General features: G+C 41.0%; 1 protein-coding gene across 7 annotated transcripts; it reads right to left on the bottom strand.

The window, feature by feature from the left end:
- Positions 1-1,577: 1,577 nt before the first annotated feature.
- Positions 1,578-42,559, bottom strand: NAPB (NSF attachment protein beta). Of its 7 annotated transcripts, none has more exons than XM_072799791.1 (11): positions 42,363-42,555; positions 25,682-25,761; positions 22,909-23,025; positions 20,975-21,021; positions 20,748-20,825; positions 13,436-13,491; positions 13,189-13,273; positions 7,399-7,503; positions 6,039-6,107; positions 5,618-5,668; positions 1,578-4,464 (listed from the first exon to the last, which is right to left on the bottom strand). In XM_072799791.1, exons 1-11 carry the CDS (start codon positions 42,458-42,460, stop codon positions 4,354-4,356), a joined length of 897 nt encoding a protein of 298 aa, XP_072655892.1. In that variant the 5' UTR covers positions 42,461-42,555; the 3' UTR covers positions 1,578-4,353. The 7 variants fall into 7 exon arrangements, with proteins under 7 accessions (XP_072655892.1, XP_072655894.1, XP_072655895.1 ...); XM_072799793.1 differs by lacking the exon at positions 42,363-42,555 and adding an exon at positions 41,222-41,685; XM_072799794.1 differs by lacking the exon at positions 42,363-42,555 and adding an exon at positions 28,668-28,690.
- Positions 42,560-54,506: the final 11,947 nt, after the last annotated feature.

Here is a 54,506-nt window from a genome sequence, read left to right as displayed (position 1 = left end):
CACGGGCCTGTCTCCAACTAGACCCATTTTTCTGTCCCTCCCAGGAAGGTGAGGCTACCCCTGAGAGCAGAGAAATGCAAAAACCCCGAAGACCCAGCACAGAGGGAGTTGTGGGTGTGTAGCAATTTCTCATAATCCAAGTCCAGCCTTGCTGAGAGAAAGCAAGGCTCTCCACCCTGAGTATGCAGATCCCAGAGTATGATCAGGGTGCCCGGGGTGTGGGGGCTGTTCCTCCCAGAGCATCATGAAAGGCGACTGAGGGGGTGATTTAGTGCCTTCCAAATGTCTTGTGGGAAATGCTCTTGGCACAAACTCCACTCAGCTACCTTTGGTTTTACCAAAATTTGTTGTACAGAATTTGAAAAAGCCATGTGGTGGTGGTTATGGGTGGGAAAGACAATCATACTAATTGACTTTAATAGAAATGTGGTTTTGCTGTAGGTGATAATCCAAACCAACTAATTTGAGTGTAATTCTAACCTGTTGATTTTTCTTTTTTTTTTTAAGATTTTAAAGAGAACACAAATGGGGTGAGGAGCAGAGGGAGAGGGAGACTCCCCGCTGAATAGGGAGCCCAATGCAGGACTCCATCCTGGGACCTGAGCTGAAGGCAGACGCTTAACCAACTGAGCCACCGAGGCACCCTAGACCTGTTAAAATTTTATACCTTGCCACACCAGGGACATTTTTTTGAGACCAAATGAGTGCTTGTCTATTTAACTTGATAGGTGTTCATGTTACTTGAAATAACCAGTATTATTTTGGTGGGGAGTATGGGGCCTGGGACACTCATGCAAACGGCCATGTATTCACTTGTACCAAGGTGGCTGCATATAACTGAGCCCCAGAAACCACCCACTTACCTCTGCCAGTCTATATAGGGACCTTTACTGTGGCTGGCAAAACCCGGTTTTTAAACCACTATGATGGCTTCCATTAGGAAAGAATTCTGGGAAAAGACATTTGAATGTGAATTAAACTAGAATGATCAACTTCTCAGAATGCCTACCTTGTCTACCACTCATTTTTTAAGATTTGCTTTGAATTATCTTTAAGCTGTTGTGAATATAGTTATGGACTTGACCACTGTTCTCGGAGGGGAGGAGCTGGCCTTCACTAGCCCCGGCCCCAAACTGCATCCTCTTCCTTCCCAGGGGCTCATGTCATCCTGTACAGACATGTGCAAAATGACAGGTACACCCACATTGCAAACAGATCTAGGGGCTTCAGGGTTCTCACCTCCCCCACCCAACAATCTTTTAGGAACCCACCTCACTGCACTTGGCAGGTGACTGGCCTAAGGGATGCTAGTGAGTCCTTGCCAAGGGTGGCCAGAAGGGACTGCCCCTAGAGGCTGGAAGCAGGCCTTCCTCATAAACTTTGCTGGCAGAAGTGCTACAGTGCCCAGAATCCCCACCAAGGGATGGAGGTTGTGACGCAGCCAAATGCACGTCTGGATGGATATTCAGAGAGCCTGGAGAATGTCAACGTCCACTGCCTTAACTAACTGCAACAACTTCAAGGAAAGGAAAATACTTTTGATTTGTGTAAATTTGCGTAGGAAAGACCCATCAAAATAGGATTCATAATTTCCACTTTATTTTCTGTACAGGGTGACATAAAACATACTCTTTCTGCTAAGGGAGAGTGATCATCACGTGGTTAGTTTTCATAACATAATCCTCCACCGAGAGCACAAGGGAGGACACCCCGCAGAGCCCGACACAGCACTTGGCAGGCGGAAGCCTGCCCTTGGCCACAGCTCACACTGCAGGCAGGTGGGACGCAGGCGGCATGCTGTGCTGCCAGGTCCTCTAAAGGAAGCCATGAGGATTTGCATTTGGACATTTTAAATGCACATTATCAGAAGAAACAATAAATGCACACACCTTGGTTACAGGGATGTCACCACACATGGTCACAACTGTGCAAAAATACTGTTCTCAAATCATTAAATAAAAAAGGAACTCACACAAGCTATAAAAATGTTGCCACAAAAAGCAAAACTTTCCTGTAAGAAATTTTAACTCACTTTGACTATGAACTAACCCCAGATCTGCTAAAAGTACAAGAACCGGAACATAAATAGTCATTACATTTTATTCATAAAGAACATTCTGTAACTCCTGAAACCTAAGAGTCCTGGTACTACCCTATGTTGATAGGACCTTTCCTTCTCATTTTTCTCTTCTGGCAGTTCTGTTCTAGCCATTACAATTATTTTTACTCTTTTCATGTAAACTATTAAAAAAAAAGAAAAATCCTTAACTCAGCCACTGATCCCAGTGTTTATGTCAATACAAGCAGGCAACTCTCCAAATGACGTAACAAAATGGTACCAGTCCTGTTTTTACAAACCACTCCTCTTTCTCAGACAGGGCTGATGGGACCACAATGAAAGTCTGAGGAATTGCCTGAAGAGAACTCATTTGGCTCTCATTTTATGTGGTCAGACCAGAAGGTCCTTTTAACAAGTGAAAACAAACATTGCACACTAAGGATGAAACAAGCGTGCTGGCAGGCTAGGATTTAAACACTCTCCAGATGGGACAGACTTACAACCTGAGGACACAGGCTATGAAGGTACTCTCCATACTTCACTTTCATGAAAGTGCACTTGGCGGGTTGTGGAACAGATTAGGCAAAGGAACTCACTTTCTGCTCTAATCATTTCTTCCTAAGAGATTCTGACAGGAAGTGGGGAAGTACCAAACGGACTGCATTCCAAATTGTACCGTGACAGCTAGCTTTCTCCTAACTCCCAGACCTCTGAAGGAATGGCAGGACACTCACCAGATCCCAGCACCCAAGGCCAGAGTGGTATTTTGGCCCACTCTGATATTGCTGACCTTTTCCAGCAGGCTACATTGGCACATGACCCCACAGCACACCAGAGGGACAATCTCCCTACCAGGCCTCAGCTGGCCCTTTCCAGCCACTTTATTACTTTCTCCGTTGTCTCAGCCCAATCTGCTCACTATCCCCACACTCACTATCCTCCACACTCAGCCCTTATCCTGGCTGGCCACACCCTCTACTTCTGACCAACAAAAGCCTACCAATCCCAACGGAGGAACATCCAAAAATGAAAACACACCCTTCAAATGCCAGTTTCCATCTGACCTAACATGGAAAAATTCATTATCTGTCTTTAATGACAGCAGCATAACTTAGACCCAACAAGCTAGGTCTGGCAACAAATGCATGACCATGTCTAGAGCAGTGTCAGCATGTAAGTTCGTAAATTAACAGAGTATGTTATGTAAATCAAAATGACACAACTGAATTCAAACATACAAGCCAAAACAAACCCATTAGCCGAGAGCAAAGTCAAACTTCCTCAGAAGCTAGTTGCCTTTCTTCTCCAACTGGACACACGGTAAACCTCTGTCCTATATTTACCCCTTTTAGTATATGGGTAAAATCAATGACCCATTCTGTCTGCGGCCAGGAGGAGGACTCACACGGCAGTGGCACAGCAGGCACCGTCTCAATGTGGGTAAGTGCATGAACATGAAAGTAAACAAAAGGGACATGCAGTCACATCACTTTTATGTGAATATAAAGAAAGGGTTCCACCCCAACTAAAAGTGGAAACTCTCCAGGAAAAGGAGAAATTCTGTTTCATATGGATTTCATGTGTGTGAAGGAGTACACATCCATCAGACTCATCCTAACATCTGCCCACACACATCAGCAAGCCCTGCCAGGAAGCTCCCTGTTCTCACAACATTAAGCAAGTGATGCTGGCAGACCCCGGCTGTTCTGAACTTTCGCATGCACGTCCGCATACACAACAATATAAAAAGCAAACAAACAGGTCACTAGCACCATCAAAAGAATCACGATAACAACAAAATAAACCAGTTCTGGTAAGTGAAATCATTAAAACTCATTCCTAACAATCACCCTGAACTAAACCCATATACTTAGAGAAAACATCCAGGTGCAAATTTATTTTCCATAAATGGAAAATATGCAAAGCATCTATTACAACAATTAGTAGGATGGGTACTCCAGTCCCAGAAAATGACAAAAATATGTGACCAAGTTAAACACAGGCTCTGCAAATATGAAAATAACAAGAATAAGAGTCTGAAGTAATTATCTCAAAACTCTGTAATGTTTCTGGGGACTCTGACAAGCATGAAATAGCCCATCACACCCACATTGTGCACAGGAGCTTCCCAGCCATCCGTTTTCACAAAGACACAAACACAGGGAGCTTAAACACACAGATGGTTTGGCTCATGTGCAAGAGAATTAAGCCATTAAATGGGCATCCCATAAAGATCATGTGGCCCTAACATGAACTAAAGAGGAGTCAGCTGCATGCCACAAAGACACAAATGTTCACTTTAGGTCCCCATCTCCTTCTCCATCCCCTTGGATGGACTTTTTGATACGAAGCAACATGGTTGTGAGCCACTGATCCAAGCGAGATATTGAATCAAATTCCTTCACCTAGTTGAAAAAAAAAAAAAAAAAGAATTAGTCCATGGAAATAAAACACAAAGAAACAACACCCCAAGCTGTTTAAACATTTCTAGTGCTAATCCCTCCAACTGTCTTCATTTAAATCATTCATTCCAGTTTAAAACTTTCTTCATTAAAATGGTTTGTTTTGGGACACCTGGATGGCTCAGCGGTTGAGTGCCTGCCTTCGGCCTAGGGAGTAATCCTGGAGTCCTGGGCTTGAGTCCCACATCAGGCTCCCTGCATGGAGCCTGCTTCTCTCTCTGTGTCTCCGGCCTCTCTGTCTCATGAATAAATAAATAAAATCTTATAAAATAAAATAAAATATAAAATAAAATAATAAAATAAAATAAATAAAATAAAATAAAATGGTTTGTTTTGTGACTATTTTGATGGAGCTAGTGACAAGTTCCTGTTCTTTTAAACCACTCCAATGCTAACATGCTGAGCTCCTAACCACCTTTATAATTGGACCTTTATACTTAATGTGATAAAGGAAATGAGAGGCTGTATAAGGGAACATGAAACATTACGGTGCAGAGACAGAATGTGTGATAGTGGAATCCCTTTAACTCATTTCAATGCGTTACCAAAGAATGATATTTGAATAGGATGTGAATAGTTTGGTAGCGAAAGTCAAAGGGGGGAAACATTCCTTTCCACTACTGCTTCAAAGCCATGATGAATAATGGAGGATACTGAGTAATCGCCTGATTCTAAACATAAGATGGCAAATAGGGGAAAACAAAACTAACGAATATAAAAAAGTCTTCCACATTTCTTCCACATTTCTTTTATTCCAAGAATATAGCAAACTGTTTTTATATGTTAAGTTGCATTTAACTGATTTTACTTTACACTTATTTACGGATCAAATTATTTTCAAAAGAAAACATTCAAACAGCAAATTGTACAGTATGTAATATTCTCTCTCAAACTTGTTTTTCAGTTAAATTCATCATGGCTATAGAACTAAATAATTGTAAAGGTTTGTGGGATATATAAAATATGGCTTTTGGGAAAATAAAACTTAGGTATACTAGAAAAATGTTCAAATAAATGTTCAGCACTCATACAATGAAAAGATGTTTCTGTAATTTAAATTTTAATGAATGCACTATATCCCGAATGCATAACTTACTGCTTCAGTATAAGCTTCACTGTTCTGTTCTTCGTGAGCTTCTAGAAGTTTCTGGTAGCATAAGTATGGACAAATTAGTTTGTTACGCTAAAAAGTTTCAGCTACAAATAGATACTTTAAATCCAGAAATAGCCTTAGTATCACAATAACTAACACTGCTAAACACCTTCTAGAATAGAGAAAGTACTCAAATATAAGCCACGAGTTACCCCAAGTCAGGGACCTAGTTTTTGTGCTAACATTTCTGAGCTGCTTGGTTTAGAACACAGTGCTTATGTCCTTGACTCTGTTGGCATCTAAGACCTATTACACAAAAGCAGGAGAGTACCAGTGCTCCTCAGAGAGTCAGAGCTTCACTTTAGGCCCAATCCCACCTTACAGCAAAGGATTTTTTCTTCTTCAAAGCTGTGATGTTACTTACTTTCAATAACTTACATTCTCTTGAATCAGTAAATGCTGGAAACATTTCCTCATATTTCTCAAGAGCAAGCTGAAAGAGAAAAGTTAGTTGTTAGTATTTCACTCACTAAATCAGGACATAAAGCCCCCTTTTTTTTTATAATCTCTTTTTTTTTTTAAATTTTTATTTATTTATGATAGTCACAGAGAGAGAGAGAGGCAGAGATACAGGCAGAGGGAGAAGCAGGCTCCATGCACTGGGAGCCCGACGTGGGATTCGATCCCGGGTCTCCAGAATCGCGCCCTGGGCCAAAGGCAGGCGCCAAACCACTGCGCCACCCAGGGATCCCCATAAAGGCCTTTTTATCTGAATATCTTACTACAGTAAGATTTATCTGCAGCCTATTTAAATATAGAAGTATGCTATTAAACTCAACATCAAAATCGACAGGAAACTATTCAATTTGAATTACCAACTTGTTAAGAATAAATTTTCAAACCAATTTTTCTGAATTAGGTTGCTGTAGAGAAGATAATGTGGACCAAATCTAATTTGTAAAAACTCATAGACCAGATGTCTGTTTCCATCCACTACATAGAGAAGCTCTTCCTTAATGCTGTCCGGATCCCACGTAAATCCCAGTGAGAGCTCTGCTCGAGGCTTGGAGGGAAGGACACCTTTCCCTCAGCAACTTTACTTCCACTCTCCCAGCCACAGACGTGATGAAAGCAAGGCTGCCCAAGTCCTTGCCTCCTGTCTTCCTACTTGATTTTGGAGTTTGAAACAAAGGATGTTATTCTACTTTGTCTCCCTCTTTGTTCCCTCTTTTCTTTTCTCTTTTTCCCTTTCCTTTCCCTTTTCCTTTCTTTTCTTTTCTTTTTTTTTTCTTTTCTCTTCTTTTCTTTTCTTTTCTCCTTCCTTCCTCCTTCCTCCCTCCCTCCCTCCCTTCCTTCCTCCCTTCCTTCCTTCCTTCTTTTTCTTTCTTTTCTTAGATTTATCTATTTGAGAGCGAGAGCATGAGCAGGAGGGGCAGAGGGAGAGGATCTCCAGCAGACTCCCCGCTAAGTATGGAGCCTGACACAGGGCTCAATCTCAGGACCCTGAGCTGAAACTAAGAGTCCGATGCTTAACCAACTGTGCCATCCAGGTGCCCCTGCCCCCTAATTTCAGTAAAGCAAAACTACTGAAGGGAATACAGCTACCATTTCGGCAGCTGTTTCAAGATTACAGCTAGGATGCACAGCATAGTGTTACTGTTAGTATTATTATTAATGCACACAGTTTGGTCTTGCTTATAACCAGTATCACCCAACAAAGTATATCATGAATGACAGAGGACTGAGGCCTGTTCTCATGAGTAAAGTGCTGCCACACTCCTTACCTTGGCATTCAGCTCATCTACTATGAAGTGACAGAGGGCTGCTTTAAAAAAGTAGTCCTTTGCACTGTACTTCAACAAAGGATTATCCATGGTGTTTGCCCCAACCTAGGCACAGAAAGCAGAATTAGATTTCAAAGGTTTGCCTTCTTATAGTAGGCAAACTGATCCTTGTCTGTCCTTTAGAAAATATTTGTGTATCTTACATCAGTTTAGCTATCAATCTATCCTTTAAACTCAGTATCATAGACTTACAACATCAAGAAAGGAGATCTTAAGCTGAATGAAAAACAACTACCAACAGATGACAGCTCCGAAGTGACAGAAATGTTAAGATTACAGAACAATGATTTTAAAGGAGCCCTCATAAAAATGCTCCAACAAGCAATTATAAAAATGCTTAAAACTGAAGAAAAAACAAAGCATCAACAAAGAAATTTCCAGCATGAAAACCCAGTAAGATATGAAAAAGAAACAAATGGACATTTCAGATGTTATTTATTTGAGAGAAAGAGAGAACAAGCAAGGGGAGAGGAAGAGGCAGAAGCAGAAGCAGAAGCAGACTCTCTGCTGAGCAGGGAGGCCAACTTGGGATTCAATCCCAGGACCCAGAGATCATTGCCTGAGCCGAGGGCAGATGCTTAACCAACTGAGCCACCCAGCTGCCCCACAAATGGAAACTTCAAAACTAAAAAACACAATAATAAAAAACCCCACAATAATCAGCATAAAAAGTAGATGGGTTCAATAGAACAAAAGGCAGGAGAGAGGAAAGATTCAGTCGTCACTGATGACAGAACTTTAGAAATTACTCAGTCTGAATAACAGAGGCGACAATAGACTGAAAACAACAACAGCAGCAGCAACAACAACAAATGAACAGACAGCATGAAGGACCTATATAACTGTAAAATAAGGTCTAACATTCAAGTTGTCTAAGACCTGGGAGGGGAAGACAGAGAGAAGGGCTGAAAATGTACTTGAAGAAATAATGGCTGAAGACTTCCTAAATTTGTCAAGAAAGATAACCTATAGATTCAAGAAGTTTAGTGAAACCTAAGCAAAGATACCCAGGTCAAGCCACATAAACTTCTGAAAAACTTAAGTTAAGGAAAAAACTTTAAAGTGGCCAGGAAAAAAATGGTACTTTACCTACAGGAGGAAAACAACTTGAATGACAGTAGACTTCTCATCAGAAGCCATTGAGGTCCTAAGTGATGCATTTTTCATAAATGCTAATAGAGAATAATCGTCAACCTAGAGCTATATACCCTAGGAAAATAAGCTTCAGAAATGAAGGATATCAAAACACTCCCAGATAAAGGAACATACAGAATTTGTCACCAGTGAAATCTGCCCTAAAAGAATGGCAAAGGAATGTTCTCTAAATGGAAAGGAAATAATGAAAGAAGTAATCTTGGATCATCAGGAGAAAGAAAGAATACAATAAGCAAAACATGGGTAAACACAATGGGCTTTTTCTCCTTGTGTTTTCTACATTATGTTGGAAGACTGAAATTAAAATTTATCATAGATGTGGTTCTCAAAGTATGTAGAGAAAACAATTATATACTGAATGAGGAGGACAAAGGGGCATAAAGTAGACTTCTATATTTCACTCAAAACAATAAAATAACACATCAGCTTGTGATAAATCATGTACTAGTTACACCCAGAGCAACTAAAAACAGCTAGTCAAAGACACTTACTTGAAAACAGTACAGATAATCAAGCAACCCACTATATAAGGCAGGAAAAAGAAAACAGAAAAATAAAAAAACAAAACAAACAGAAAACAATAAATAAAACAGCAGACTTAAGCCTTAATATATCAATAATTACATTAAATGTGAATGTTCTAAATACACCAATTAAGAGACAGAGATTGGGAGAATGGATTTAAAAAAATCATGACACAGAGCTATATGCTGTCCATAAGAAACTCACTTCAATTACAGTGATATAGGCAGGTTCAAAGAAAAAGGATGGGAAAAGATATGTCATATAAATATTAATCAAAAAGAAGCAAAAGAAGCTGTACTAATATCAGATAAAGTAGACTTCAGAAAAGAGAGAACTAATAGAGATAGTGGGGGATGTTATAAAATGATAAAAGTGCCAACTCACCAAAAAGACATGGCAATCCTAAATATGTATGCAGTAAACAACTGAGCTGCAAAATATGTGAAGCAAAGAATGATAACGAGAGACAAATCCACTCCAGTCTCAACAATGGATATAGATAGAAAATCAGTAAGTAATACAGAACTCAATAATGCAGTCAACCAAGATCTAATTCACACTACAGAACATGTCACCAAGCAACGGCAGACCCACAGAACAAATGCCATGTCAGGCCATATTCTGGGCCATAAAATAACTATAAAAAATTGCTAAGAATTAAAATCGCACAGAGTATGTTCTCCAGCCATGATGGAATCAAACCAGAAATCAACAACAGAAAGATAAACAGGAAAATCTCCAAACACTTGGTAGTTAACCAAAGCACATCTAAATAACTCACAGAAATCAATAAATACAATGAAATAAATAAAATAACAAAATAGTGAGACATAGTCAAAGCCGTGTTTAGAGGGGAACTGATAGCACTAAACATGCATATACAACAGAGGAAAATCCATAAGCTCAGTTTCTGTCTCAATTCTCTAAAAAAAGAAGTGTAAAATAAATCTAAAGAAAGAAGGATGAAATAATATTAGAAATCAATGAAACCAAAAACAGGAAAACAGAAAAAAATCATTGAATTCTACCTAATGTTTAAAGAATGAACACCAATTGTTCATGAATTCTTCCAATGAGAAGGGATTACTTCCCAACTCATTCCATAAACCCAATATTGCCTTGCTATCAAAACCAAAGATCTACAAGAAAATTAAATATCCTTAAAAAGAAAATTAAATATAAATATCCTTATGACTACAGACTGAAAATCCTCCACAAAATACTAGCAAACAAACTGTGACTTATAAAAAGGACTACACATCATGACTATACAATACAGGATTAATTTTCTCCAAAGTGAGGTCTTGTCTTTGTCTGTGGCTCCTGGGGTGGCGGGGGCGGGGCAGGGGCCATGGTGGTCATCTCTAAGCTTGGAATATCCTGCCTGAAAGAGTGTTTTTGTTTACCTGGGTGTCTCTGACAACGTGCTTCAGCTCAACCTATGGAGGGACTAGAGAATAAGATCAGCTATGTCTGTGACTGAGACATAAAAATTCTAGAAACCCAGTACAGGTGAACTTCTTCCCCTGTTGGCAATATTCCATGCATATTTTCATCACACATCATTGTTTGGAGAAATAAGTGCTATCTGTACAACTCCACTGGAAGGACAAAAGGAAGTTCTACTGGATCCTGCCCCAAGCACCCCTTCCTTTTGCTGATTTTAATCTGTATTCTTTGGTATAATAAACTATAATTGTGGTTTAACAGCTTTCACGGAGTCCTGTGAGTGCTTCTAGAGAAATATCAAACCAGAAGGTGCTCTTGAAGATCCCCAAACTTCACAATAATCAAGAAGGATTTATCTCAGGAATGTAAGGTTGGCTCAAATATGAAAATCAATCAATGAAATACCACATATTAATAAAGAACAAAAACCATACGATCATCTCAACAGGTGCAGAGAGAAGTACTTGACAAAACCCAATATGCTTTTAGGATAAAAACACTTAATAAAGGAAGAGAAGGGTATTCCCTCAAACTGATAAAGCGTATCCACAGAAGACCTAAGGCTAACATTCTATTTAATGAGGAAAAACTGAAAGCTTTCTAAGATGTGAACAAGACAAGGATATGTGCTCTTGCTACTTCTATTTACCACTGTTCTAGAAGGTCTGGTCAGGGCAAATAACAAGTAAATGAAATAAAAAAGATCCAAATTGGAGAAGTTTAGCTATCTGCAGATGACACAATTACATGATTTTGTACAAAATCTTAAGGCATCAAAAAAACCCAAAAAAACAAACAAAAACCCCCAAACCCATTCTAGCTAATTTCAGCAAGGTTGTCGTGTATAAAACTAGCAATTAACAAACTGAAGAGGAAAGTGAGAAAACTCCATTTACCACAGCATCAAAAAGAACAAAATACTTAGGAGTATATTTAACCAAAGAAGTGCAAGGCATACACACTAAAACTTTAACATATTACTGAACAAAATTAGAAAGATCTAAATAAATGCAAAGGCACCCTCAGTTCACAGTTTGGAAGACTTAACAATGTTAAGATGTCAACACTTTCCAAACTAGTGTATGGATTCAATAGAATTCCCATCAAATTCCAGCTGGCTTCTTAGCACAGACTGACAAATTCATCCTAAAATCCATATGAAGATGAAGATGAAGATGAAGAGTCCCAGAATAGCCAAACAATCTTGAAAAAAAAAAAAAAGATCAAAGTTGGAAGACTCATAGTGACTGATTTCAAAACAAAGCTACATAATTAAAACAGTGCGATACTGGCATAAAGACAGACATGTAAGACAAATGGGACAGAACAGAGGGTCAAACAGATTATCAATTTCCATTGAGGGGGCCAAGGATAGTGTATTCAACAAAAAGCGCTGGGAAAACTGTATAGCAACAAGCAAAAGAGTGAAGTTGGATCCTTACCTAACACTGTATACAAAAATTAACTCAAAATGAATCAAAGACCTAAACCTAAGAGCTACAACTATAAAACTCATTTAAGATTTCATGTTAAAGGGTATCAATAACAGAATAAAAAAGCAACCCACATAATGGGAGAAAATATGTACAAATTATATATTTGATAAGGGATGAATAAATTATTTAAAATGAGTTAACATATAAACATAAATAAAATATGAATATCTAAATAAGAATTTCCAAATTCTTAGAAACAAGAATTTCTAAAATCCAATAATAAAAAACACTCAACTCAAAAACGGGTAAAGAAATTAAACCAACATTTCTCCAATGAAGATATACAAATGGCTAATGAGTACATGAAAAGGATCTCAACATACTAACCATGAGGGCAATCAGATGTAACAGAAATCAAAACCACAATGAGTATCACTCCATGCTCATTAGTATTATCAAAAAACAAAACCAAAAACAAATCAGAAAACAGAAAGTACTGATGAGGATGTGGAGCAACTGGAGCCCCTGCACAACACTGGTGGGAATGTGAAATGCAGCTGCTGTAGGAGTCTGGCGGTTTCTCAAATAGTTAACAAGAGACTTGCCAAATAAACCAGTAATCCCTATCCTAGATATATAACCAAGACAATGGCAAGCCTCCTCTCCTAAAACCATGAACACAAGTGTTCAGAGCAGCATTATTCATAATAGTTCAAAAGTTAAGAAACCTCAAATGAGGTTTCAACAGGTAAACAAACTGTGGAATATTACTTAGCTATGAAAAGAAATGAAGTATCATTACATGCTAAAACAAAAACGAACCTTGAGAAAACTATGCTACGTGAAAGGAGCCAGTCACAAAAGGCCACCTATCCTAGAAAGCCCAGAATAAACAAAACCATTGAGACAGAAAGTAGACAGTGGTTTCCAGAGACTCGGAGGAGGGGGGGAATAGGATGTCTTTTGGTGGATGTCTTGGAATTAGGTTCTTGGGAAGGTTACACAATTTTGTAAATATACTAAAATCCACTGTTGTATTCTTAAGATATAGATATATAGGTATAGATATGTATCTCCCCTGATAAAAAGTAAAATTAAATAAAAAGTTTAATTAAAAAAAAAAGATTCAGAGTGACTTCTGCTAGAAGTTGGCAAGCAGCCTCACCTGCTCGTAGATCTCGATGGCTTTCTGGTACTGCTCCAGCTGGGCAGCATACGCTGCCACTTTGAGCAGACACTTGTTAGCCGAACTGAAATCAAGAACCAGAGCAGAGTGAATAACAATCCAACAGAAAAATGAAAAGGTATCCCATTACATCTTCATTTGGTATAGCCCAATATGCTCATAAAGATTTGTCTCTTATTGCACATAACAAAACTCATTTAATTTTATTAAAAAAAAAAGCACTTGCCTGTTGGATTCTTCCCCTTTGTAATAATCAGCTGATTGTTCATAATGTGCGATGGCCTGAAATACACACACATGTTTTATTCAAACTACTTCTCTGAAGATCTGTATTTAAGAACTACATTTGCAGAGGTATTATTTTTACAGATAAACCTATTTCCACAGCACACCTTTCACAACTTGGCCTCCTTCCTTTGGGGAAAACCAGAAGCATGCACATCCAGAAGCTTGATGGCAGAATACTGACCATCCATCGGAATCTCTTCCTCTCTTCCCTGGGAGCAAAGGCCCAGCTATACCTCCCCCAGCCCCCACTGTAATTCTAGGCAGCTGTGACCTGCTATTTGCAACCGAACGTAAAGAGGCATGCTCTGGGCCTCTCCAGACTTGGCCCATCCATCTGACTGTGTATCTCATTCCAGGCCTCTTCCCTTCCCAGGAGCCACAATGGTAATGACCAAGTCTGGAGCAACAGCAGCAGCCACAAACTGAAGATGGCACAACTGCTCTCCACCTGGTTCCTAAGAAACTACAAAGGGCAGAATGTACTTCAACCACCAAGCACCCACTGCTGCCAAACCAGAATATAAGTGTCTCTACACTGGATGGTTACATGAATATGATGGCATACAAAGCCCTATTGCATTTTAGATCTACAGGTAGCTACAGCAGCACAGACTTTACTCATAAATACCTTAAATGTCATCTAGAATAAGGGTGCTGCCTTCAGTTTAAAATGTGTGGTGCTGAATTAACAGTCAAGTGAAGAGAAAACAAGTTGCAGGCTGGAAAGCCTTGGTCATGTTGTGGCATAAGATACAGTGAAATCAAGCATACAACAGCTCAGAAGGCAGAACACAGTCCTACTGTAGCCAGAAACTCCACGGGAAGAAGCTCTATGCAAAGAGACAGATGACAGTGTGTATTGCTGTTTTCAGCAATGTTTTGTGAGAGAACAACTCTGGAAACAATCAGCTTGTTTTTTGTAGGCAATTATAAAAGGAATAGGCAAAGTGATAGGGCCTCATAAGACTAGAGAGCTCAATGGCTTCTATCCCTCAAATGACAAAAGATAAGTCTGAACATTTTAAATTAGGGATTCAACACACTTTTCTGTAATAGCCTAGATTATAAATATTTTAGGGTTAGTGAACTATGTGATCTGTTGCAATAACTTATTAATTCTTCTGTAGTGCCACAAAAGTGGTGTGTCTATGTTCCAAAAATTTATTTATAGACAATGAAACTTCAACTTCACATGATTTTTGTGTCATGAACTGCTGTTTTTCCTAACAGTGATTAAAAAAGGTAAAACCTATTCTTAACTTATGGATGTACATAAACAGGTGGTGGGTCTGCCTTAAATTTCAAGGTTTTCCCAGTAAGTCCTTAAGAGGAAACTAAGCATTATGCAAACATCAGACTACAGGTGCTCCCTTCCCACTAAGCCCATAGATTCAAGGAAGTCCTATGTAAGACCTTAAGAGAGGGGCACAAAGATAAGAAAACAATAAATAAAACAGGCCAAGGAACTATGCTAAAGACAAAGAACACTTTGGCTGTGGTTCTTTAGAGCTGACTGGAAACAAACAAATCTGGCCATAGAGCCTCAGCCCCCACTTTCTGCAGGTACTACTAGTGTAATGACCAAGACCAACAATGACTTGGTTTACAAAATTTGTTTACCTCTGAGGCCTCAGGCTGGAAGGGGCCACAGCTAACGTTAGCCATATCTGGGCTGCAGGGCACTATGGGCAGTGCGTGAAAAATCGATACTTCTGGGTTTAAAGTTATGTATTGGGTCTTTATTGTCAGCCTACCCTAATACGCTCCTCAACCAAATTTTCTGAGTATTATTTATAACAGGGGCAAAACTGGAAGCAAGGTAAGTGGTTAAATATAATAGACTACTGTGATAAGATTAATAATAATGACAGGGGTGCCTGGGTGGTTCTATTGGTTAAGTGTACAACTCCTGATAGCTCAGGTCTTGATCTCAGGGTTGTGAGTTCAAGCCCTGCATTGGACACCTTGCCGGGTGTGGAGCCTACTTAAAAAAAAAAAGGGAGGGGGGGGGAATAATGACAGTCAATATGGAAATTTCTTCATGAAATTTTACACGAACAGTCATGAAAGAAAAGATACATTTTGGCCCTCTTTCTACACACACACAGAAAACAGCTGGGACAGATTCTGTTGGAGCCTTTGTCAGAGCTGTCACATGATCAACATGCACATCCTTCCACTAAAATATAAGCTCTGTGAGGGTAGGTTTCATGAAAATTTTGCTCATACTATGTCCCTGAGCCTAGCATAATGTCTATCATTCAGTAGGTGCTCAGTAAATAGATGTTAAGTGAATGAAGGCAAACTGCATTTCAGATGATAGCCCCCTATTAAACTACTGCCAATATTTTAATCTAAAATGCCCACAAAAGAAAAGTTTTTCAGTGAATTCCTAGTTAGTCAAAAATAATCTTCTCTGAACTGTCCTCATGCTCTAAAGTATTTAGCATTCTTTTCTATCATAACAAATGGGGTAGAGTATGAGAAACATGACCAAATCTTAGTAGAGTATCAGATAACATAACCTCCTAGGGGTGGGGTAGGGAATATCACTACTTATCTTGCTAGTTCTCACAACACCAGAACTCAATGAACAGTGTTGGGTTGAACTGTATATAACTGTTTGTTTTGGAGGTAAAAATAAATGGGTAAATGTGGATAATCTGGTTTAAACTAATAGTTCTTAAATAATTGTACTGGTTCATTGAAATTGTATAACTGTAAACTATGGCTAGATTTATCATAGCAAAAAATAAAACTAAAACCTAGTTTTTAATATTGCTAATTAAATCAATAATCAAATTTTATGATAATCCTAAGTTTTGACAGAGGCTGTAGTTGAACAGAAGCTATAGTTGAAAGAAAAATTTGTAATAGTGGCTTAACAGAAGTTTGTAGAAAAGAGGTTGTCACAGGTCATGATATCTTTGGATGTTCACACCTAGTTTGGAATTTTAACATGAAATGAAATTTACCAGGCACAAGCAGACCCTTACACACCTAGAAATCTGCTCGTTGTTTCTTACCATTTCAAAGACCATGATAAATATCAAAAGTAGAACACAGCCACCAATAACAACAGCATACATAACAATAAACCAGACACAAAACCAGTTCATTATCCCATTATTTAAGAAGACTAAAGGAAATGCAGTAATACTCCTCCTTGAGGAATCTGGTAAATGTCATGATGCTGGAAAATACATGAACCCTGAAATGAGAGACAAGACCTTCTAGGACTGCAGTCCTCCTAAGTGTCTCAATTGCAAATGCAATTTCAAAGTCTCAAACTTAAGAGTCCACTTTATAGGTAGATTTAAACAGCTTTCAGATGGGATCAATTCTTTTAGAACATATACCCCCAGACAGTATTGAACATGAACTTGCCACAGACACACCTACAGAGTAGCAAACAGTATTAAATCATGTTCTCCAGGGGTTGAAACATAAATGGAGCACAGTTCCTCTGGGTCATCTGAAAGCCCATTTAGGGGCACCAAGGAGGCTCAGTTGGCTAAGCATCTGGCTTGTGATTTTGGCTCAGGTCATGATCTCGTGGGTCATGGGACTGAGTCCCAAAGTCAGGTTCTGCACTCAGCAGGGAGTCAGCTTGAAGATTCCACCCCTCCTCCCTCTCCCTTTGCCCTCCCCCCTTGCTCGCATGCACACACGCACTCTCTTTCAAATAAATAAATAAATCTTTAAAAATTTTTTTTAATTCCATTTAAAGACGACCATTATTTTATTTCATAAAATCAAAGAAATAATGTGAGTCTTTGAAACTTCACATACTTTGTTGTTCACTAGCTAAAATCTATAAATGACTCAGAGAACATATAGCTGCTGCATTAAAAGGGAAAAAATTCACTTGTAATAAATGAAATGTAAGCTACCTTACACTACAACATCTGTCTTTAACTGACTTTTCAAACATAATATATATAACTCATAATATAACTGATTTTTCAAACTTAAAACTGCAAGCACCACTGACTATAATCTGGTGAATCCTACCAGGGAAGCAAGGGCAATGATGTTTCTAAACACAGAAACTCAAACATCAGGGAACACCACAAGGTAACAACCCTGTGTGTGCTGAGTAATACTCTTAAATTGCTTTTAAAAGGGCACATCACAACAATGAAGGGAGATGTCACCTGCTGGCCAACTTACATTATGGCAGGAACGCATGAGTTAACAGGCATCAGAAGCTGCCATGACAAATCATATTTTTTTTCTAAAAGAAGGAAAACAAGAATATACCATAGATCATTTTATCTATCCTGAATTTTGTGGAGACCCATGTGTGAAGTGGTTGCCCAAGAACATGCCCTGGCAGCAGAGGTGACACAGTGCTATAAGCTCCTGCTCAGAGTGCTCTCCTGACTATCCTGGGTAAGGAGCCAACAATGCAGCCTTTGCTCTGCATGAGTGCTGTCCCAAGATGATTCAACCTCAATAAAGATACTGTGCCCACCCAAGACACTGACCAAATAAATATCTCGGCCACATAAGACCCATCTCCTTTCTGTTCCATCATCAATTCTGCACCAGAGAACAAAGAAGGGTTCAGGTTTGGGTCTCCTCATCCTTTCCAGAGTCTACAGACAGCTTCTCCAATGGGGAACGGCACATGCAAGGCACTCAGTGGCCCTGATTTAGTCAAGAACAGAGTATCCTTAGAAAACCATGGCATTATTATAACAAAAACGGCCAATCACGAATGTTATGTAACAAGTCAGTAAATTTTGTGCTGCATAGCCACAAAGTGGTATCAGCATGAAGAGAGAGGGCAAAGGTTAACGATACCAATCCAACTTTAGCAGTAAGAGACACCTCCTCAAACCAAAATTCTATGTGCTTTGATAGGTACATGCTATGGCAAAGATGGGTACATCATTTGCTTATTTATCAGAGGCTCTTGGGATACCTCAGTAAACCAGAGGCACAGCTCTGTGCTGATATGCACACCCACTGTAGTGCAGAGAAAGATCATGAATAACAGGAATGATGAGCAAGCATTTGTAGACTATGATGTAAGGTGAAAATGTGCTGCAAAAAAAGAAAAAGCTGAAGTGGGGGAGGTGTCTGGGTATCGTATTCATGACAGTCTGGGATTCCAATTTTAACTAGGTGGTCATGATAGGTGTCATGGAAATGGTAAGAAGTGAGCAAAAATTTGAAGGTCATGGGGGAGTTTTGCCATGTAGGCATTTGTGGAAAAGCCCCACAGAGGAAACAGCTACTGAGATAGGAGCTCATGTGGCATGTGTGCAGATGAACAAGAGGTCATGCTGGCCACAGCATGGTATAGCATGGTGGAGGAGGGTGGGGAAGAGCAAGAGGAGAGTTCACAGAGGCACAGAGGTCAAGAGGCGAATCAGTCGGGCCTCAGAGGCCACCTGCAAGGCTCTGACTATTCCTCTGAGTGAAGAGGAGGCAACATCAGGTTGTAAGCAGTGGAGACAGTCTGATCTACTTTTGATAAGAATTGCTCTGGCTGCTCTGTTACACTGGGGCAGGGAGGGGACACTATTATTGACAAAAAAACAAAAACAAAAAAAACAAAAAAACAGGGTAATGTATATCAAATTATCATTTTATATCAGGAGAAAAGTTCTCATGTTGGCAATAGTAGCCATCTTGCTAAATTCCAAGTGGCTGACATATTACACCTACTCCCTTGATGGTCCACTGGGATTTTGGTTAATAAGCTATTTTTCAGTATAAAGCCCCCTTTCTCTGTGAAAATGCACAAAAGCAGAGGAAGAGTGAATCCAAAAGGATTGAATGCTGAGGACCCTGTGCCCAAGGCTCAGAACTCCAACAGGAGAAGAAGGAGGGAGGCCAATCTGGAGGCTCCTTGCAGAGATCTAGGCAAAGCTGACAACAGGGTAGTGAGTGGTGCCCAGACTTGGAAGTTTGGAGGACAGCACCCCAGATATTACCCACAGGCTGGATGTAGAGAAAGAGAGGAAGCCAGGATGCCTGTGTTTGGAGCGGAACATAACAACAGGGTATCAGAATTCTGACTCAGACACACCGGGTTGGAGGCAATGGTTGGCAGGCAGGAGGGTATAGGAATCTGATGTTTGGAGAGAGGTCTGGGCTGCAGACACATTTGCGAGCCACTGGCATACAGATAATCTGTAAAGCTGTGATAATGAGTACAGAGACAGTAACAGGGGAGCAATGTGGACTGAGAAAAGACAAGGAATCCACCCCAGGGTGCCCCACACTAGAGGGTGGGGGAGAAGAGGAGGCATCATCAGGCACTTGTGCCAGAAGCCGAGAAAAGACATGAGATGAAAGAGAGGAAGAGCGAGGTCTGTCTGAGGCTACAGGGGGCTCAGGGAGTGTCCTGATCATGTAGATAGGACACAGCTATAATCCTAAAAGCATGGCTGGTGTTCATTAGCCTGGCAGGAATGACTGATGGCCTGCACTACTGTTTCTCCTTCTCACTCACACCTCCTGTCTTCTGCAGTACTCAGGACGTAACACAAACCTCTGTCTCCAGTCTGGGCCAAAGCAACCTCTGGAGTCTGACAAACGTCTTCCTCTTGCTGATGTGCCCTGAGCCCTGCTAGTGATCCCATGAGAAGACAGCTTGAAACAGGAGGAAGCTCCGCACTTGGGCCAGCATTGCCTAAGCTCTGCTGGTTCCAACCTGAGTCGTCCCAGACCGCATAGTCCTTCCAAGCCCTAACTTCCACATCCATAAAAGGGCCTCTGTGTTGTAAAGCTGAAAAGCAGTGAAACTCACAGCATGCCAGTAAAGACAGCCTGGGAAACAGGTGCTCAGTGAGCAATTTTTTCTGCCTCTTTTCTTTTACTACTACAGCTCAGAAAACCAGACCTACATGAAGCAAGTGTGTCCAAGCCAGTGTTTAGCAACCTTCCTCCTCCAGGTCAGGGCCTGAATATGAAGGTGTGCATGAGCCCATAGCCCTGAAGTTTCCTTTATGGGGCTGCAGAGGCCTTAGCAACCAAGAGGAAGACTTCTGCTAATATTGCCATCCTAACACAAATCACCCAGAACAGAGATAATAAGGAGGCTTGGGAACTCTTACCCAGCTCTCAGATAGAAGGCATTCACACCAGTCCTCAGCCTGTTAGGCCCCCAGTCTCCATGTGAAAACATCTGATGACTCTGCACCACTCAACTCTGCTGGAAGGGGTAGGGCTCCCCAAATCATGTCATTTATCTGCCTTGCACCCAGCTGTGGAGGAATCACACCCTGGCTTACCTTCTCGATGTCTACCAGTTCAGTCTCATAGATCTCCGCGATGGTGATGTGGTGCTTGGCTGCGATTGTAAACCTTCCCTATGGGGAAAAAACAAAACAGAGTCACGTTCTGCTTTTGCTTTTGAATGCCAATCCCTTTGGGAAGCAAAAAAACAACAACAAAAGTACTACTGTAAACCATCTCCAGGACACCACCCCACAGCTGCTCAAGCAAGGCAGTGTCTTACCATGTCTGTGTAAATGTCGATGGCTGCGTTTAAGCAGTTGATAGCCTCTGAAGCGAAGGCATTTAAGAAAAACAATGAAAAAATCCATTCAGTCAAAGAGGGTTCCGGGGAGCCTAGCTGCTATTAGAATGTTAAAGAGGTTGCATTTGGGGTAAAATGCAGGCAGGTGAGTTAGTAAAAAGCAAGTAGAAATCACACACAAGGCCAGATCCCTCAATATGCTCAGTCCCTAGGAGGTGTAGTGAAATTTAGGGAACTAGAGCTGGAGTAGGACTGGCTCAATACTCTCAACCTGACAGTGAAAACTCCATCCAGGGCCAAGACTGCATATAAAACCATGCAGGCTGTCATCAACACGGATCAGCTCTAGTTACTAAAACATAAATGCAAATGCATTTTTTACTGATATCACGTATATATACATGAATTCTGGAAGACAGTCCTTCACAAGGAAGATCATTTCAATAGACTTGACTCTTCATGGAACCAAAATCAAAAGCACTTTAAAATATCTGAACAACTCCTAAGGGAAGTTAACATTTCATACAATGTTAAAAGATGCTAACTTTTAGTGTACTAATATATGCCAAAAGGAAGAAAACAAATGTAGTACGTGATATTACTAATAAATTCTTTTTTTTATTTTTTTATTTTATTTTTTTATTTTTGCTAATAAATTCTATGAATTTTCTAAAACACTGAGCCAACAAATTTCCTGTCACAAAAGGGTGGTGTTTATAATGCTGACATGTGAGTGACAGCTCCAAATTTATTGCTTTTGCTTTAAAGGCAATAGCAAAGAGAAAAGGTCTGATTGAAGAATTAGAAAGGTACACATATTAAAAAATTAAAAGCAACTTCCTCCCAAACTATATTAAGAAACGTGGACTGTTACATCCTTAAACATACAGAAATATATACATTATCCATGATGCCACTCAAACCCACTGCTAGTATTTTGATGCACTTTTCCTTCTAGTGTTTTCTGGATGCAGTTCCATATGCACACATTTTTTTTTTTTTTTGTAAATTTGAGACCTCAATTCTCATGAGGCTCTTTGGTTACCATTGTGGACATTTACCAGGTCACTGAAGATGCTCTGAATCCAAGGACTTTAATGCTTGTACCATATTCTAGAATACTGATTGCATTATAATTGTATCATTCTATCCTTGCTGTTCATTTAGGCCATGTCCAGTTTTTCACATTCAGAAACAATGTGATCAATCTTTATATAAAAGCCCTCAAGGCATCTTCATTCTCAACGATACATTCATAATAAAAGTTGGGATTTCTGTGTTAAAATGCACTGCTAAAAGAAAAAAAAACAGAGACTCCACAGCTACCAGTGCATGTGCTGCAGAGAAATTAGTGCTTTTAAATGCTAAGTGTATAATCTTAACTAAAAAGAAATAACATTTGCAAAATTTTGCCACTTTAAATACCCAAGTTCATTCTTTCTTCAAAATCAGCACTTCAAAAACACTTTTTAGATGAATACTGTGTAAGTTGTTTTTAACTATCAGATGTTATAATCTGCCATTAACTGGATCTTAAAATGCACCAGGTATTTAAAAGTGAGGAAGCATTAGTTTTCTTTAATGAGTTATAATACATTCATAAAATTAAGGTAATAAGAAGATATAGATAAAATTAAAGCTAATTTCCAAAACATTCTCCAAAATGCACTATAAATGGCATTTAAGAAAACAGTGCTATCAAGTAAATAGCCATGACAAATTGAACATAATTTTTCCTCATAAAAGTTCAAAATGATTATGGAAAAATCCCTATAGTTACTAAAATCTCTACTACCCCAAAGCACAAAAACTTCTTTTTACCAAGATTCCAAGGTCCAGAAGTGCACCCCGTGAAAAAGGCCCCCGACACCAACCCTACAGTCTTAGTTGCACAGAGATGGAGGACATCTTACCTTGAGGGTCTGCCTTCTTGTAAGCATTGCCAGCATCCACGAAGCTGGTGGCAGAGTCATGCTTGCTCTGAAGCTGCATATGGAGCTTGGCTGCCTGACAAAATGCATTTCCTGCAGCTGAAGAAGACAAGTCACTACAATTAGTCACAGAAGAGCAAGTGTTCCCAGAGTGGCCTGTGCTCTAAGTGTTGGGCCTACTCCTAGAAAAGTTCCTTGTCAATGAAAAGCATTCCAGTCAGAAGCACACGTAAATGTGATCAAGTGCATCTCAGATGTGTGTGTAAGAAAACCAGAAGCAAGTTGAATGATGACAAAAGCTTCTCTTAGCCCTAGGAGATCTCCCAAGTGGCACCTGGGCAACAGGCCTCCATTAAGTACTAAAGCCAGTCATGTTCAACTCTGTCCTCCAGCAGATACTAAACACTGATTGGGGCTTCAGGCCACAAGTGCTTAAAGAAAAAACACCAAAGTAAGGATGCTTATTTGATCATCTTACTATCATCTTATTATCTCAGTGTCCGCTGGATTTGGCTGTCACTGTTGAAGAAAGTGCTAATGGAAGCTTCTTAGACAAAGTAAGTATCTCAAAGAGTGAAAATTAGGCTCACAACTCCAAAACTCAGTTTCTTAAGTTTTAACAAAATCTGACTGAACTTCATATGAGGTATAACCTGTTTTTATCTTCCACTTGGTGTGAAGAATTGCACATTCCCTACAGGATGATGGATGGATTTGGTTACAAGGTGCTGTCCAGGTTTCTGTTGGGACAAGGTATACATACTGTGAAAGTTTTATGCACTTAATTTTTTCCAGAAAAAGTTTCGATCAGGGACTGTAGATTCTGGAGTGGCAGAAAAGAATGAGGAAAGGAATCTCTAGCACAGGAGTCACACAAAGAACAAATGCCCGTAGGCAAGAAGAAGCTGGGAAAACAGGCTAGTGACAAGCCCATGCTGCCTGCAGGAGGGATGAACACAGTGGGCAGGGGAGATGAAGGCTGAAGACACCATCGGGCCAATTCTGGAAGGCTGTAAATGTCAGCACAAAGAACCTGAACAAGGATGAACCCCCACTGTCATGAGGTTCTTGGCTCAGAGAGAACCACCACAGACTGGGAAGCACAAGGCCTGTGGAGACACAGCTCAGTAAGGTCTGGAATAGGGAAGCACTAACAGGAATGGACAGGAAAGAAATCCTTCCACTAGGAAAAACATGATGAAGAATATCGTAAGACCTTTCGATACTTAAAAAAAAAATGTTTTTAGTCATCTCAAAAACACTGAGAAAAGTACAGAAAATCGTGGGCCAAAAATACCCACCGCTGGTATTAAGAAATAAAGCAGTCAATTCCACAAAGCTTTGGCTATGATCCCTTGTTCTGATCCCTCTCCCAGAGGTCACCACACAATTCCTACTCAGGCTTCTGGACTGCCACCTGAGGGAAAAGAAGCAGTACAAACTCCTGATCCAGCCTACGCAGGCTCAACTCTGACTCTGTGCCAGACAAAAAGAGTACCTACCAAGGCAGTGCTGAAAATACTCAGCCATCAGTGTGGCAGAGGCACTGAGCAATCAGAGACGAAGCTGGCCCCCAGCTGGAGCTAGGACTGGAGCACCCCCACCTACCAGGCTTCAGCCTTTACACTATTGAATAGTGGGGTTGGTGATGCTGGAGGAGGGGCCAAGGCTGCTGCCAGGGAGGGGAGTGCGCAGGCATGTGAGTACCTGTAGCAGCAGCTAACCAAATGGCAGCTCTGATGGGCTCTGCCTCAGAAGAGTACAGTAATAGCTTGGACCTCCCAAGTAAACTGCTTCCAACAGCCTGGTTCTTGTTCAGCATATGTTGGCCATTCTCATTAGTACATGCAAATCTATCCTTAGACCATACCCTCATACCATACAAAAGATGCAAATACTGAAACAATGCTCTTTTCTCCTCAACTGTTTTCAATGTGTTTTAAATCAGGTATAAGTACATTTTGAAAACATACCCTTTTAACCTAAAACTAAACCTATAAATGAATTTTAATCAGAAAGGACCTTTCAGGTTCATATATTTCTACAGAAATTTCTTACTAAAATGCTTTTAAAGTGTCAGCCTTAATGGGTAAATCAACAGAGTATATATCCCAAACTTACACAAGATTATATGTCCATTATATCTCAATAAAGCTGGCGGAGAGAAAAGCAGATGGAGAAATGGATTTGTAGAGAACAAAGGCCCTGCTTTCGATCATGCAGTAGGTGCAGGCCAGGGATAGAGACCCACTGGAGCTGAAGGCAGTCTCCATTTTCACTACAGAGACACCCTGTCAACAAGCTCCTTTTTCATGGCAGGGGATGAATTTGTTTCTCAAAATCAGTGTTGGAAAGTTATCCTTTCTCAGACCAATAAAACAATTCCACTGTTTTAGAACTGATTTCACTATGTGTAATTTCACTGGACAAAAGGCATTATTTTAAAAAGTGACAATAATTTTGTTGGGGTTTATAAAAATAACACTCTCACTGTCACATTTCTCAATGGAACCTTACACAGAGCTGTTCTCACAGTAAAAAAAAATTCTCAACCAATGTTTAGATATAAAAAAAAATAGTCTGTTTACTTAGATCAAGGTTCTTTTCTCTCAGACCATGGTGGCCACACCAGTTATTCCGACAGGCACACCTGTCTCAGCCAACAGGAGGATATACAAATAGTCATTTCCTCCTTCGAGATGATTTCTTAACGTTATTTGCCTGAAAAGCAAACAAATAAAAACTTTATACATACCACTCCAATTTTTAGCCATCTTGAACATATTTGCAGCTCTGGTATACATTTCACAAGCCTCTTCTATTTTTGTGTTTCCTCTGAGAAAAATTTAAAAACAAGGTGAAGTTTTACTATAGCAACCATACACATCTCTAGCTCTCCATCCCCAAATAATAAGTATTTAATGAGCACCTACTATGTGCTATGCAACTACACAATCTTAACAGCTGCTCGCTCAAAGGGTACACTCTTATTATCCCTATTTTCCAAATGAGGAAACTGGCATACAAAAGTAAAGTAACTAGCCCAAGGTCACACAGCAAGAATGCTCAGAACTGAGACTCAAATACAGATCTGGCTTATCTCAGAACCTACACCCATAACCAGAGTCCTTTTCATGCATGGGAACTGAAGTTTTAAGGTCAATTGGAGAAATAAGAAGTGCATTATTCAAATGAGATTAAATTTTGAATGTTAAAGACATTTTTACCCTATTAATTCTGAAGAGTTTAGCACTATGTTTATTCAGACTTTAAAAACAAAAACTGAAGCCAGATCATAAAAGAAGTGCCATGTTGTTTGCTATCTTATTACCTCTGGCAGGAGAAAAGCTCTTCTCTACTGTGTAAGGGACCACAATGTCCAGCCCCTCACCCCATGTAGAAATGCATTTTACAACATCCAGAGAGGAAGAAACTCTCTACTGCTACTTGAATACATAGTGTTCTGGAAAGTTCTCCACTAGACAGCTGATTCCACTGAGGGATAGCTTTAGCTGAAAGACATTTCTTCTTACACAAAGGCAAAAATAATCCTCTGTAACTTGCATCAGAGTTTTCTAATTCAACCTTGTTCTTTATAAACTAAATGAAGGCCCCTCTATAAATGTTTCTCTGCCTTGTCTATGGCCACTATAAACATACCACAGAACGAAAACAAGGCACTCTGTGCAGTGCACACAAGGAATTCAGAGTGATTTAAGGACATAAGGACCAAGAGAAAGGGGAGGTCATGCTGACTCTTGGGAGAGTGAGCACATACACATATGCCAGAAACTCAAAGAGGCTCTGGCAGAGGGGCGTAGACAGCTCTGTGTCAATACACGTCCCAGTGCAATACACTGAGGCTCAAGTATGACCTGCACCTTAGGCAGGAACTACTGTCTTACCCCAGGCTAGTTCTTTAACTTCACTGGGCCTCCGTTTTTGCATGTGTAAATAGTGGATAATATGATCTATACTTGTGGAGTCATTATAAAGATCAAAGGAAATAATTCATACACAGTTGCCACTGCAGGGCTTGACCCAGAGTAGGTACTCAATCAGGACGATTATTATAATTAGATTCATGTACTGAAGGCATAAAAACTTTTGGGAATATATGTACAAATAAGGGACCTGTCTGATAAGGGACTTATATCTGGAATATATAATGAACTCTTACAACTCAGTATTAAAAGACTAGTAACTCAATTAAAAAATAGGCGAAGGATCAGATCAGACATTTCTTCAAAGAAGATATATAAACAGCTAATAAGTACATGAAAAGATATTCAACATCATTAGCCGTCAGGGAAATGCAAATCAAAACCACAAATGAGATCCCACGAGGGATCTCATTCACACCCACAAGGATGGCTGGAATCAAAAGACAGATAATAACAAATGTAAGGGAGGATGGATAAAAACTGGAACCCTCCTATATTGGTGGTACAAATGTAAAATGGTTTAGTTTGGCAGTTGCTCAAAAGGTTAAACATAGTTACTATATAATCCAGCAATTCTGCTTCTTGGTACACACCCAAGAGAAATGAAAAGGTTATGTCCACACAAAACCTTGTATATATTCACTGCAGCACTATTCATAACTGCCAAAAAGCAAGAACCTAAATGTCCATCAACTGATGAAAAAATAAATAAAAATGTAGCATATGCATACAATGGAATATTGGACAATAAAAAGAAATGAAGTACTGATACATGCTCTAATATGGAAAAGCCTTGAAAACATTACATTAAGTGAAATAAGCCATGAGCATATTGTATGATTTCACTTATATGAAAAGCTCAGAGTAGGCAAATCTATATAGACAGAAAAAGATTAGTGGTTGCCTAGTGTTGGAGAAAAATGGGAGGGGGAAGGAGAGCAGAGTTTCTGTGGTGATGAGAATGTTCTAAAACTCATTGATAGCATGGATGCACAGCTTTTTGTCACTATGCTAAAAACTACCGAATTGGATACTTAAATGGAAGAGTTATATGGTATGTGAATTATATCTAAAACCATAGTACTTCCTTCCCCACACATAAAAAAACTTTGGGGGCTATGTCATACAGCGAATGACAGGATGGCAACAAGCCAAACCAAAAATGTAGTGTCAGAATAAGCAGTTTTCTTTTAATGACACCTTTATATATTTAAAAAAAAATTAGCTAATTATCCCAGTGGAAAATTCCTAACCTAAGTTTTTGATGTTAACCATAACTCCTTGCAGCTACCAAAGGCTTACCACTTTCTTGTCTTATTTTCCTAAAGTATACCAGGAATCTTGCACTGTAATTATAGTTCAATCATTCTTATTAAAGGTTTCCAAATAAAACTAGCTTAATTAAAATGTACTTTACCCTATTATTTTTGGAGACAAATTCAGCTAGGAATAATAGAATGCCTACATTACACTAGGTTTTATGCTGAATATTTCCACATATATTATGTGATTTTCATCATTATTACAGCCACCATGAAAGATGCTAACTCCATTTGACGGAAGAGAAAATTCTATCTGGGCATCTGCCTTTGGCTCAGGTCATGATCCTGGGGTCCTGGGATTGAGCCCAGCATAGGGCTCCTTGCTCAGCAGACAGCCTTCTTCTCTTTCCCACTACCTCTACTCTGCACCCCCTTCTTGTGTTTACACATGCTCTTTCTCTCAAATAAATAAAATTAAAAAAAAAAAAAAAGAAAAGAAGAAAAAGAAAATTGTATCTGGAGGTCAATGGCTCACCCAAGGTCATCCAGCCAAGGTCAGTAGTGGAGCTGACACCTGACGTCAAGTTCAGTGGTATTATAATAACGAATATATTTTTGTAAAGACTTAGGACCCTTCACCTCTCCTAAAACAGAATCATGAGAAGTAATTATTTTAAAAGCACTAGAGAAACTCACTTATAAACACAACATAACCTTAACAATTCATGAAAAAATATACTTCTGAAATCATCCCAAAGCCTACTGTGTTCCATTCATGTGAAAGTTAATTTTTATAAGTTTTAAGGACAAATATTCAGAATTCACGTTCAAATAATTCAAATGATTGTTACTCAGAGCTCCCATAAATAAGTTACAGGTTCCTTAAAATGAGAAACACGTTTCTGTGAGGAAATCTACCTTATAAAGTGATACAATATAAATACAGGGCACCTGACTGACATTAAGAAAAGCTGAACTGTAAAAAAATAAAAATAAAAATTAAAATTAAAATTAAAAATTAAAAAATTACAAAAAAATAAAAATAAAATTTAAAAATTTAAAAATTTAAAAATTTAAAAATTAAAAAAAAAAAAAAAAGCAAAGCTGAACTGATCCAATTTAACTACCTGGGGAGACTGTGCTACCATGAACTTGAAGAAAATGCTTTCTCCACCACGAAAGTAAACAGTGACCAGCCTGTGTAAGAACCACTATCACCACCATCATCACCTCCACCACCATCACCACCACCTCACCCATGCAGCCCCAGCTAACCCTACCACTCCTCAACTCCAAGGTCAAGGCTGACTGCCTCTCTTTTTGACCATGCTTATTCATGAAATATTCACTGAGATCAGTAAGTGTCAGAAAACACTACGAGGAGATCAGAAGCTGAAGAAAAATATTTAATTTCAGGGCTGGAAGCCCACCCCATCTCACATGTTCCACTGAAGAAATGTGGTCAGAGCCACATGTCCCACCAGAAGCCAGGTGAACCGTAGAGCTGTGCCCAGCCTGCAAGTCCCTGCTCTCTTCACAATCCCACCCTGTCTGTTCCTACTCAGATGCTGGTGGGGCAAGAGCAACCAGCATGGGAAATTACAGCCCATTATTTCAAAGAGCTCCAATAACATCTACACACAGACAAATCATTGATCTTTTAAAAACCAATTAATCCTCAAAGAATCTAGTCTTGGTTTTTCTTTATCCAGAATAAGAGCTATTTCAAGGTGCTATAAAACACTGGCAACCATCAGTACATGCTCTTCTAAGACTGTGGGTGGGAAGAGGGGGATGTTAAAATAGAATCACAGGGACTAACAGCACACATATCATGAGATGTACCCAAAAGAAAAGGAGGAAACTGCTGAGGTAGAAATAAAGCTGCTTTTTAAAATCACAAGAGTAGCACAGCAGAAATCTCATAAGAGAATTTCTCAGAGTAGAAATATAAAATACCATAAAGAGGGCACCTGGGTGGCTCATTTGGGTAAGCACCTGCCTTCGGCTCAAGTCATGAACCCAGGATCCTGGGATCAAGCCCCACGTCAAGCCCAGTGGGGCTCAGTGGGGACTCTGCTTCTCTCTCTCCTTCTGCCTTTCCTCCCTGCTTGTGTTCTCTCTGAAACAAATAAAATCTTTAAAATATATATATATCATAAAGAAATACCGGTGTCACTGACAGTGCTGTGATAACATGAAAGCAGAACTACAGACGCAATTCAACTCTACCATCCGAATATCCTGAAGGGATGTCAAACTATGTCAGGGGTCTACAAAAAAGGATCACTTTTTGGAGTGCCTGGGATCCCTGGTGGAAAAGCCCACCAACCAGGACAGCTCCTTATTTACACTATTTATGAGTAACATTAGCCCTTAGGCTGCCTCTGGTGATAGAGACCAGCATAGGACCTGGCACATGAGTCTCACTAACAATGCTTGACCACTGGATGGAAGAAACTACCCACATTACAGTTTTTTGAGTTTTCCCATTTGTCATTCAAAATAAAAAGCAAACACAAAAAGTATCCAGAAAAAGGAAAGAAAAACTCAAATTCTTTAAAACATCTCCATTAATAGAAACACTGTTTCTCTACTCACAGCACTTCTGACACCAAATGTGTGAGTTTTTCATATCAAGCAATTCTCTAGTTCTCTGTAGCCACCAGCTAGGTGTCCTACAATTCAATTGAATGGTGACACTACCCAGAGCCAGTGCAGATCCCACAGGTTAAGGGTTCAGTCCCACACAACTACCTCCACTTCAGACAACAGTCTCAAGTAGTTGGTCCTCAAGGTACTCACATCTCTAACTTGGCTAAAAATCAAGAGTTCCCACAACCCCTTCCTCAAATTTGATTAGTGCTAGAACTCACAGAACTTAGGGAAACACTTTACTTATGATCACAAATGATACAACTCAGAAATAGCTAATGGAAGAGAGGCACAGGGTAAGGAATATAGGAATATAGGAGAGTTCAAGGAGTATCCTATGCCCTCCCCAGGGGTATCGCCGTCTAACACTTCCACATGTTCACCACCCAGAAGTTCTCTGAACCCAACATTTAAGATTCTGGGGAGATTCTTCACTACACAGGCACAACTGATTCACTGACCACTGGTGATTAACTCAAACCCCAAATCCTCTTCTCTCCTGGGAGGTTTGGGGGTGGGGCTCAAAGTTCCAACCCTCTAATCACACGGTTGGCTCCTCTGACAACCAGTCCTCATCCGAAGCCACCCAGGGACCAACAGTCACCTCATTAGCATAAACTTTAGTATTGTTGAAAGGGGCCTATTATGATACAGAAGATGCTTCTCTCATCCTCACCACTGAAGATGGCACAAGGGCTTTACAAGTTCTGTGTGAGGAACCAAGGATAAAGAACAAATATATATATTTTTATTATATCACAACATCACAGCCACATAGAACTATTTATTCTATTTTTTACCTTCCATAAGCAATTTATTTTCATCTGTACTTCATTTCTATAATTTCCAGATTCTAAAAACTTAAATTTTCATAAATAAATACAACTATTTCAAGATGAATTTACTGCTGGGTTTAACATATTTCTAAATAGTCCAACTTCTTTCATGCAATGCAAAAAGCAGAAGTATCTACAGCACGGGCCCCAAGGAGGTAACACTTCATCAAGCTACCTTGAACTCTTATTCCAAATGCCTGTAATACCGCTAGACTGAGGTCCTTTGTTTTTCCAGGAACCAGTATTAGGGTGGAAAGGACACAGGCTTTGGACAAGGTCAGACTACCTACAGAGGAATGCTGTCATTTATTAGCTTAGTGCTGCCAGCTCAAAGTAGGCAGCCCCTCTTGGGCCTCTGAGAAATTCCACTAGAGCAGCCTACAGAAGCCAAGCAGGAGGATCATAGCTTTACCACCAGCACAGTCTTGGCATTCTGCCATGGACTCTGGATTCCATTTTGAGAACTTTTCACCTTATTTCTACTTATTTAAGAAAGAAACTATCATAGATTCTCAGACACAGGAAACAATCTGAGACATTTAAGGAATGGCTGACAAAAGTATCTGTGTTTAAGCATAACTTCCTGAAATAAAGTTTATGAGAACATGTACAGCAAAGAAAGCTACTTGGCCTTTATTCTGGTAATACTCCCAATGCCTTGACTTGATATGGATGGGAAAATGTGTAGTTGAACCTATTAATCAAACAAATCAAGATACTTAAATATACAAGAAAGCTAAGAACAGCAATTATCGGATCAACTCAGAAATGACATATACAACATTACTTGCCACAACAAGCTTTTATATTTAATTTCAATCTTTATAAAATCTATATAAAATTCAATCTTCAAACTGACTCTCAATCTGTAGGAAAACCTGGTGAAAACTGAATCCACAGGATAATGGTGGCTGCCTAAATACCAACCTGCCCTCCAAACTCAGATCAGCAAGCAGCAAATACAATCAGCTGTAATCCATGAATCCAGAATTCAACAAGATAATTGGAGAAATAAAACCCCCAAACCAGCACAGCTGGGGGTCAGGAGGAAATGCATGAGCAGAAGGGTGAGGGGGCAGCAGGGTCCCACAACAGCAGTTTGTGACAGCAACACCCTAGCAAGAAGGGCTGCAGTGGGGGAATACAGAGGACAGGTAGAAGACCTAGAGAACCGGGAGCCCTGGAACTGGGAACGAGAAGGGGAACTTGGCTAGAGGTAGTAGTCTCCTGAAGACCCTGCTTCTAGCAGAGGCAGAGGCAGCTCCATGGAGGCTTTGTACCGAAAGGAAAGAAAACCAATGGCAGAAATAAACTAAGAGTACTATGACACAAAGAAGTATCACAACACTGGGGAGTCACACCAAGCCCCTACCTACCTCTTCCTGACACTTTTCACCAAAAAAAATTCTTAATGGTATCAACAGAATAGGGCAAACTAAGAAATCCATAAAAGCACCCAAACCCCTCATCTCCCATCACAGAAACACATGGTATTACGAGCCCAAGAAACTCCTAGACACTCTGAACAGAAGGCAAGCAGCATCCATAAAAAGCTGCTACGTAAGAAGAAAAACTTTGCAGCTGACAAAAATGTTTCCCCAAACTACCATAAGGCAGAGGAAATCAATCCCATATAATATAAATTTTATTAAACATTTACAGATATGAAACTACATCATAGGTCAAAAATTCAAAACTCAGAATACAAGAGCATGAATATCCCCCCCACAAAATACACCACTTTGGCATAAAGATTATTTGAGCCAGAGGAAAATGAGAATAGCATATACAGAAAGATGGCTTCTTAGAGTTTCCCCTATCTGACAGAATGCAGAAACCTCTAAAGAACAAGAACTGCCATAAATCCCCTCTCCTGGGGAAATTTTATGGTCTTGAAGCAGATGGAAAGTTTATACAGAGATGGACCTGCACAAACAAACCTTACTCCTTTGTTTCCCAGTTTGCTGCCCTTGGAAGCCTAAAACCTTCCCTACAAATACACTGTGCTTTGTCAAGATGCTATGAGCCCAAGTTCTAATCACCCCTTTGAGAGATATCAGCGCTGCTCATGTTCAATAAACTATTTTTTCCTTGTTAGTCTGGAGGACCTAGGAGAATAGAGAACAAGATAAAGTCCTTCCTTCCCTATGTGAACACAAAAAAATAAGACCTTGAACTCCTGTTTCAAAATTTAGAAGGAAAGAAAAAGACCAAATCATCTCAAAAATGAAATCTTAGCTATAACATACCTATGGGGAGAACTGACTCTACTGACACTAAGGAGAAAAATGAAAACAGCCAAGGAAATGGAAATAAGAGAGGGAAAAGGAGCCAAGAATAAGTGATAGAAGTAACTGGAGTCCCTGAAAAGGGGAATAAAACAAAACAAAACATTGAAATAATATTTGAAACTATAATTTCAGAAAATTTTATGGAAACAAAAGAAAATGTAAATCTAAATACTGAAAGAGCCTGCCATGACTGGGAAAACTGACCCAGTGAACCACATCTAGCAAGACTATTAGATTTTATAAGTCAAGAAAAGCTCCAGGCTGCCAGGCTAAGTCACCTACAAAATTAAGAAAAGCAGGTTAGCTTCAATCAGACTTCAACAGCAACATACAAAACAAGTCAACAGAGAACAATATTTTTGAAGCAACTGGGGAAAAAAATGTGTAAGCCTAAGAGCCAAAGATCACACAACCAGCCCAGCCAACCATTAAGTACCACTGACAGAAGCAAGAACTTAAGATGTATCACACTGGCTTCCAACTATGGAGATGACTGACGAATATCAGTAAAAAGGCTGGTAGTGGTGGCACTGAATGTTTTATCACAGATCTAAGACAAAACAAACAAAAAAAGCAGTATAGACAGAGTAGAAAAATAAAATGGAGACATCTGTTCCAACAAAGTACAAATAGCTGAGCCCTACCCTCCCACACACATACGCTGGACAGAAAGGAAAATTTAGAACAGGCTCAGGGACTGGCACAAGGCTAATGGTGTTTTCCACATCAAACACTAGATGCCTAGTAGATTTAAGGGCATTAAAAAAGGTTCACAGTATAGAAGTTGCCAGTAGAATAAAAATACATTTCCTAAATAAAAAGCAAAGAGATCACATGAAGAAAAAAAATATCATACATAATATAAAGACATAATAAATATAAGAAAGCAGGACAACAGAATTAAAAACCAATCATATCTCAGTCATACAAACAATGGAAATGGATTTTTAGATTTGCTAACAAAAGCCAACCATGTGCTCACCAGGAGAGATACAACTAAAATAAAGCTGTTTTGAAAGGCTTAGGATTAAAGAGATGGTCAAAGGATATCACATATATCAACCAACTTTTGTTTGATTTGTTGCAACAAATAATCCCCAAATCTCCAAAGCTCCTGTCTCACACACTTTACCTGTTACTGTAGGCCACTTGTGCAGGTTCTTTCTTCATGTGTCATCTCTCTATTCTGGAATGTAGCCCTATCTGGGGTGTTTTTGTTTTTGTTTTTTTTAACCACGGCTGAAACAGGGATGGCCTCTGCAGCTCTGCTCAGAGAGTATGCATCCCCCTTTCACTTACTCCCTCAAAGTCAGTCACAGGGACAGGACGACTCAATGGGGAGGGAAGTGCACTTTGCCCAGAGCCAGGCAGCACAGGTCACATGGCAGCAGGCAGAATGTATAATCCTCTTACATAAATAGTTCTCAAGCAGGCAAATGCAAATAATAAAGCAAGGACTGCTACTCCAGTATCAGGTAAGACAGAATTTGGGCTGAAAAATACCAAATGAAAGAAAGAAATTAATTTGTTAATGCTAGAGACACAATCCATAATGAAATTATATTAGTTGTGAACATCTATTTACCAACACAGTAGCCACATTTATAAAGCAGAAATGACAAGAAATGCCAGACAGAAACACACTTATCAAAGGAGATATGACTATATCCCTTTTAGTCCGAAGCAAGTCAAGTGGACAAAAAATTAACACAGATATGAAAGGCCTTGACAACATAATCAATACCTAGATCTCAGGGATCTCTAGCAAGTCATATATTCTGGTAAGAGTGTAGGTCTTTGCAAGTGTGCATGTACCATTCATGAACACCAAACATATATTAGGTGGCAAAGAAAACCTCAGTAGGTTCTCTGATTATAATTAAAAAACTAGAAATCAAAGCACTTCCGCCTTGAACACAACCCACAAACAACTCTTAGGTCAAAGGGAAAACGACTTGCGATAAAAAAAAACCCACTATGTATCAGGATCTGAGGGATACTATACGGTTTTAAAGGAAAATTCATCCGTGAGTATTTGGATCCATATAAATACAATAATGGAAATCCTCCCAAAAAAGCTAGAGGGAAAAATGGAAGAAAGCAATAGAGGTAAAAGCAGAAATTAATAAAGCAGAAAACAGGAAATTAATAAAACCCGTAAGTCAAAATATTAGTTTGGAGGAAAAGGATCAAAAGAATCAAGAGAGAAGGATAAATGCACAGACACAAAAGTAAGTGACAGAGGGAAATAACTGCTGAATGAACGTTCAAAAAGTCACAGTTAGAGGGGTCCACTGAAACTTTCAAAGACCAAAGCACTGGGTAAAAGGAAAATCTCTACATTCCTTTTATGAGGCACCTGTAACACTGATACTTCAACCTGATCCAACTATATGCAAAAGAACCATAAAGAAAATAATTCAAAAGAAAATAAAAACAGATTACATAGCACATTAAAAAATAATACTTCATGATCCAGACAGGTTATTCAAGGAACGCCAGGACAGTTTAATATGAGAAAATCTATTTATTAACATATTAGTAACTAAGAAGAAAAATCATGTTTGTCTCCACAGATATTAAAGAGGCCTTCAAAATATAACTCTTCATTCAATCCCTAATGAAAATACCCTTTAAAACAGGAGTTGAAAAAAAATAAATAAATAAAACAGTTGATATTTCCTTACCACGAAAAAATATGTATTTTAAGCCAAGAAAGTAATTAGTTATTTTGACTTTTTTTATTGTTTCAGCTTTTTTTTTGTTATTTTGATTTTAAATAACCATTACTTATAATAAGCTCTATTTATTTTAAAGATTCTATTTATATATTCATGAGAGACACACAGAGAGAGGCAGAGACATAGGCAGAAGGAGAAGCAGGCTTCCCACAGGGAGCCCAATGCAGGATTCGACCCAAGGACCCTGGGGCCACGACCTGAGCTGAAGGCAGATGCTCAATCACTGAGCTACCCAGAAGCCACATAAGCTCTATTTAAAGACAAAAATGGTTAGCATTCTGAAATTCTACTTCCAACTTTTTTCTTTCTTTTTTTTTAAAGATATGTAATACCCTTAGATGAGCCTGGAAATCTCTAGGCTGAGTTTTTATTTTTATTTTTTTTTCTTTTTTTTTTTCATTTTTTTTTTTAATCCAATGTTTTCTTATTGTAAACTGTGTGGTCACTAAAAATGCTTTGAAGATACAAAAGTTTTACTGATCTTACCATCTAATCAAATGAACACGAAGAGTAAGAACAGACTGTAAAGTCTCCTAGAACTTGGTTAATACTCTGGCTGAATGGACAGACACCCATGGCTTATACCCATCATTCTGGCATCTCAAAAATATCCCAATTTGGACAATCTATTCATGGCCACTCTGTAACTCACAGAAATAGGGAACTATTTGAAAAAATTAAAAGTAGAATTACAGTTTAAATATGTTATTCAAGGGTGCCTGGGTACTCAGCAGTTGAGCATCTCTGCCTTTGGCGCAGGTCATGATCTCAGGGTCCTGGGATTGAGTCCCGCATCAGGCTCTCTGCAAGGAGCCTGCTTCTCCCTCTGCCTATGTCTCTGCCTCTCATGAATAAATTAATAAATAAAATCTTTAAAAAAGGCAAATATAGGGCAGCCCCGGTGGCACAGCGGTTTAGCGCCGCCTGCAGCCCAGGGTGTGATCCTGGAGACCCAGGATCGAGTCCCACGTGGGGCTCCCTGCCTGGAGCCTGCTTCTCCCTCTGCCTGTGTCTCTGCCTCTCTCTCTCTCTGTGTCTCTCATGAATAAATAAAATCTTTTAAAAAAAATTAAAAAAAATAAAATAAAAATAAAAAAGGCAAATATATGTTATTCATATATAAAAGTTAGTATTTAGAGATTGACAATTTAAGTAAAATCAGATGGTGAGAGAGAAAATACAAGGCCATGTAACTATTTTTTTTTTTTTAAGATTTTTAATTTATCTATTCAGAGACACACAGAGAGAGAGACAGAGACACAGGCAGAGGGAGAAGTAGGCTCCATGCAGAGAGCCCGATGTGGGACTTGATCCCGGATCTCCGGGATCACGCCCTGGACCAAAGGTGGCGCTAAACCACTGAGCCACCCGGGCTGCCCACTATTCATCATTTTTAACAGAATCAATAGATATTGTCTAAAATTAGTAAGTCAGGAAGTAGAAGTATTCCAAATTTATTTAGAATTACAGTGGTTACCCTCAGAGGAATTAAAAAGTTAAAAACCATTACTTCTGGAGAGTGCAATTTAGGAGAGGGGAGACTCAGGGAATACTTTACTCTTCAACTGGAATTGTTCTATCGTCTTGTTCTATTGTCCTTTTTTTCTCACATATGGAGTAGCTGTTATGTTTAAATAAACACGTTATTTAAGTAAAACGTAGAAGAGAGTGACATGAACTCTCCTTCATTTTGTTGCCTTTGCTCTTGAAAACTAAACAAAAGAAAAAAATCAGCATGGTAGGAGAATTTACACATTCTTTCTGCCAATATTCACCAAGTGCCTACTTCATGGCACATGCCAAGTGAGGCGTGGGGCAACAGCAATGAAGTAAGACAGACTCCCCAGGAGCTTATATTCTAGAGCCACATGCCACCATGGGTCCTCCCTACCTTTTCTAAACAGGGCTCACAGGGCTCACAAGAATGAGAGAATACATGGTGAACACTGCAACAATGCAATCAGAGTAAGGCCAATAAGAAAAATTTTATCATTTGATACACAAACTGTAATTTGGCACTAAAACTAGAAAAAAATTTGAGAGAGGGAGAAGTGAGGGTAGGGAGTGGGAGAGGGACAAAGAGAACCTCAAGCAGGTTCCACACCCAGCAAGAAGCCCTGATGCAGGGCTCAATCCCACCACCCTAAGATCATGACCCGATTCAAAGCCAAAAGTGGGATGCTTAATCAACTGAGCCACTCAGGTGCCCCAAAGCTTTATAAATGCTATCATATGTCCTCACCACATTTTGGCAAAACTTAAAAACAATCTTTGTAGAAATAAAACTGAGTGAAGAATACTGCTAATTAATAGCCTACCATGTTTAAGAAATATTGCCGGTTTTCAAAAATAGCTAAGAAATTATAGCCTATTAATTGCGTCAAAATAACCCAATAGGGTCTTTCATTGAATCTGACACTGGCAAATTTATGGCTCTTTACAAGCTTTATGACTGGGCAACATCGAAAAGCAGAAGACAGCATTAGCCATACAGAACATCTTTCAACTGTCATTCTTAAACAGCAACATTCTCTTTGATACGCACTGTGAAGGCTATCCCCAATCTGGCCTCCTAGTAGCGAGAAGAAGAAAGTAAGAGAGATCTTAGAGATTCAAAATACTTTACTGTCATTGTCAGGCCAGCTTAAGATCTTACTGGCAGTTCCTTAAGATTCCACATTTGAATTTGAAATTAACTGCAAAATGCTATAGCTCAACCCTGGGAACAAATGAAATGAAAACACTACTCTTTCAGTGGTAGTTTTGCTATACTATGCTAAGCCCTCAGAGTAAGTTTTAATTCAATACCACAGCTACAAAAACATACCACTGTTTAACTGTCTAGCAGAAAAGCAGAACTCCCATAACAGTTATTTTGTGATGGCTGTATCCGTCAGTGGCTCATAACATCTTGCAGACAAGCATGAGACTTGTGCCTTGTACAAAGAATACATGATTGACCTCTCCTCAGAAATCTACGATGTATATTTTCAACTAATCTTACTAAAAGCAACAAAAAAGGAAGAGCAATAGTTTAGTGAGAATACAGTATTGCCACAAAACCAGTGTGGGTGGTGGATAAACAGAGTGAAAAAGATAAGCTCCTAATACATTTTAATCTGCAGTTAGGATAATGAGAATGAGTCCATGCAAAATACGCTGCAATATGCTGAGCACGTTCTAATGGCTGCCATGACCTCAAAACAGTATCACCTGACCCCTTTAAAGCACTAACTAGTCAGCTCTTAGATACATGGGGGCTCAGACCATACTGATAATACTCAAGCCAGTACACGTGTTCCGTTAATTCAGGAGTCTGACATGGAGATGGACTACACTGTGATTTCAAGAAAGGATATCAAGTTGACGGGAAAATTCTACATCAAAGGAAGGATGGCAGGATGGACTAACGTGCTCCAGCCTAGAAGGATGAGGACAGGTACAAATGATGCCAAATATAATGGAAGAATCTAAACATCTAAAATTGATACAGAATCAGTCTTCTCACCCTAACTGACAGAGAAACCTGGTTTTTGGCTTCAAGTAATTATATACTATTAAAACTTCACAGAACCCTGAGAACTCTTCTTCCCCAAGCTTTCCGGAGACAACTATCACTGAAAATAACACGGCTCCCCATAGGATAAATAAAACTTACATGGTACAAAGCTCTTTCAAGTCTTTCATTAAAAGACCAAAGATCTAGTCCTAAAGATCTTTGGCTCTGAAATCCTGGCAGAGTTACTTAAATATGTGTCTGGCTGCTTCCTTGGTAAACAACGGCTGACAATTTTGATGAATATGCTAATTAGTATTTCATAATCACTACTTCCAGTGGCTCTAAATGTTTTACAAGCATAAACTCACTGAACCCTCACTATGATATATACTATGTGGCAGACGAAAGTCTCACACAAAAGCTAACTTGCCCCCCATCCAAAAGCTAAAAGAATTAGCTGGCCTGCCATGTCCAGGCTTGACCTAGGATACAATGACTTTTGTGCCAACTAAATGTGAAGGGTTGAGATGAAGGCTTCCTATACTTCCTGTCAATGATACAAGTGATCAACAGTCAAGGAGAAAACAGGTATTTATTTATACGCAAAGCCTTTTCAAAATCCTTTTAGGATTACTGGCTGAAGACTTGGCCTAGTTTCACAAATACAATAACGCAACACCTCTTCACAGAAAGGAGGATTCCCGAGACAACTATCAAGTGCTCTAATGTTTTCCTCTGCCAATTACAGATTCTCTTCAAGGAAGCACATCCTGACTTGAAATTTGCTGTGACATTAAGATCACCTCTAGGTAAGAGGTGCTAGGACATTACATTTTACTTGAATACAGTTTAAACGTTTTGTGAATCACAGAGAGGAGCTATCCTTTGGTGTCAGCATCAAGTGTGAGGCAGTGCTCCTTATGTCAGAGCCTTTATTGGGGTAACTTTTAAAGGGCAACAAACTTACGATTAACTGCTATGTTCCGAACTACACATCATAGGAGAAATTTAGAAACTGGCTACGATAAAATACCCTGTGAGAGGTTCCTGAGCACAGAAACCCTTACCTTTATGCATCTGTGCACTCTGTACTACTTGAGCAGTGCGTGAAACCTACATCTAAGCACTTCCTGGAGATGTATCCACAACGGTAAAGTGTTATAATCAAAAGAATGAAGGTGGCAAAGCAAGCAGATTTCAAACTGGATTTAGCAGAGAAATAAAACTGTAATAACGCAAAGGTTAAGTACCGGTCCTTCTCAAAAATAAAAATATGCTCTTGGCGTCGGCAGATTTTTCACTTTTAAAAAGAAAAACGACAACAAAACCATCCGGAAATAGCCTCTCTAATCCTAAACAGCTGAATCATTCACCATATTCAGCCGCCCGAACAGTCGGTGCAGGCTCTGCTTCTCGGGAAGTCCGAATTCAAGGCCTTCCCTAGGAGAACCTGAAAGCATCACAGAAAATTAACGGGATTCCCAAGAGACGCCGACTTGGGAGCTGCGTTATCCTTGATCAAACAGGAAGCCCCGGAAAACCCATCAATCTCTGGTGCAGTATAAATACTGGGCTGAGAAACGTATTCGTTCTCCAACGAACATTTATTTATTAGAGGTGTACCGGGCGCAGGGCAACCGGGCTCGGGGTCTCCGGCGCGGGGGCGGGGCGCGGGGGGGGCGGGGGCGGGGGCGGCGGGCTCCTGCGCTCCTGCGCTCCTGCGCTCCTCCGCCCCTCCGCCGGGCCCACCGCCCCGCCAGGCTCGCGGGCCCGGGTCCCCGGGTCCCCGGCGCCGCCTCTCCGCTGCTCCCGGGCTGGGCCCTCGCCAGCACCGGTCTCCCAGCTTCCCCACCGCGAACCCCGCGACGCCGTCGCCCTCCGGGAGGGGCGGGGCGCTGGGGCCCGGCACCAGGCAGGGTCGCGCGGGGGCGAAGAGGGCGTCGGGGGCCTCGGAGGGCCCCAGGGCGCGTCCGGGAGGGGAGGACGCGGGAGCTGAAGGGCCCGGGGACACTGCGGGGGCTCCGCAGCGATGTCGGGGCGCGGGGGTGCGGAGTCCGTGGGCTCTACGGCCTGGGAGGCCCCCGCAGGCTGCAGGCGAAGCCGGGGCCCCTCGGCGTTCCCGGGGACCAGGTGGCTCCCGCGCGGAGGGACCGGCGGCGGCGGGGCCTGCGCCCGAGACCCCCGGGGCACTCGAGGTCTGGCGCTCACCCGAACAGCCCGCGGAGGAAGGAGTGGGAAGCCTTGACTCGCTTCTCGGCCTCCGCCATCAGCTGCACCGCCTCACGCTCCTTCCCCGCGTTGTCCATGTCTCCCGCCGCCGCCGCCGCCGCCGCCACCGACCTCTTCCCCCGACTCGCACTCGCCTTCCGCGCCTTCGCCCTCCTCTAGCGACGGCGGGCAGCGCAGGCGTGGCGCGCAAGGCCTTCCGGGACTTGTAGTCCCGGGTCCCGCCCGAGCGGCGGGGAGGCGCGAGGCGTTCAACTACAATCCCCAGAAGGCTGCAGAGACGGGCGGGGTGAGGATCGCAGCCTGCGGACCGCCGGCGCCCGGGATTTCTGGGCGGGGGGTGTGGCTGCCCGTAGGGGTCTGCGGTCCGAGGTGAGCTTCAGTCCTTGGGGTACGCAGGGAAGTGGAAGATGGCCCGTGGCTTTCGCACGCAGCACCACGTTGGTTCAGAACTCTCCTCACCACGACTTAACTCCTGGCAATGGGATGGACGAGGAAACGGATTGAAACGCGCAACCTACGTTGCAGAACCTCAAGTTCTGCAAAAGGGAATCTAAGGCAGCCGCGAGAGCAATTTCACTAACCGTGTGGTGCGCATCCACCCGCCCGCCACCAGCGACAGCAGGCACAAGGAGCCATTTTTACCTCCAGAGGAAGGCGTTTAAGAATCCATCATTTCCCCCAATATAGATTCAGTTATTTTTCAGTCTCTCTATATTACAAGTTAATGTGGTCCTCTCTTCCTTGGTTACAAATAAGTTGCACTTATGCTATGTATGCATAATCCACTCTTGTAATGGAGTGAAGTATTTTCCTTGGACGGGAAGCTTTGAGCTCTCTTATCCTGTACATGGTGCTGGCCGGAGGGGATGAGTCTCCTGGGACACGATTCTACCTGCCAGGAAGACTTCTAATTTCCTAGCAGAAGGATTCATAGATAGATGCTATCCTATGCCAACAATTTCCAGGCCTGTCCTGGAGGGAGTGGTTTTTGTGTTTTGTTTGTTTGTTTTATGCAAAGCCTAGGCCATTTACATTTGGCAATGCTAAAGCAGAGGTAGTGAAGCGAATGTGAAAATCACTGCCAAATGAGAACTTGTGACAATATCAAACTATTAATAAGTACACTGTGGGCACTGACACATGAAATATAGCTAAGAAAATGCAGTCTGTCTTTAGAGAGCAAGGCAAGGAAGGCCAAACTCCTAGAAAGGTAACTAAAGCGTATGTTGCAGATTTCATACATTGAAGGCACTCTAGACATGGAGAAAAAAATATCAGATCTTCAGGCAGAGTTTATTTACTATTACTACATGCAATATTCTAACTTTGAAAACCTAACTTGTGCTTCCCTGGAGCAGTATTGGAGAATAAGGAGGCAGGAAATCAGAGGCAGCAGTAAATGTGGGATTAAAGAGAAAAACCGCAAAATTGGACATAAACATTCGGAAAGCAGAGCAGTCTATGGGGATCTTATGGAATGGAGCCAACTCAAAAACTCCCTAAGTGCAGCATCATTATGTTGATTAAAGCAGCTCCCAAAGCTGGCCCAAGTAAAGGAGGTTTAAGAGATACTGATGCCTAGCTTTTAGCATCAGGATCTTCCGAAGTTGGAGTTTAGAAAGTGTACATTTTAAAAAGAACTCTCTGCCACTATGGTAAAGCATACAATCCTAGCTTCTGAAATCTGTGGTCATCTCAAAAGGAGGTACAATGGACTGCCTCCTCTAAGCCAGAACAATGCAGTTAGGCATGGGAGGGTACATCTTGACATTTTTTATGTTTCCAGGTATTTCCTTCATTCTCTCTCTCTCTCTCTCTCTCTCTCTTTTTTTTTTTTTTTGACAGGCACTCCCTTTCCCAGTCCACATCCAAGTGGGAAAAGACATCAAACCATAATTGTTGTGTAGAGCACGTGTTTTCTTCTCCCAGAGGCTAGATAAGGGAGGTGGCAGGGCAGAGCAACAAACCTCAAAGAATGAGGATGTTTGAGAGACAGATTAGGAGTAACCCCCTAAACAGGAGGGAAGAGGAGACCTGCTCTGCTGTGGGCCAGGGAGGGAGTGAGGCCCTCAAGTAAAAGCTGTCCTCAAGTAGTTTCAAAGGACCCATGACATATGCCCATGATGACCAGGATGGTGGCCACTTAAATATGAATCAAATAATATGAAATTGAATGTAAAATCTTGTTCCTGAGTCACACTATCCACATGTGAACTGCTCAGTTGCCATGAGTAACTAGTGGCTACCACATTGGACTGCACAGACACAGAGCATTTCTATTTAGTGCACAAAGTTTATTGCACCAAGTGGACAATGCTGGCCTAGACATATCTTGCCTTTCAGCAGCTCTGGACACTTGGAAGAAAAGGCTTCAGACAAGCTTCTGAGAAGATGGAGTGAGAAAGGGGGAGTCTGCACCCTTTACCAGGCAGAAGCAAGTAGAACCTACAGGCCTTTATGATCAGGGATGATGACTCACGGGCCTTCAGACTGAATGAACACACAGGAAGTTAAGCTAGAATGTCGAGTGTCCAACTTTTCACCCTGAGAGGTGCTCTGCAAAGGCAAGGCTGAAGCCATCTGAGAATAGCCAGCCATAAGAGAGGCAGGATCAGAAAATGATCTGTGTGAAAAACAAGGTGTGGCCCTTTGCATGTGTTCATGGGGGCGGGGTGCAGCATGGGAAGCGTCCTGTGTGGAGGTCAGCACCAAGGGAAGGTGCAGCAGGCACGAATGCATTGTATTTCCAGGACTGTCTGGGCTGGTATATTGAGTGGCCAGGGCAGGTACCCAGTGCACTGAGTGCAGCAGAGTGCAGCTGGCTCCGACTCCCACTGCCTGCCCTGTGGCTAAGCAGCAGCTACCAGTTAGTTGTTAAGTTCACTTAGTGTCACCCACCTCCCCTCCCTCTGATTCCAAAATCTGTAGGAAACTTCCAGTCATGAGTAGCATTGGGGGTTCCCGTGCCTGTAAGTCCCAACTGCAGCACCTGCAATTCTCCTGAAGGTTCTCTTTGGCCTTCCAGCCTGCTCTGCTTGAATGCTAGAGAAGTGAGGAGGATCAATTAACTACATTAATAAAGGAATTAATGCCTCTTGGCCTCCCAGGAGCAGCCCTCAATCAATGAATGTTGGGAAGTTGGAAAATAAATACCCTTCCGGTAGGACAACTCCGAGCAATGTTTTACACTTTCTCCTAGGAATCCCCAGTGGCAATGAGCTCCAGCTGTTTACAACAGAACAGTTGTTTGTTCTGTACCTTTTATTGACTTTCTTCCTTTGCCTTTCCCCACACTCCTACTGGTATTGCCTTCTGGTTTCACCTCTCAGGAAATTGCTTTCACTAGAATCCTTGTCTCAAGGTCTGTTTTTGCGAGAACACACATTAAGGCAGGGAACATATGCACTGAGGACCAATAGGCGAGTTCTGGTACCCAGGCACAGTCATGGTGTTCATTATAAACCCATAAATCGGTATCGTCCTCTGTGGATAACTGTATTCTGAGGGTTCTGTTTGCCACCTCAAATGTAGTGGTAGAAACTACAGAAGTTGTGTATTATTGTTATCAACTTGTGGTTCTAGGGCTGTCTGGGCTCAGATGGTGGTGGGCTCTGACCTTTACTTGAGGGTCTCTCAGTCCGGTGGTAGCAGGAGCTGGGGTCATTTCAGGGCTTTCTGCTCACACCTGCTGCCTGGGATGGGAAGACTCAAAAGGCCAGAACAGCCAAGGCTTCTGCTTTCTCTCTCTGAATGTTTACCTGGTGGCCAGGGTTCCAAAGGTGCCAGGGGGAGAGAAGCCAGGCAGCTGCTGAGTCACCTTTACGACTTAATATCACAGGTTCTGAGGCATCACTTCTGTTTCCCTGAAACAAATTGCTCAGGCTTACCTGTATTCAAGGGGAGGATCCCAAAGTTATTTGTAGGTGTGTTAAACCCACCAGAGTTATGTTCAAGGGAGCCTGGTTGCACTGACAAAACTGATGCTGGAGTCCCCAGGCTGGGGAGCAGCCCCTCACATCCACTGGGAGTCCCGGGAGCTCTGCCCTATCCTTGACTGCCTCCACGAGCGATACCTCAGCCTCACTTCCGTCTGTAACCTAAGAGTGGCTCAGAGGTATCGGGAAGGACAAGGCTAGGGCTGCTCCAGTGTGGTCTCCTTTAGAAGGCAGGGAAGAAAATTCATTCCAGAAGGCTCTTCATCCAAAAGCATAAAAATAATGAATTAATGAAAGTAAACTTTCTCTATTCCTATTGGTGAGGTTGGGCTTCTGCACTGTGCAGCTTTGAAGATAACATTTAATTACCCTATTTATGGCAATTCTTTGTTCTCCTCATGGACTTGCAAAGCCCAAAAGCAGTTGAATGGGGAATTTCAGAGGGATAATTTAAATAAGTGGTTTTTATTATAATTTTTTTGAACTTTCAAACCAACAGTGGTTTGTGTATGTGTGTCTATGTTCAAGACCTTTTATACTGTGTCAAAATTGCTACAAATATTCCTGAAAGCAGCTTTGTTAATATTATTTACCATTTTCTTAAGAAATTGTTCTGCTGGCAGCCCTAGTGGCGCAGTGGTTTAGCGCCGCCTGCAGCCCACGGTGTGATCCTGGAGACCCGGGATCGAGTCCCACTCCAGGCTCCCTGCATGGAGCCTGCTTCTCCCTCTGCCTGTGTCTCTGCTTCTCTCTCTCTCTCTGTGTCTCTTATGAATAAATAAATCCTAAAAAAAAGAAAAGCTTTTAAAAAAAAAAGAAATTGTTCTGCAAAATTTAGACCAAAGCATTAGAAAAAGCAAAGTTAAATGTACAAAATATCTGTTAGGGGAAACATAGAAGATGTAAAATTAAATTGAATAAATATTTCTGGAAAAGTCGTATTATGTCATTAATGTCATTCTTTTCATTAACTGATACGAAATTCCACAACACAGTTTGAAATGAATGGGATGCTTTTAAAAATGGCAAATGGACATAAAAACCAAGATGACCCAACTTTTATTTATATGACAATGATATATTCTAAGACTTTTCTTCTCAATATTTAATATAGTTCTTGCCAGAGTTATGGTTCTGAGCTGCAGGCACAATGGCTTACTGAGAAAAATGGGTTTATTTCCTGGACTATTTTGATTTCCTTTCACATTACTATTTTAATTTAATTGATTTAAATTTCTTTAATTAAAAGAATTTTTAGGAAAAAATTCACCCATTTCTACTCACTTTTTATGTATATGTTCCTGTAAATTCTTTATTAAACCTACAAAGATGCAGATGAGTATATATTTGTTTGTATTTTGTTTGTTGAGGATACATAAGCATTTTCTAGATTGCTGCCAGTCTTTGCAATTCATTGTTAATGGATAATAGTTCATTGCATCAAATTTTATAGAACCCTTTCCAATTGTAGTGCATTCGGGTTTCATCCTATTTGCCTGTTATCAAAATAGTTATGTCTGTTCTAAAATAAAGAAGGGGTTTCCTATCAGTGGCCACACTGTCACAGGCTTACTTAGGGTGTGATGATAACATCTCATACTCAGTCTGAAAGAACTGAGTCTTTATAAGCCCACTCTGCACTGTTGTAGTGACTGCATTTGAAAAATATAGTAAATGCTCAGTATTCATGGATTCTATATTTGCCAATTTGCCTATTTGCTAAAATGTATTCGTAACTCCCAAATCAATACTATGCATTTCTGCAGTCATTTACGGACATGTACAAAGCAATAAAAAATTTGAGTGATGTGTTTGTTACACATGTTTTCAGCTCAGGCTGGACAAAGCAACATTGCTTTTTTTTTCTTCTAGCTTTCACACTGTAAATGTGTCCTTTTTGTAGTCTATTCAGTGTCATGTTTTTCACGTTTTTGCACTTTTTGGGTGATTTCATTCTTTAAAGTGGCCTCCAAACAATGTGCTGCAGTGCTGTCTGGTGTTCCTTAGCACAAGAAGGTGATGCTATGCCTTAGGGAGAAGATAGGTGTTAGTTAAGCTTTGTTCAGGCACAAGTTACAGTTCTGTTGTCTATGACTTCAATGTTAATGAGTTAAGAATATACGTCAAATAAAATGTCTTTAAATAGAAACACATACAACACAAGGTTATGTGTTAATGAGGTGACAAAAATGTGACCAGAGACTCAAGAGAACCAAACCTGTGGTCTTGGTTGACCTACCTCCTCTCCATCCCACTCACTACTCTCCTTTATGCTGCTCTTTGCTTTGGTCTAAATTTTACAAAGCAATTTCTTAGGAAAATGGACCAATAGGGTGGGGGTGGTTGCTCAGCTTGAGGTGGAGGGCAGAAGGTGAGTGAGGTCATGACATTTGTCCCTCGGTCCTTCAGACTTCCTGACATTCCGACGGCTCCCCTCACCTTCCAGCAAATGACAGCTCTGTGCCCTGGGATTCACTTGCACCTGCAGCCTTGTAAGTACCCCCTGTAAATAAACCTTCCTCTTATGCGTGTGCCTCTATTTACTGACACATTTCCCAGCTTGTTGTATGAGACTCAAACTAGAAAAGGCCTGTATGAGAAAGGAAGATCTTGGATCAGTCTCACTCAGGAACATGAATACAAGATTCTGAATGAGATATTAGCAAATATAACATGCATAAAAATATTAATGGTTATGGATGCAAGTGTGAAATGCTTAACTTCAAAACTCTTAGAAGTTTTTTTTTATTGTAGTTGACACACAATGTCACATGAGTTTCAGGTGAAAACTTTTAGAAGTTTTAAATGAAAATACAGGAAAGTAGCTTCATGACCTTAGTTTCCTAAATGAGATCTCAAAACTGCAAACCATAAGAGAAAAAAATCAATACATTTACTCCATTAAAAGGAATCATTTCTTTTCATTAACATAGCATATAACTCAAATGGAAGGACAAAACCACAACCTCTCAGAAAAAGATATTTGCAGCAAATATACCCCAAAATAATTATTACTAAGGATAAAGAAATTCTACAAATCAATGGGAGCAAACAACCAAATGGAAAGATGGACAAAGGACTTGAACTTGGACACTTGGAGGGTACAACAAAGTTTTGCCTGCTTCAGCTCTTGCTGTTTGTTGCTTCAGGAGGGTGGCTGCTTGCTCACAGAAAAACAGAAGTTCAACAATAGAGCAGAAGCAGGAGCACAACAGTCTGCAGAGTTTGCATGCTTTTTATTTGCTTTTGAAATGAGATGTGATGGTTGCTTAAATGGAGTAGCCTGTTTAGGAAGCCGGTAAACCAATGCTGCACTGGAGAAAAGAGACCCAGGGCTGCACGAGGACGTTGGCCTGCCAACAAACCCGGCCACCCTCGGTCCCCCGGTGGAGGTCCTACAAAGACAGTGAGAATGTTCTGTGTCTTGTGACATCTCTGTCTTTCTGAGGCTCATGATTTCTCAGGTTTCTTTGTCTGGAAGGGGAAAATATACACTGAGCCTTTTGGGGCAATATCAGCTTTGAGCCATCTGTAGTACCACCTTGTCATTGTTGACATTCTGAGCCTACTGCTGGCCTTCTCCCCAGAACCAGCGGGCGTCTCTAGCCAATGTCAGCTGTGTCCTTTTTCTGCAGCCCCACGGATGAGGGCTCAGGGGCTCGGGGCTGCAGTTGGGGCTGCCACTGACAGCCTAGGTAGACAGTGCTTTCCTGAAGCCTCACCTGGGAGAGTACTCAAGCAGGTATCCAGACTACAGATTGCTCCTTGCTGGGCTGGATGTGAAGGGCTTCTGGTGGCAGGGTGGGTCTCAAATAGATTTTCCCCTTGCCAAGATAATATCCAGGTCAGCAGCCAGTTGAGAGCAGAGCAAAGAAGAGTCTATCAAACAGTGCTCAAATACATAAATAGATAAACAGATAAATAAGTAACTAAGTAAGTAAATAAATAAATAGGGAGAAGAACCCAAATAAGAATGACCTTGCAGTTTGCAAAGGCATATTTGTTCTCTGAGACTTATCACATCATGACCCTTCTCTATGCCCTATGTCAGTGGCAATGTGGATGGAGAGAGGGCAAGTGGAGGAAGTTCACAGGAAATAGCCTGTCTTACCTGCTTCACCTCCAAGCCTTCTAGAGGAGGTTTCCCATTCTAATTGAAATAGCCAGCATGATTGAGCCCTGTATGCCAGGCACATCTGTACCTTTTATAACAATCTGATGTATTTACTATTATATGGATTTTAGAGTTGAGGAAACTGAGACTCAGAAGATAGAGCAGCTGCCAAGAAACAGTGGAAGGGCAGCCCCACTTCTGACTCTGCTCTGCAGCTCTCCTACCTGTCACAGCAGCCCAAAGGACCCACAGTGAGACCAGAACTGACCAGGATGTATATCTAGACTCAGTCTGCCTGGGCAGGGATGGTCTACCTGGCTACCTGCCCTGGAACATGCCCAGCATCTTGGGGCATAGATTCTCACCTGCTAGATGACTTCCAGTTTGCTTCCTACTTTGGGGAACAATTGCACCTGCTTTGGGTTTCCAGGCAGAAGCATATCATGATGAGCAATGGTTTTGACCAGACTGATGAGTGGTCTGTGCAGGCCCAAGAGAACTGGGGTCAAGGAAGAGCCTGGGAAGTGCACCTGGAGTGGAGGGGCAGTAATGACAAGGTAAGATAAAGGGGTAGATTAAAAGCTACCGCCAGGAAACTCCCAGTCTCCAGACTCCTCAGCTCACACAAGCAGAGCCATACTGCCTGAAGTGATAAGACAAATTCGCCATCTGTTTCCTGCTAATTTTTTCCCTGGGAGCAGCCTAACAAAGAATTTCCAAGTCTAATTGGCAACAGGCCAAGCCAGGAAGTTGTGCTGCACACAGACAGCCCTCCTAGACTCCCACCACATCACCCACATACCACACAGCTACAGGTTGACCTAAGACAAATTTCATGCCCTTGCCACCATGACTGCTCCAGCAGTGGCCCTGCTACCAGGTTCAGCCTACAAGTCAGAAGGCCAGATTTTCTGGCTTTTGGAAAAGATGCTATTCTTTCTTAAACACCAAGTACTAATGCAGCTGTCTTCCTCTGGATGGGGTAGCAGCAAATGAGAAGGTGGCTTGGGCCCAGGGAGGTGGGAGACGCTGAAAAGCAGGCCTCACTATTCTTATACTTGCCCCTGTGTGGCTCTGGAGAAGGGCAGCCTTTTCTTTCTCAGTGTCCCGAGTGTCAGTCATGGAAAGGGCCACAGTGGCAGCCATGTCTGTTCCATAGGAAGCTCTGTGCTTATTCTTGTATACACTTCATCCATCTATCCATCCATCCATCCATCCATCCATCCATCCATCCATCCATCTATCCATCCACTTGTTCACCCACCTGCTCGCCTACTTATCCATCCATCTATCTGTTCATCTCTCCACCTGTCCACTCACCCACTCATCTATCCATCCATCCTTCCATCCTTCCATCCATCCATCCACCCATCCATCCACGCATCCATCCATCTATCCATCCATCTACCTACCTACCTAGAAGGCTTTATTGAGGTGTAATTGACATACAATAAACTGTACATAAAGTGCAAAACTTGATGAGTTTTGATGTGTTATCACCTGTGAGATCATCACTATACTTCATACATTGAACACATCTGTCACCCAAAGTTTCCTTATACCCCTTTGCATTCCCCCCCCACTTACCCCTCCTTATTCTATGGACATACACAGACCCATATTTCCTATAATTTCAGGCTATAACTGGGGTCCCCATTTTCCATTCTTTTTTTGACCAAAATGGGGCTCCTATTTTTCACTTTTCCTGTGAACATAACCAGCCCAACAAATGTACCTTTATTCCATGGATAATCAGGGTCCCTAGTTTCTTCTTATCCTATGACTATAACCAGGCAACATAATTTCCTATTATTCTATGAAAATAAGTAGGTTCTCTATTTTCCTCTTGTTCTGTGGACATTACTGTGCCATATATAGAGCCATGTTCTCTACTTCCCTGTTATTTTATGGACATAACCAAGTTTTCTATTATGAGATAATAGAAAATATATGTATTGGTCTCTGCCTCTGGTTCCTGGCACAGAACCCCTGAGGTCCTTGTAATTTCCTAAGTGGTGAGAAGAGTACAAAGAGCATCTTTTGTTCTTTTTTTTTTCTTTTTTAAAGATTTATTTATTTATGATAGACAGAGAGAGAGAGAGAGAGAGAGAGGCAGAGACACAGGAGGGAGAAGCAGGCTCCATACCAGGAGCCCGACATGGGACTCGATCCCAGGACTCCAGGATCACGCCCTGGGCCAAAGGCAGGCGCTAAACCGCTGCGCCACCCAGGGATCCCCCTTTTGTTCTAATATTTGGTCTTTACCCCTGGTTCCTGGCACAGAGCTCCTGAAATCCTTGTATTCTGTGTGACAGGAGTGCCTTTTGTTCTAATGAGGTGACTTTGGCTAGGCTCCTGGATGGAGGCTGGTCACCAGAGAGAACAACTCATGGTTAGAGAGTTGGAATTTTCAGTCCTGCCCCCTATTCTCTTGAGAAGGAAGAAAGGCTAAACATGGAGTCAATGATAGATCATGCCTGTATGATGAATTCTCTATAAAATCTTAAAAGTACAGGGTTTGCAGAGCTTCCAGGTTGGTCATCATGTGAAGGTGCTTGGAGAGTTGCCCTCTGGAACAGAGAATGGAAACCTTGCACCCATTCCTATATACCTTGCCCTTCACATCCCTTCCATCTGGATGTTCATCTGTATTCTTTGTCATATTGTTTTATAATAAAATAACCTGGTAATAGTGTTTCCCTGAGTTCTATGAGCCACTCTAGCAAATTAATTGAACCCAGAAAGGGGGTCATGAGAACCGTGGATTTATAACCAGTTGGTCATGAGAATAGCTGACCACCTGGACTTACACTTGACATCTGAAGGTGGTGATGGTGGGGCAATCTTGTAGTACTAAGCCTTTCATCTGTGGGGTCTGATGCTATCCCTTAGGTACTGGTGTTGGAGAGAATTGCTTGTGGGGAAAAACCCACATATTTGGTAGCCAGAAGTGTCAGAAAGTATGTTTTGCAAGACAGGAGACTCACAAGAGAGAAAGAACGTAGGAAGAGCTGGGGTTTTTCCCTATGCAGGTGGGAAGCTAAGTTTTTCCTTTTTACCTACTTTCCCTTTCTCCATGGAAATATCCAGAGACTCTGCTTTCCACTAATTCCCTGGGCATGATCAGGCTCCCTGTATGCCCTATTAAATGGATATAATCATCCTTCCCATACCTTCCTTATAGACTTCCATAGATTTAACCAGGCCACATGTTTTCCCCTTATTCCACAGACATGGCCATGTTTCCAATTTTGTTTTTATTCCTGAACCTCCAGGGCTTCTATTTTCCCTTTATTCCATGGGAAGCAATCAGACCTCATGCTTTTCCTTATTTCATGGTTACTATTAGGCTTCTTATTTTCTTCTTTGTGCATGGACATATCAGGTCCCCTGTTTTCTCTTCTTTTGTGTACACAACTAGGGGTTTTTCACACATTCCATGGTCATGACCAGGGTCCCTATATTCCCCTTACTACCTGGAAATATTTGTAGTCTCTATTTCTTTTTCTATGGACATGATGGGGCTGCTTATTTTCCTTTCATTCCGTAGATATGACCAAGGCACTCTGCTTATCACTTTATTCTGCTGACATAACTGGGTCCTCTACTTTGCCTAAATTACCAGGACACACCCAGCACTGTATTTTCTCCTCATTCTGTGGGAATAATCAGGTTTAATATTTTCCCTTTCTTTGGATTTTATCAGGTTCAACGTTTTTCTCTTAGTTCATGGATATTGTCAGGCTCCTTATTTTCACCATATTCCATGGACACGATCAGGGTTGCCTATTCTCACCCTCCACATTTTATGGGCATTGTATTATTGCCTTTTCTAGTAATTTATTCTGACTATAACCAGGCCATTCATTTTGTCTTTATTCCATGATTTTAACCAAGCCCCTTGTACCACAAACATTACCGGAATCCTATTTTCTCTTCATTCCATGGACATAACCAAAACCACCATTTCCCCCTCAATCTATGGAAATCAGCCATCCTCCTGTATTTTTCTTCTGATTCATGAATATATTGCTGATCCCTATCTTCATCTTACCCCATGGATATTATCAGGTC

Source organism: Canis lupus, chromosome 26 (assembly GCF_048164855.1).
Source record: "Canis lupus baileyi chromosome 26, mCanLup2.hap1, whole genome shotgun sequence".
NCBI lineage: Eukaryota > Metazoa > Chordata > Mammalia > Carnivora > Canidae > Canis > Canis lupus.
This window is presented reverse-complemented; position numbering and strand designations above follow the sequence as displayed.

Coding starts and splice junctions, on each gene's coding strand:
- NAPB (XM_072799791.1), bottom strand. CDS start 42,460: ATGGACAACGCGGGGAAGGAGCGTGAGGCGGTGCAGCTGATGGCGGAG. Junction 23,026..25,681: donor GATGGCTAAAAATTGGAGTG/GTATGTATAAAG, acceptor TGTCTTCTTCAG/CTGCAGGAAATGCATTTTGT. Junction 4,465..5,617: donor GTGAAGCTTATACTGAAGCA/GTAAGTTATGCA, acceptor TTTTTCAACTAG/GTGAAGGAATTTGATTCAAT.